General features: G+C 47.4%; 1 protein-coding gene across 1 annotated transcript; it reads right to left on the bottom strand.

The window, feature by feature from the left end:
* Positions 1 to 39,512: 39,512 nt before the first annotated feature.
* LOC123136197 (probable UDP-N-acetylglucosamine--peptide N-acetylglucosaminyltransferase SPINDLY) lies at positions 39,513 to 47,306 on the bottom strand. The gene is made up of 18 exons (XM_044555516.1): positions 47,048 to 47,306; positions 46,185 to 46,600; positions 45,323 to 45,484; positions 45,067 to 45,242; positions 44,889 to 44,964; positions 44,094 to 44,222; positions 43,888 to 44,007; positions 43,747 to 43,815; positions 43,568 to 43,649; positions 42,793 to 42,887; positions 42,604 to 42,668; positions 42,317 to 42,515; positions 41,825 to 42,019; positions 41,509 to 41,603; positions 41,288 to 41,423; positions 40,999 to 41,216; positions 40,540 to 40,667; positions 39,513 to 40,368 (listed from the first exon to the last, which is right to left on the bottom strand). Exons 2-18 carry the CDS (start codon positions 46,554 to 46,556, stop codon positions 39,857 to 39,859), a joined length of 2,829 nt encoding a protein of 942 aa, XP_044411451.1. The 5' UTR covers positions 46,557 to 46,600; positions 47,048 to 47,306; the 3' UTR covers positions 39,513 to 39,856.
* Between the last annotated feature and the right edge of the window lie 24,783 nt (positions 47,307 to 72,089).

The following is a 72,089-nucleotide window of genomic DNA, read 5'->3' as shown; positions in this document are numbered from 1 at the left end:
CGACTCCCTCCAGCGCCGCAACCCCAGGAGCCCGATCCCCATCTCTCCCTCTCCCCGCACCCGACCCCCATCTCCCTCCGTGCGCAACCCTCGATCCCCCTCCTCTCCTCGCGTCGCCTCCTCCTCCCGTCGCCCTGCCTCGTCGCCCGCACCTCCGCCGGCCTCGGCCTCCCGCGGCTGCCGCTGCTGGCCCCGCTGCCGAGCTCTCCGCCTCGCGCCTCCACCTCCACACCGGGGCTCCCTCCGCCGTCGAGCAGCCCAGCAGAGGAGCCCCGCGCCATCCTTCCCCCCTGCGCCAAGTCCGGCCGCCGTGCCGCCATGCTTTGTGTCGCCCCTCGCCTCGTCGGCTTCAACTCCGACCAGATGCGCCCGAGGAGCTCCCCGAGTGAGCTCGCCCGCGGCCCCTGCGTTCCTCGCCGCCGTCGCGCCCCCTTCCGTCAGCGCCGTGGCCTCGCCCTTTCTCCTCCTGCATCGTGCGCCCCGCAAACCACTAGGAGGTGTGCTCCTCGTGAGGCACAGGAGCTTCTTCAGTCTCGTCGGTTGCCTCCCCGCCACCTTCGCGCCCGGATCCATCCGGATTGAGCCGGCCTGCCGCCACCATCGCGCCTTCCGACGTCGTCCAGACCTTGCTGCCCTTTTTGTTGTTGCCAATGTCCTCGTTCGAGGGACCCCAAGACCGCCAAGTCCCTGCTTCGCGCCCCTGTTGCGGTTAACGCCAAGGCCAACAGTCACCGAGCGTGGATTCGCCATGTACAACTACGGACACCCGTGGATTTCACCAAGTACCTCTACGGACGACCGAGACCTTGGTTTCGACAGGTTCCTCACGGCGACCCTGAACATCTACCGTATATGTACGACTTCGAACCGTGTACCACTACCGTCGACCCTCGAAGACCCCGTGGACCCCGAACATCCATGGGACATGAACAACTACTTCCACTATCGTCGCCGCGAACGACTACTTCCACGACGTCCGAGAACAACTACTTCCAGTACCGCCGCCGCGAGAACGACTACTTCCACGACGTCCCGTGAACGCCTACTTCCTCTACACCGCTCCGAACTCGTTCCGCCCGGAAACGCTCGCTTCAAAGGTATAACCCGAGACGACAGCGATGAGATGCCCTTGCATGTATGAGATGTACGATATGTTTGCACCGTGTCCGAATTGTCACTCGTTTCCATGCCGCCGTCCCGTGGGAACCCGGAAGCCGGGATCACCCCACCATCTTGCATGACTCGCTCACGCTCACTTCCTTTTGCACCGGTACCTCCATGAGCTATCGGAACCGATATGTTGCCGTGGCACCATTTTCGGATATGCTGCCGCGGCATCATTTTCGGAATGTTGCCGTGGCACCATTTCCGTTTCACCGCCGTGGCACCTTTTCCCTTCCGCCATGGCGACAAATGCCTCGTATCATGCTCATGTTAACGTTTTCATAAAAATTGCATAAGCTTGTATATGTCATCCGCATCATGATAACAACAATTAAAATGCTTAAAATTGTGTTTGCATTAAACTACTAAATGACATGTGGGGATTTCTGGAATTGTTGTTTGTTGTTTCCGGCCTCATTTAAACTTGCCTAAATAGTTAGTTTAATTATGCTCCACCCCTTGCCATGTTTAATAACATTTAATATTGTTTGGTAACTTAAACAAGAGAGAACTAAATAATTGATGTGGTGTTCTGTCAATATGCAACTCGTTGCATATTGAGCTCCACTTAAAATTGTAGTGTTGTTTGCTTTACCTTGCCATGCCATGCCTCATTAAACCGGACATGCATCATATTTGGTTGTGCATCATGACATGTTTATGCTTGTGTGTTTACCATATTGTTTGCTTCTTTCCGGTTTGCTTCTCTCGTTAGCTTCAGTTTCGTTCCGGAGTTGTGAGGATTCGTTCGACTACGTTCGTTTGTCTTCTTCATGGACTCGTTCTTCTTCCTATCGGGATTTCAGGCAAGATGACCATTACCCATGATATCACTTCTATCTTTGCTTGCTAGTTGCTCCGTTCTATCGCTATCCTGCGCTACCTATCACTTGTTTACCATGCCTCCCATATTGCCATGTCAGCCCCTAACCTTTTCACCCCTCCTAGCAAACCGTTGTTTGGCTATGTTACCGCTTTGCTCAGCCCCTCTTATAGCGTTGCTAGTTGCAGGTGAAGTTGAAGATTGCTCCATGATGGACAGGATTATGTTGGGATATCACAATATCTCTTATTTAATTATAATGCATCTATATACTTGGTAAAGGGTGGAAGACTCGGCCTTATGCCTGGTGTTTTGTTCCACTCTTGCCGCCCTAGTTTCCGTCATACCGGTGTTATGTTCCCGGATTTTGCGTTCCTTACGCGGTTGGGTGATTTATGGGACCCCCTTGACAGTTCGCTTTGAATAAAACTCCTCCAGCAAGGCCCAACCTTGGTTTTACCATTTGCCACCTAAGCCTTTTTCCCTTGGGTTCTGCAGACTCAAGGGTCATCTTTATTTTAACACCCCCCCCCTCCCCGGGCCAGTGCTCCTTCGAGTGTTGGTCCGAACTGAGCTGCCTACGGGGCCACCTCGGGAAACTTGAGGGCTGGTTTTACTGGTAGCTAGTCTCATCCGGTGTTGCCCTGAGAACGAGATATGTGCAGCTCCTATCGGGATTTGTCGGCGCATCGGGCGGCTTTGCTGGTCTTGTTTTACCATTGTCGAAATGTCTTGCGAACCGGGATTCCGAGTTTGATCGGGTCTTCCCGGGAGAAGGTATATCCTTCGTTGACCGTGAGAGCTTGTGATGGGCTAAGTTGGGACACCCCTGCAGGGTATATTATCTTTCGAAAGCCGTGCCTGCGGTTATGAGGCAGATGGGAATTTGTTGATGTCCGGTTGTAGATAACTTGACACTTGACTTAATTAAAACGCATCAACCGCGTGTGTAGCCGTGATGGTCTCTTCTCGTCGGAGTCCAGGAAGTGAACACGGTTTTGGGTTATGTTTGACGTAAGTAGGAGTTCAGGATCACTTCTTGATCATTGCTAGTTCACGACCGTTCCTTTTGCTCTCTTCTCGCTCTTATTTGCGTATGTTAGCCACCATATATGCTTAGTCGCTGCTGCAACCTCACCACTTTACCCCTTCCTTTCCCTTAAGCTTAAATAGTCTTGATCTCACGGGTTTTGAGATTGTTGAGTCCTCGTGACTCACGAGATACTATCACAACAGTTGCAGGTGCCGATGATACCAGTGCAGGTGATGCAATCGACCTCAGATGGGAGCTCAAAGAAGATCTTAGTTGTTGCTATGTTTTGTTTATTGTTGATCAATAGTGGAGCCCAGTTGGGACGATCGGGGATCTAGCAGTTGGGTTATCTTCTTTTCTTTTGGCTTTGTCCGTAGTCGGACTATGTGTGTACTTTGAATGATGTATGAATTATATGTTCATTGTGTGAAGTGGCGATTGTAAGCCAACTCTTTATCCCATTCTTGTTCATTACATGGGATTGTGTGAAGATGACCCTTCTTGCGACAAAACCACAATGCGGTTATGCCTCTAAGTCGTGCTTCGACACGTGGGAGATATAGCCGCATCGTGGGTGTTACAAGTTGGTAATCAGAGCCATCCCCGACTTAGGAGCCCCCTGCTTGATTGTTTGCTGGCATTGTTGAGTCTAGAAAAAAAATGTTTTGAGTCTTAGGATTATATATATCGGAGAGTAGGATTCTTTTTACTCCTCAGTCCCTTCGTCACTCTGGTGAGGTCTCCTGACGTAGATGTTTTGACTTTCCTCTCCTCAAATTTCACTAAAAAAAATTTTAGGATCACGCGGGTATCTTGGAATCGTTCCGATGGTTTTGTGACGAGAACATTGTTCTTGGTGCCTCCTGTCTATTATGTGGCTTTGACCCGGGGAGTTGAGCTCCGAGGTGTTGTCATCACAATTTTATCGTTGCAGTTCTGGAATACCTAAGTTTTGCCGACATCGAAAATCTCTTTTATGCAGTTGTTGGTGAGATAACCTCGATAACCCAGTACTGGGGCGAGCTCGAGAGTATTGCCATAACTTGTATAACGGATGTTTTTCGAAGGTTGAGGTACACGATTTCCGAAGGTTTCTTGGTTATGTGTTGACGGATGGATACAGCTTGGATGTAGGGATTGTTAGTTTTGGGTGAGATATATATTGCTTCCCCTATATCCCCAACACCAGATTGAATAACCAGAAAGTTTCGGGAGTTTCATAGGTGGGAATTCAAGTAGCTCCTAGAATATCTTTTCGACAGATGCATGATATGAGATTGGGGTTTGACGTCTAGTGGTCCGCCTTTCCACGGTTGTTTTTACAGTGGTCTCGTTGTGTCTTAAAGAACCCTTGGCTATGCTGGTTCGGGGACACTTCGTATGTCATGTGCACTGCCTTGTACGTGATGGTGCTGTACACTCGAGCCCGTGTGGGCCCCACCACGAAAACTTCGGACGGAATCTCTATCATATGTTTGTTCCGGCTTATTCTGCAAGCCAAATCCTTTGTTTTGTTTTATATGTGGTATTCGAGTTGCTTCGAAGTCAAATGCTGAATCCATACCTTTCCTAAACGGTGTTCTCACATTGCTATGTGAATACTAATCCTTTTGATCATTAAGGTTGTCATGTTAATTCTTTTCCAACCGGCGTGCTTCTCTTCAAGTGGATCCGATCATCTCAACATCCGCAAGATCAATTCTAAGTTTTCTCAACGGTGTTTCTTCCATCCGTCCCAAGTTGTCTTTGTTTTCCCGCCCTCCCACCCTTTTCTTCAAGGACTCATATATTTTAATCATGTATCCATTTATTCATGTGAAGTCACTTCAACCTTTTCAATCAATGCTCTTATCCGGAGCGATTCTCAAATTCTTTTCGAAGTTTGACGTAAGAATGAATTTCATCAGTCAAATGTCTTTCTCCAAGATCTTTCAAATTCTTTCGTCGTTGGTTCAACCTTTCTAATTTTCATTCTGGAATGTCTCAACAATTCATGGTGGTGTTTCTCGTCGTCATTCTCGGATTTTGAAGACCGAAGAAGAGTTCCTCTTAAATCATTACCCGTTCTTCCAGAGATTCATGGTTCTAGCTTTATACCATCATCTCATAATTGTTTTCGATTGTGAGAATTCTTTTCAACCATCCGATGCATTTCAAGAGTTGCTTCCTTTCTTGATAAGCATTTCTGAATATTACTCATTCTTAACCTTCAACTCTCGTTCTCCAAATCTTACCGGTGCATCGTTCAAATATCATCTAATCAGTTCATGACCCCTTCGTTCTCGTGTATTTAAATTTCTCAAGTATCTTCGTTTGTTTTCAAACTCTTCCTGGTGTTCTGCTATCTTTTCTTTTCTTACAGTGGTTCTTTCAACATTCCTCTTCCGTTGTTATTGTATCAACTCATTCGTTGTTTCCAAATTCCACCGGTGGTTCCATCAATACCTTCTCAAGTTTTGCGCTATTCTCTCTTAATCCTTTCTACGAGAATAAGTAGTATGCCAAATCCGTTGCTTGTCATCAATTTAAAAATTGGTGAGGGATACGCATAACATAATTCTTATTTTTGTTTCATCCAAGTGATTAATCCTTTCCTTCGGAGTTTGTTCAGGAGGAATAAATTCTTGGCTTCTTGTTGTTCATCTTTTCTTTCTAGAGTTCCAAGTTCTCTCGTTTATATCATCGCCAAGCTCCATCTAAATCATTGCAAGGATTCACCTTGTATTTTCAACTTCCCTTTCTTTTTATCATCCTTTTATTACCGGAGTTCTCCATGGAGGCTCTACATGGTGGTTCATCAAGGGTTCTTTTCATTCTTCAATTGTTCTTCAAGTTTTCTCTCGAAGTTATAATCCGCCAAGCTATACTCAAAAATAAACATGGTGCTCAACACATGTTTTTTTTCTGAGTTCAAGTATTCTTCTTCTTGCATTTTGAAGTGCAATTCTTTCTACCTTATCTTTTGAGGTGGTGTTATATCATTCTTGACAATTTCCATTCATGTTTCGCGATTCACATGTTGTCAAGAATGAGGTATTTTAAATCCATTAATCTCTTCGTTGGAGTTATCTTGGTATAGATTTCACTTAAAGCCTTCCCTAAGGAATGTTGCTATTATGGTGCTTATCAATGATCCAAGCTTTCTCCATATCCTTCTCGGTGAAAGAGGTTTTCATCTCTTCGTTGATCTCAACCAATCAATTGTTTCTGTTAGTGGCCGATTGTCACCTCATAGTCTTGAGATGTTTTCCATAAGCCAACTACAAGCTTATTCGTTTCGTTGTTGCTTTTCCAACAACTCCGTTCAATTCTTCTTTGCAAGGATGCTTTCCAAGCTCATTTGTGGCAGAAGTTGGCATTTTCTTCTTCATTCTGTTATTCCAATGATCTATCGTCTATTCTTTCGTTCCGGAGGCATTGTGATGTTGCTCTGTTCACTCATCTTCTCGTATTGAGGATCGTGTTCTTTTCATGCTTATCCTCTTAACCGGAATGTTGTGTCATCTCTTCAAGTTCTTTTCATCTTATCAAGTCTTGCATCTCTTTTCAGCCGGAGTGCTGTCAAAATTATATCATTCTTATTCATTCTTATCTCGTTTCAACCAGAGTGGTTCCAATTCCTTCTTGTCCATTCTACTCGTCATTCATAGCTTTGCAACCCCCAAGGATCACATGGTGTTCCTTGTTTCTATTTTCTACCGCAGTGCTCTCAATTGTGTTTAAATCTGTTGTGTTCTTTCTTTCAACTTTTAAACCTCTCAATATTCTTTGGTTTCACTCTTTTGTCGAAGAAGCAACTTAGTTTTACCTCTTCTCTTCCTCTTCCGTTTTCTCTCCGGTGCCATTCTAGATCTCGGGACGAGATCCTCTTGTAGTGGTGGAGTGTTGTAACGCCCCGAGACCGACGCTCCAGAAGACTTCCAGCTATTCCGAGTTTCCCGTGTGTTTCTTTTGTGCTTGCTCTTTTATTTTTGCATTGCATCATGTCATCATGCCATCATGCCATTTAATTTTTAAAACTCAACTAAATAAATTGCATAGATCTTTTGATCTATTTAAACCGAGGGAACTCACATGGTGACTTCTCTTTATAACATATCCTCCAATATTAGGGAGCTATATTAAATATTTCTTTATTTCGGAAATCACCAAAACACACTTACAAAATAATTTCGTTCCTTTTCTGCTTCAAGTTTGGTCTCCAATCTTGCCAATAATTATTTCATCATTTTCCGGAGCTCCACCAAAAATCCGAACATTTTTGGACCTTCCCAAACCCTCACTTCCGTTCAAACCCATTTGAATTAAATTCAAATGAGTTTGAATTTAAATCTTGCATTCGTGCCTCTTTTCTATTTTTCCTGGATCGAGCTCATTTTTGCGAGTCCGGGAAAATTATCCCCATGCGCAAATCTTTCCCCTAACCTCTCTTTCTTTTCTTTCTTTTCTCTGTTCTGTTTTATTTTTCATTAGTGAGAGAAGAGAGCCCAGCAGCCTAATTTTGGCCCAATGACCAGGCCAGCCTTCCTAACCTCCTAAAGCCTAGCCGGCCCAGCCAGCCCACCTAACCCTTCTAACCCTAGCCCCCAACCGATCCAGCCCGCAGCGCTCTCTCCCTGATCCCTTCTCCTCTTCCTCGACTCCCTCCAGCGCCGCAACCCCAGGAGCCCGATCCCCATCTCTCCCTCTCCTCGCGCCCGACCCCCATCTCCCTCCGCGCGCAGCCCTTGATCCCCCTCCTCTCCTCGCGTCGCCTCCTCCTCCCGTCGCCCTGCCTCAACGCCCGCACCTCCGCCGGCCTCGGCATCCCGCGGCTGCCGCTGCTGGCCCCGCTGTCGAGCTCTCCGCCTTGCGCCTCCACCTCCACACCGGGGCTCCCTCCGCCGTCGAGCAGCCCAGCAGAGGAGCCCCGCGCCATCCTTCCCCCCCTGCGCCAAGTTCGGCCGCCGTGCCGCCATGCTTTGTGTCGCCCCTCGCCTCGTCGGCTTCAACTCCGACCAGATGCGCCCGAGGAGCTCCCCGAGCGAGCTCGCCCGCGGCCCCTGCGTTCCTCGCCGCCGTCGCGCCCCCTTCCGTCAGCGCCGCGGCCTCGCCCTTTCTCCTCCTGCATCGTGCACCCCGCAAGCCACTAGGAGGCGTGCTCCTCGTGAGGCATAGGAGCTTCTTTAGTCTCGCCGGTTGCCTCCCCGCCACCTTCGCGCCCGGATCCATCCGGATTGAGCCGGCCTGCCGCCACCATCGCGCCTTCCGACGTCGTCCAGACCTTGCTGCCCCTTTTGTTGTTGCCAATGTCCTCGTTCGAGGGACCCCAAGACCGCCAAGTCCCTGCTTCGCGCCCCTGTTGCGGTTAACGCCAAGGCCAACAGTCATCGAGCGTGGATTCGCCATGTACAACTACGGACACCCGTGGATTTCACCAAGTACCTCTACGGACGACCGAGACCCTGGTTTCGATAGGTTCCTCACGGCGACCCTGAACATCTATCGTATATGTACGACTTCGAACCGTGTACCACTACCGTCGATCCTCGAAGACCCCGTGGACCCCGAACATCCACGGGACATGAACAACTACTTCCACTATCGTCGTCGCGAACGACTACTTCCACGACGTCCGAGAACAACTACTTCCACTACCGCCGCCGTGAGAACGACTACTTCCACGACGTCCCGTGAACACCTACTTCCTCTACACCGCTCCGAACTCGTTCCGCCCGGATGAGATGCCCTTGCATGTATGAGATGTACGATATGTTTGCACCGTGTCCGAATTGTCACTCGTTTCCATGCCGCCGTCCCGTGGGAACCCGGAAGCCAGGATCACCCCACCATCTTGCATGACTCGCTCACGCTCACTTCCTTTTCCACCGGTACCTCCATGAGCTATCGGAACCGATATGTTGCCGTGGCACCATTTTCGGATATGCTGCCGCGGCATCATTTTCGGAATGTTGCCGTGGCACCATTTCCGTTTCACCGCCGTGGCACCTTTTCCCTTCCGCCATGGCGACAAATGCCTCGTATCATGCTCATGTTAACGTTTTCATAAAAATTGCATAAGCTTGTATATGTCATCCGCATCATGATAACAACAATTAAAATGCTTAAAATTGTGTTTGCATTAAACTACTAAATGACATATGGGGATTTCCGGAATTGTTGTTTGTTGTTTCCGGCCTCATTTAAACTTGCCTAAATAGTTAGTTTAATTATGCTCCACCCCTTGCCATGTTTAATAACATTTAATATTGTTTGGTAACTTAAACAAGAGAGAACTAAATAATTGATGTGGTGTTCCGTTGCATATTGAGCTCCACTTAAAATTGTAGTGTTGTTTGCTTTACCTTGCCATGCCATGCCTCATTAAACCGGACATGCATCATATTTGGTTGTGCATCATGACATGTTTATGCTTGTGTGTTTACCATATTGTTTGCTTCTTTCCGGTTTGCTTCTCTCGTTAGCTTCGGTTTCGTTCCGGAGTTGTGAGGATTCGTTCGACTACGTTCGTTTGTCTTCTTCATGGACTCGTTCTTCTTCCTATCAGGATTTCAGGCAAGATGACCATTACCCATGATATCACTTCTATCTTTGCTTGCTAGTTGCTCCGTTCTATCGCTATCCTGCGGTACCTATCACTTGTTTACCATGCCTCCCATATTGTCATGTCAGCCCCTAACCTTTTCACCCCTCCTAGCAAACCGTTGTTTGGCTATTTTACCGCTTTGCTCAGCCCCTCTTATAGCGTTGCTAGTTGCAGGTGAAGTTGAAGATTGCTCCATGATGGACAGGATTATGTTGGGATATCACAATATCTCTTATTTAATTATAATGCATCTATATACTTGGTAAAGGGTGGAAGACTCGGCCTTATGCCTGGTGTTTTGTTCCACTCTTGCCGCCCTAGTTTCCGTCATACCGGTGTTATGTTCCCGGATTTTGCGTTCCTTACGCGGTTGGGTGATTTATGGGACCCCCTTGACAGTTCGCTTTGAATAAAACTCCTCTAGCAAGACCCAACCTTGGTTTTACCATTTGCCACCTAAGACTTTTTCCCTTGGGTTCTGCAGACTCAAGGGTCATCTTTATTTTAACCCCCCCCCCCCGGGCCAGTGCTCCTTCGAGTGTTGGTCCGAACTGAGCTGCCTGCGGGGCCACCTCGGGGAAACTTGATGGCTGGTTTTACTCGTAGCTAGTCTCATCCGGTGTTGCCCTGAGAACGAGATATGTGCAGCTCCTATCGGGATTTGTCGGCGCATCGGGCGGCTTTGCTGGTCTTGTTTTACCATTGTCGAAATGTCTTGCGAACCGGGATTCCGAGTTTGATCGGGTCTTCCCGGGAGAAGGTATATCCTTCGTTGACCGTGAGAGCTTGTGATGGGCTAAGTTGGGACACCCCTGCAGGGTATATTATCTTTCGAAAGCCGTGCCCACGGTTATGAGGCAGATGGGAATTTGTTAATGTCCGGTTGTAGATAACTTGACACTTGACTTAATTAAAACGCATCAACCGCGTGTGTAGCCGTGATGGTATCTTCTCGGCGGAGTCCAGGAAGTGAACACGGTTTTGGGTTATGTTTGACGTAAGTAGGAGTTCAGGATCACTTCTTGATCATTGCTAGTTCACGACCATTCCTTTTGCTCTCTTCTCGCTCTTATTTGCGTATGTTAGCCACCATATATGCTTAGTCGCTGCTGCAACCTCACCACTTTACCCCTTCCTTTCCCTTAAGCTTAAATAGTCTTGATCTCGCGGGTTTTGAGATTGCTGAGTCCTCGTGACTCACCAGATACTATCACAACAGTTGCAGGTGCCGATGATATCAGTGCAGGTGATGCAATCGACCTCGGATGGGAGCTCAAAGAAGATCTTAGTTGTTGCTATGTTTTGTTTATTGTTGATCAGTAGTGGAGCCCAGTTGGGACGATCGGGGATCTAGCAGTTGGGTTATCTTCTTTTCTTTTGGCTTCGTCCGTAGTCGGACTATGTGTGTACTCTGAATGATGTATGAATTATATGTTCATTGTGTGAAGTGGCGATTGTAAGCCAACTCTTTATCCCATTCTTGTTCATTACATGGGATTGTGTGAAGATGACCCTTCTTGCGACCAAACCACAATGCGGTTATGCCTCTAAGTCGTGCTTCGACACGTGGGAGATATAGCCGCATCGTAGGTGTTACAAAAGTGATGCCACATTTAACTAATGCCGCACTCAGTCTAATGCCACCGATAAATTTAAGCAATGCCATTTAATGTCACTGGATTATTTCAGGGTTAGCTGTTGATTACGGATCACACACGTACTAGTACCTCCTTTCCGATTTGTAGGGCTTAATTCAAAAATCTCACCAACCAAGGTACTTCCTCCGTCTGGGTTTATTAGTCTCGTGAGACAAAGCAGCAAGACCAAGGCATGAAAATAATTAACTGCATGCAAAAGTTTAAGCCTCCAGCAATTTAAGTGGCTGCATGTGTGCCCTCGGTTGCGGCTCATTGCATGCTGCTCCGCGTACTGGCTGCGAGCGATTCTGAGTGGCTGCATGCAGCCGGCCGTAATTAAGGCAGCTAACTAATGCGAAAAAAGATGCGCTTTAATTGTTGCGGGCCTTTTAAATCCGTGGAATCATTATTGACAAGGAGGGAGTACCTCATCTGGACGATTCGAGTGCACTCATTTGACCGTCATGCCGGCGTGCGACCCAGCACGGACGGGACGAGACAGCACAATCATAATTTTAGTTTTTCTAGTTTTCCATGGCAAGCTGGCACGCTAAGGTATGCCTGCTTATGCATTGAATTCCGATGACCGTCGCGCTACCTTCCGCCTATAAGTACTGTTTCCCGGCCTTCTCCGGTGGCACCATGACCCAACTCGCCCTATCCTCATAAGCCCCCACCGGCCCAACGTCGCTCGCCACTTATCCTCGCTCTCGCCATGTCCGCCATGCCACCGCCCGTCAGCGATAGGCGACGCCGGAGGCGGTCACCGCCGGAACTAGTGTTCGGTTTTTAACCGGAAGGAAGACGGAGGGAGGAGGCATTCTATCGGTCTTTAGATGGCAATGCGGAGATCGAGGATGTGTTGGAGCGCGACTGCCTGGTGAGGAGTAGGAGTTGTTGGAGCACGACCGCTTGGCGGAGGAGCAGCGTATCGCTGATTTGCGCCGCTAGCGGGATATGGAGCAGCAGTGCATCGACGCTCTGAGTCGTGAGCAGAGCACCCGCAACTGGGCCGACTACGTGGAGGCCGGCGCCCGGCAAATAGCCCTGGAGGCTGTCGGGCATGCACGCGTTCGCGACGCCGATTTTTACTACCAGCTCGTCAAGTGGGTTTCCCGCTTAGAAGCCGAAGCTTTGGTGGACCATGCCGGCATGGAAAGGGCCAATGCGCGCGAGCAACGCGCCCTATCGCACCTCTGGCAAGTCCAAGGTGAGGCGGAGGACGCCGTTGCCGGCGTTTAGCGTGTACCCCAGATGGCGGTCAGCATCGTCTAGTTAGCTAAGAGTAAGTTAATACTTGTATGCTACTAGAGTATTAGTGGGAGTAGATAGTTAACTTGGCTATGATGGTTGTCAACGTGGAAGTTCAGTACTCTATATCTGGATGACTGGATCAGACCTGTTACTTTGCTCTGAATGTTGAACTTTTTCCGTTCGAACGTATGGAATGGGCTGTTATTTTTTAAATGGGTTGTATTTGTCCGCCACGGGTTTAGAGGCTGACTTGTGGGCCTACCAAGTTGACGCGTACACAATCAGAAGATGATTGTACGTGGAGAGGATGACAGCAGGGACCCGCCAAGGTCATGACAGTACGCAAGCAAGTGCCTCCTTATTTCAAGCCAATAAAAAATGGCTCCTCCTAATGGATTTCTGACATCTGGGTCCCAATGCCATTGTCAACGTATAGTCAATAAACGAGAAAATTGCACAACGAGTGGCTGACACTAGGAACCCAGCAGCTCGCCCAGTTATTTTTGTTTTGGTTAATTTGATAAATGCCACTCCAAATTTGGTGATTCCGAGAAATGCCACTGCAATTTCCAAACTTTAAAAAATGCCATTTCCAGTGGCATTTTTCGAAGTATGAGTGGCGTTTTTCAAAGTTTGCAAATTGTAGTGTCGTTTTTCAAAGTTTGCAAAAATTGCAGTGTCGTTTTTTAAAGTTTGCAAAAATTGCAGTGGCATTTTTCAAAGTTTGGAAATTGCAGTGGCATTTTTATGAATTGTCATAATTGTAGTGGCATTTATCTAATTTGTTTTTGAGATGGAAGCAGGGTGTCAACTGGGCTGTGCGGGGCACTCTGGCCTGTCTAGACAGTCTTTTCTTTTATGTTTACCACAGACCAGCCCAATAGTTTTTTTTTTCTTTCTGAAAATAGCTAGCCTAGTTTTTTTTATTTGTCAAGTAAGTCGCCTTGTCAGGCCTGTTGGGCTGCAAATCTTTCAAGACGAGGAGAGCTTCATTCGGCTGGCCGAGAAAATGGCCTATCAGTAAGAAGAAATGGGTTGTACATTTTTAAAACACATCAAACGACAATTAGTTTCAAATTTCTTTTTTTCATTTCGAGATTTTAAATTGCATTGATTTTTATGCATGGACAATTTGTTGGATTTTATATTGATATACCTTTATTTTTAAAATCAGTTTGAATGTGACTCGAAATTTCGGGATTAAAAACAGTTCGGACCACACCGAAATATGCAAAATTCCATATAATTTTTTAACCGTGGCCACAATATGGGTTGTAATGCTAACAAAAAGAATATGGGCTCAAGAAAACCTTAAGAATTAGTAAATGGGTTGTACATTATTAGAAATAATGGCAAATGAGTTGTATGTTGTTTTTCACAGATTTGAGGCTTTCCTAAAAAAAGGTTGACACACAAGAAGTGACTGTTGGATGTCCATCCAACGGCCGTCGTGCTTTTTCAATCTCTGCTCTTTCTGCTCCAGCCGCTCAAACAAGCGCCGGCGGGACTGCCTGCTCCCTCCTCTCGCGGCTGACTGCGCTGCCGCACAGGCCTCACCGTCCCACCGTACTCCCATCGCTGGCCTAGCCATCCCTCTACTCACCCACACCTGTTGTTATTCTTCGGCGACGGCAGACAAACCAGTAAATCCTCGTATAGTCGTACTTCCCTCCGAGTGGGAAACAACTGCCGAGTCTTCCCTGGCTCCTTGTCGTTCCCTTCCTAGGCCTCGCCGTCGTCCACTGCCCTGGTGCTCTCGGCACGGCGTGGTCAACATGGTCAACGACCGACATGCATCTGAAGTGGACTGTACGTGGAGAGGCTGACAGCTGGGTCCACGGCCGCACGCAAGGAAATGCCTCCTTATTGCGCGTAAAATAATGATTCCTTCACCTAACATCTGGGACCCACCAAAAGGGCATCTGTATTGCGTGAAAAAAACGTTACCGCCGCTGACAGCTCGGACCCACCAGCGATATCTTCGCACGCAAGGAAGTGTCTCCTTATTACGCATAAGTAAAATGAATATCCCCTGCTAGCTGGGACCTAGTATAGTGGGAGGCTGACTTGTGGGCCTACTAAGTTCGTAGGGATGGAGGGCTTTGTCAACTTAGTTAATATGCACGATTCTAGCTCCAGTGACCGTACGATGTCCATCCAACGGCCGTAGTGCTTCTTCAACCTTTGGTCTTCTTGCTCCAGCTGCCCGAAGCAGCGCCAGTCATGCCGCCTGCTCCTGCCTCCCGTGGCCGACTGTGCTGCCATGGAGGCCTCACCGCCCCCTACTACTCCCATTGTTGGCCAGGCCATCCCTCCACTCACCCACACCCCTTGTTATTCTGCGGCGACGGCAGCCTCACACCGCAGCCGAACTAGTGGACCATCGTACTCCTCTCCGCGTGGGCATCCACTACCGCGTCTTCCCCGGCTCCGCGTCGTCCCCTTCCTAGGCCTCGCCATCGTCCACCACCGTGGTGCGCTCAGCGTGGCGTGGTCAATGTGGTCAATGACCGACTTCCATCGGAAGAGTACTATACATGGAGAGGCTGACAGCTGGGTCCATGGCAGCTGCAAGGAAGTGCCTCCTTATTACGCGCAAAATAATTATTCCTCCACCTGACAGCAGGGACCCACCGGACGGGCCACTGTATTTCATGAAAAAAACGTTTCCCCCCTGACTGCTGGGACCCACCAGCTACATCTTCGCACGCAAAGAAGTGCGCCCGGGCAAAAAAACAATACGTCCCCCTGACTGCTGGGACCCGCCGGCTAGATCTTCGCATGCTAGAAAGTGCCTCATAGTCGGGACCAACCTGGTCGAAGCGTACGTGGTGTTGTCATTCTGGTCACGAACATGTACGTACATATTGGTCGATGTAGAGGCGCGCACGTGTCGTAGTAGAGGCGCGCACGTAGCATGTACACGTATGTACATCGGCCGGTGTGCAAGAAAGAAAATACGGCTACGTACGTACATATAGGCGGGGTCTCGAACGCCTACTCACGCATACGTAGAGCCAGGGCTCGTGTACATGGCTAGGTCAAAACGGAGAAACTTCTCGTCGTCATGTTCATGGGGAGCCAACCGGCTGGGTCAGAACGGAATGCGTCGTCGTGTTCATCTGGAGGGCTTGGATGGAACAACTAATGGAAATGAGGCCTAGCATACCGCGGAACTGAGGAAACTGTTGGAAATATGCCCTAGAGGCAATAATAAAAGTATTATTATATTTCATTGTTCATGATAATTGTCTTTTATTCATGCTATAACTGCATTATCTGGAAATCGTAATACACGTGTGAATACTTAGACCACACAATGTCCCTGGTGAGCCTCTAGTTGACCAGCTCGTTGTGATCAACAGATAGTCATGGTTTCCTGACTATGGACATTGGATGTCGTTGATAACGGGATCACATCATTAGGAGAATGATGTGATGGACAAGACCCAATCCTAAGCATAGCATAAAAGATCGTGTAGTTCGTTTTGCTAGAGCTTTGCAAGTGTCAAGTATCTCTTCCTTCGACCATGAGATCATGTAACTCCCGGATACCGTAAGAGTGCCTTGGGTGTACCAAACGTCACAACGTAACTGGGTGACTATAAAGGTGCATTACAGGTATCTCCGAAAGTAGCTGTTGGGTTGACACGGATCGAGACTGGGATTTGTCACTCCGTATGACGGAGAGGTATCTCTGGGCCCACTCGGTAATGCATCATCATATTGAGCTCAATGTGACCAAGGTGTTGGACACGGGATCATGCATTACGGTACGAGTAAAGTGACTTGCCGGTAACGAGACTGAACAAGGTATTGGGATACCGACGATCGAGTCTCGGGCAAGTAACGTACCGATTGACAAAGGGAATTGCATACAGGGTTTGATCGAATCCTCGACATAGTGGTTCATCCGATGACAACATCGAGGAGCATGTGGGAGCCATCATGGGTATCCAGATCCCGCTGATGGTTATTGACTGAGAGCGTCTCGGTCATGTCTGCATGTCTCCCGAACCCGTAGGGTCTACACACTTAAGGTTCGGTGACGCTAGGGTTATGAAGATATGGATATGCAGAAACCCGAATGTTGTTCGGAGTCCCGGATGAGATCCCGGACGTCACGAGGAGTTCCGGAATGGTCCGGAGGTAAAGAATTATATATAGGAAGTGCTATTTCGGGCATCGGGACAAGTTTCGGGGTTATCGGTATTGTATCGGGACCACCGGAAGGGTCCCGGGGGTCCACCGGGTGGGGCCACCTGTCCCGGGAGGCCACATGGGCTGTAGGGGGTGCGCCTTGGCCATCATGGGCCAAGGGCACCAGCCCCTATAGGCCCATGCGCCTAGGGTTTCCCCCTAGGAGGAGTCCTAGTGGTGGAAGGCACCCCTAGGTGCCTTGGGGGGGAGGGAAACCTCCCCTAGGCCGCCGCCCCCCCTAGTAGATCTCATCTACTAGGGCCGGCGCCCCCCTGGCACCCCTATATATAGTGGGGGAGAGGAGGGACTTCATACACCAGCCCCTGGCGCCTCCACCTTCCCCCGTTACGTCTCTCCCTCGTAGTCTCGGCGAAGCCCTGCTGCTGTGACGCCCTGCATCCACCACCACGCCGTCGTGCTGCTGGATCTTCATCAACCTCTCCTTCCCCCTTGCTGGATCAAGAAGGAGGAGACGTCTCCCGTCCCGTACGTGTGTTGAACGCGGAGGTGCCGTCCGTTCGGCGCTGGTCATCGGTGATTTGGATCACGTCGAGTACGACTACATCATCACCTTGCAAGCTTCCGCACGCGATCTACAAGTGGTATGTAGATGCAAACTCTCTCCCTAGACTCGTTGCTTAGATGAACTCATAGATGGATCTTGGTGAAACCGTAGGAAAAATTTTAATTTTCTGCAACGTTCCCCAACAGTGGCATCATGAGCTAGGTCTATGCGTAGTTCTCTTTGCACGAGTAGAACACAACTTTGTTGTGGGCGTGGATTTTGTCATCTTACTTGCCTCTACTAGTCTTTTCTTGCTCAACGGTATTGTGGGATGAAGCGGCCCGGACCAACCTTACACGTACACTTACGTGAGACCGGTTCCACCGACTGACATGCACAAGTTGCATAAGGTGGCTGGCGGGTGTCTGTCTCTCCCACCTTAGTTGGAGCGGAATCGATGAACAGGGCCCTTATGAAGGGTAAATAGAAGTTGACAAAATCACGTTGTGGTGATTCGTAGGTAAGAAAACGTTCTTGCTAGAACCCAATTGCAGCCACGTAAAAGATGCAACAACAATTAGAGGACGTCTAACTTGTTTTTGCAGCGATTGATCATGTGATGTGATATGGCCAGAAGTTGTGATGAATGATGAATTGTGATGTATGAGATCATGTTCTTTGTAATAGGATTCACGACTTGCATGTCGATGAGTATGACAACCGGCAGGAGCCATAGGAGTTGTCATTATTTTTTTGTATGACCTGCGTGTCATTGAATAACGTCATGTAAACTACTTTACTTTATTGCTAAACGTTAGTCATAGAAGTAGAAGTAGTCGTTGGCGTGACAACTTCATGAAGACACGATGATGGAGATCATGATGATGGAGATCATGGTGTCAAGCCGGTGACAAGATGATCATGGAGCCCCGAAGATGAAGATCAATGGAGCTATATGATATTGGCCATATCATGTCACAACTATATAATTGCATGTGATGTTTATTATGTATTATGCATCTTGTTTACTTAGGACGACGGTAGTAAATAAGATGATCCCTTATAAAATTTCAAGAAGTGTTCTCCCCTAACTGTGCACCGTTGCTACAGTTCGTCGTTTCTAAGCACCACGTGATGATCGGGTGTGATGGATTCTTACGTTCACATACAACGGGTGTAAGACAGTTTTACACAGCGAAAACACTTAGGGTTAACTTGACGAGCCTAGCATGTGCAGACATGGCCTCGGAACACGGAGACCGAAAGGTCGAACACGAGTCGTATGGAAGATACGATCAACATGAAAATGTTCACCGACGATGACTAGTCCGTCTCACGTGATGATCGGACACGGGCTAGTCGACTCGGATCGTGTAACACTTAGATGACTAAAGGGATGTCTAATCTAAGTGGGAGTTCATAATTTGATTAGAACTTTATTATCATGAACTTAGTCTAAAACCTTTGCAAATATGTCTTGTAGATCAATGGCCAACGCTAATGTCAACATGAACTTCAACGCGTTCCTAGAGAAAACCAAGCTGAAAGATGATGGCAGCAACTATACGGACTGGGTCCGGAACCTGAGGATCATCCTCATAGCTGCCAGGAAACAATATGTCCTAGAAGGACCGCTAGGTGACGCTCCCGTCCCAGAGAACCAAGACATTATGAATGCTTGGCAGTCTCGCGCTGATGATTACTCCCTCGTTCAGTGCGGCATGCTTTACAGCTTAGAACCGGGGCTCCAAAAGCGTTTTGAGCATCACGGAGCATATGAGATGTTCGAAGAGCTGAAACTAGTTTTCCAAGCTCATGCCCGGGTCGAGAGATATGATGTCTCCGACAAGTTCTACAGTTGTAAGATGGAGGAAAACAGTTCTGTCAGTGAGCACATCCTGAAGATGTCTGGGTTGCACAACCGTATGACCCAGCTGAACATTAACCTCCCAGATGAGGCGGTCATTGACAGAATCCTCCAGTCGCTCCCACCAAGCTACAAGAGCTTTGTGATGAACTACAACATGCAGGGAATGGAAAAGACCATTCCTGAAGTGTTCTCGATGCTGAAGTCAGCAGAGGCTGAAATCAAGAAAGAACATCAAGTGTTGATGGTCAATAAGACCACTAAGTTCAAGAAGGGCAAGGGTAAGAAGAACTTCAAGAAGGACGGCAAAGATGTTGCCGCGCCTGGTAAGCCAGTTACCGGGAAGAAGTCAAAGAATGGACCCAAGCCTGAGACTGAGTGCTTTTATTGCAAGGGGAAGGGTCACTGGAAGCGGAACTGCCCCAAATACTTAGCGGATAAGAAGGCCGGCAACACCAAAGGTATATTTGATATACATGTGATTGATGTGTACCTTACCAGTACTCGTAGTAACTCCTGGGTATTTGATACCGGTGCCGTTGCTCATATTTGTAACTCACAGCAGGAGCTGCGGAATAAACGGAGACTGGCGAAGGACGAGGTGACGATGCGCGTCGGGAATGGTTCCAGAGTCGATGTGATCGCCGTCGGCACGCTGCCTCTACATTTACCTACGGGATTAGTTTTGAACCTTAATAATTGTTATTTAGTGCCAAGTTTGAGCATGAACATTGTATCAGGATCTCGTTTAATACGAGATGGCTACTCATTTAAGTCTGAGAATAATGGTTGTTCGATTTATATGAGAGATATGTTTTATGGTCATGCTCCGATGGTCAATGGTTTATTCTTAATGAATCTCGAGCGTAATATTACACATGTTCATAGTGTAGATGCCAAAAGATTTAAAGTTGATAACGATAGTCCCACATACTTGTGGCACTGCCGCCTTGGTCACATTGGTGTCAAGCGCATGAAGAAGCTCCATGCCGATGGACTTTTAGAGTCTCTTGATTATGAATCGTTTGACACGTGCGAACCATGCCTCTTGGGCAAAATGACCAAGACTCCGTTCTCCGGAACAATGGAGCGAGCAACCAACTTGTTGGAAATCATACATACCGATGTGTGCGGTCCAATGAGCGTTGAGGCTCGCGGAGGATATCGTTATGTTCTCACTCTCACAGATGACTTGAGTAGATATGGGTATGTCTACTTAATGAAACACAAGTCTGAGACCTTTGAAAAGTTCAAGGAATTTCAGAATGAGGTGGAGAATCAACGTGACCGAAAGATAAAATTCTTACGATCAGATCGTGGAGGAGAATACTTAAGTCACGAATTTGGTACACACTTAAAGAAATGTGGAATCGTTTCACAGCTCACGCCGCCTGGAACACCTCAGCGAAACGGTGTGTCCGAACGTCGTAATCGCACTCTATTGGATATGGTGCGGTCTATGATGTCTCTTACCGATTTACCGCTATCATTTTGGGGATACGCTCTAGAGACAGCTACATTCACTTTAAATAGGGCACCGTCTAAATCCGTTGAGACGACACCGTATGAATTATGGTTTGGAAAGAAACCTAAGCTGTCGTTTCTAAAAGTTTGGGGATGCGAAGCTTATGTCAAGAAACTTCAACCTGAAAAGCTCGAACCCAAGTCGGAAAAATGCGTATTCATAGGATACCCTAAGGAAACTGTAGGGTATACCTTCTACTTAAGATCCGAAGGCAAGATCTTTGTTGCCAAGAACGGATGCTTTCTGGAAAAAGAGTTTCTCTCGAAAGAAGTAAGTGGGAGGAAAGTAGAACTCGATGAAGTACTACCTCTTGAGCGGGATAGTGACGCAGCACAGGAAACCGTTCCTGTGATGCCCACACCAACTGAAGAGGAAAACCATGATAATGATCAAGGTACTTCGGATCAAGTTACTGCTGAACTTCGTAGGTCCACAAGGACACGTTCCGCACCAGAGTGGTACGGCAACCCTGTCCTGGAAATCATGTTGTTAGACAACAATGAACCTTCGAACTATGAAGAAGCAATGGCGGGCCCGGATTCCAACAAATGGCTTGAAGCCATGAAATCCGAGATAGAATCCATGTATGAAAACAAAGTATGGACTTTGACAGACTTGCCCGATGATCGGCGAGCGATAGAAAACAAATGGATCTTTAAGAAGAAGACGGACGCGGATGGTAATGTTACCATCTATAAAGCTCGACTTGTCGCTAAGGGTTATCGACAGGTTCAAGGGATTGACTACGACGAGACATTCTCTCCCGTAGCGAAGCTAAAGTCCGTCCGAATCATGTTAGCAATTGCCGCATACTATGATTATGAGATATGGCAGATGGACGTCAAAACAGCATTCCTTAACGGGCATCTTAAGGAAGAACTGTATATGATGCAGCCGGAAGGTTTTGTCGATCCTCGGAACGCTAACAAAGTATGCAAGCTCCAGCGATCCATTTATGGACTGGTGCAAGCATCTCGGAGTTGGAACATTCGCTTTGATGAGATGATCAAAGCGTTTGGGTTTATGCAGACTTATGGAGAAGCCTGCGTTTACAAGAAAGTGAGTGGGAGCTCTGTAGCATTTCTCATATTATATGTAGATGACATACTCCTGATGGGAAATAATATAGAATTTCTGGACAGCATTAAGGCCTACTTGAATAAGTGTTTTTCAATGAAGGACCTTGGAGAAGCTGCTTATATATTAGGCATCAAGATCTATAGAGATAGATCGAGACGCCTCATAGGTCTTTCACAAAGCACATACCTTGATAAGATTTTGAAGAGATTCAGAATGGATCAGTCCAAGAAGGGGTTCTTGCCTATGTTACAAGGTATGAGACTGAGCTCAGCTCAGTCACCGACCACGGCAAAAGATAAAGAAGAGATGAGTGTCATCCCCTATGCTTCAGCCATAGGATCTATTATGTATGCCATGCTGTGTACCAGACCCGATGTAAACCTTGCCGTAAGTTTGGTAGCAAGATACCAAAGTAATCCCGGCAAGGAACACTGGACAGCGGTCAAGAATATCCTGAAGTACCTGAAAAGGACAAAGGACATGTTTCTCGTTTATGGAGGAGACGAAGAGCTCGTCGTAAAGGGTTACGTCGACGCTAGCTTCGACTCAGATCTGGATGACTCTAAGTCACAAACCGGATACGTGTATATGTTGAATGGTGGAGCAGTAAGCTGGTGCAGCTGCAAGCAGAGCGTCGTGGCGGGATCTACGTGTGAAGCGGAGTACATGGCAGCCTCGGAGGCAGCACATGAAGCGATTTGGGTGAAGGAGTTCATCACCGACCTAGGAGTCATACCCAATGCGTCGGGGCCGATCAAACTCTTCTGTGACAACACTGGAGCTATTGCCCTCGCAAAGGAGCCCAGGTTTCACAAGAAGACCAGGCACATCAAGCGTCGTTTCAACTCCATCCGTGAAAATGTTCAAGATGGAGACATAGAGATTTGCAAAGTGCACACGGATCTGAATGTCGCAGATCCGCTGACTAAACCTCTCTCGCGTGCAAAACATGATCAACACCAGAACTCTATGGGTGTTCGATTCATCACAATGTAACTAGATTAGTGACTCTAGTGCAAGTGGGAGACTGTTGGAAATATGCCCTAGAGGCAATAATAAAAGTATTATTATATTTCATTGTTCATGATAATTGTCTTTTATTCATGCTATAACTGTATTATCCGGAAATCGTAATACACGTGTGAATACTTAGACCACACTATGTCCCTGGTAAGCCTCTAGTTGACCAGCTCGTTGTGATCAACAGATAGTCATGGTTTCCTGACTATGGACATTGGATGTCGTTGATAACGGGATCACATCATTAGGAGAATGATGTGATGGACAAGACCCAATCCTAAGCATAGCATAAAAGATCGTGTAGTTCGTTTTGCTAGAGCTTTGCAAGTGTCAAGTATCTCTTCCTTCGACCATGAGATCGTGTAACTCCCGGATACCGTAAGAGTGCCTTGGGTGTATCAAACGTCACAACGTAACTGGGTGACTATAAAGGTGCATTACAGGTATCTCCGAAAGTAGCTGTTGGGTTGACACGGATCGAGACTGGGATTTGTCACTCCGTATGACGGAGAGGTATCTCTGGGCCCACTCGGTAATGCATCATCATATTGAGCTCAATGTGACCAAGGTGTTGGACACGGGATCATGCATTACGGTACGAGTAAAGTGACTTGCCGGTAACGAGACTGAACAAGGTATTGGGATACCGACGATCGAGTCTCGGGCAAGTAACGTACCGATTGACAAAGGGAATTGCATACAGGGTTTGATCGAATCCTCGACATAGTGGTTCATCCGATGACAACATCGAGGAGCATGTGGGAGCCATCATGGGTATCCAGATCCCGCTGATGGTTATTGACTGAGAGCGTCTCGGTCATGTCTGCATGTCTCCCGAACCCGTAGGGTCTACACACTTAAGGTTCGGTGACGCTAGGGTTATGAAGATATGGATATGCAGAAACCCGAATGTTGTTCGGAGTCCCGGATGAGATCCCGGACGTCACGAGGAGTTCCGGAATGGTCCGGAGGTAAAGAATTATATATAGGAAGTGCTATTTCGGGCATCGGGACAAGTTTCGGGGTTATCGGTATTGTACCGGGACCACCGGAAGGGTCCCGGGGGTCCACCGGGTGGGGCCACCTGTCCCGGGGGGCCACATGGGCTGTAGGGGGTGCGCCTTGGCCATCATGGGCCAAGGGCACCAGCCCCTATAGGCCCATGCGCCTAGGGTTTCCCCCTAGGAGGAGTCCTAGTGGTGGAAGGCACCCCTAGGTGCCTTGGGGGGGAGGGAAACCTCCCCTAGGCCGCCGCCCCCCCTAGTAGATCTCATCTACTAGGGCCGGCGCCCCCCCTGGCACCCCTATATATAGTGGGGGAGAGGAGGGACTTCATACACCAGCCCCTGGCGCCTCCACCTTCCCCCGTTACGTCTCTCCCTCGTAGTCTCGGCGAAGCCCTGCTGCTGTGACGCCCTGCATCCACCACCACACCGTCGTGCTGCTGGATCTTCATCAACCTCTCCTTCCCCCTTGCTGGATCAAGAAGGAGGAGACGTCTCCCGTCCCGTACGTGTGTTGAACGCGGAGGTGCCGTCCGTTCGGCGCTGGTCATCGGTGATTTGGATCACGTCGAGTACGACTACATCATCACCTTGCAAGCTTCCGCACGCGATCTACAAGTGGTATGTAGATGCAAACTCTCTCCCTAGACTCGTTGCTTAGATGAACTCATAGATGGATCTTGGTGAAACCGTAGGAAAAATTTTAATTTTCTGCAACGTTCCCCAACAGAAACGGCCTTGTGTTCGACCGGCCATGGTCGAAACGAGATCCTGTTCATCGGGAGGGGTCTGGCATACTGCAAATCAGAGGAAACGGATTTCTGTTGCACCTCCTACGGTCGAAACGGGTACCTGTTGACTGGAAGGGGTGTGGCGTACCGCAAAACAGAGGAAACGGACTTGTGATGGAGCGCTACGGACGAAATAGGGGTCCTGTTCATCGGAAGGGGTGTGGCGTACCGCAAAACGGGACTCCACAGGATATCGGTCATCTCCATCATCGACCTCCTCCAGCCTCCATGGCCTACTGTTCATCCATCGTCGACCTCCTCCAGCCTCCACCTACGACTGTTCATCCACGGGCTCCTGTTCATCCAGCCTCCGCCGCGCGCTCCTCCACCGGCTACTGTTCAACCAGCCCTCTCCACAGGCTCCTGTTCAACTACCCCTCCACGGGCTACTGTTCATCCAGCCCTCCACTGCTACTATTCAACCAGCCCTCCACCGGCTACTGTTCAACCTTCCCTTCACGGGGTCATGTTCATCCAGCCCTTCACGGGGTCCTGTTCATGCACGCCCAACCGGCTCGATCGATCAGGGTCCTATTCATCCAGCGGCAACACCACGGGGTCCTGTTCATCCAACCCCCACCGGGAACTGTTCATCCAATCCCCCCCAAACAACGCTCACTATTCATCCAGAGGCAGCATTGATCGGCTTCAGTTAGTAGCGGTAGCGAAGGAATCGCTCGATCGCTCGGGTTTAGTAACGCGTAGCCTGCAGTGCAATCGCTCGGGTTCAGTAGGCGAACGCCTCGCTCGGGTTCAGTTAGAGCCCAGTGCCTCGCACCCACGCGCATACGTATATGAGGGAAACGTGCATCGCTCGTCCCCCGACCACCCACCATAACTGGGAACTCTCCGAAATTTTCCTCGCCCTCACTTCTACCACGGTTTTTTCCGTCATGGACGGCCCAAAGAATGTCATGCAGCTGCGTCTCCGGCCCGCCCAAGACGAAAAGCCTATTTTCTGTCATGATTTTTTGTCATAGAAGTAGGAGCCCAACACATCTATGATGATACCGGGTTTTGTCACAATTATCATCATAGAAGTGTCATAAGTATGATAGGAAAAAAATTCATTCGGCCCAAAATGTCAGGATGTGTCTTTTTTTTGTAGTGTTACCTCGACCCTCTTTAACAGTACGGTGTTTCCTATGACTCAAGAAGGGTAAAAGAAACTACGAAAACAAAAGTTTTCATGCTTCATAATCCTCGCATGAATATCCAAGTCTTCAAGGTCACACCAATTTCTTCACTTTCAAAATCTTCAGGAGAACCAAAGTCTTCAGCTGAAGACATACATTTTAAGGGGTCGACATTCACTGTAAATATCAAACTCCTCATCGACTTATAGAGCATGTGTATACTCACAAACATATTAGTCCCTTAACCTATAAGTCTTCAATACACCAAAATCACTAAGGGGCACTAGATCCACTTACACCCCCCCCCCCCCGTATATAAAGGAGGGAGGGAGAGGAGGCCGGTCCTAGGCGCGCCCCAAGTGGGAGGAGTCCCACTTGGGCTCCAAGTAGGATTCGCCCCCCCCCCCCCCTTCCTTTTACCGGAGGAGGAAAGGGGGAATGAGAGGGAGTAGGAGAAGGAAAGGGGGGCGCTGCCCCCACCCCTTGTCCATTTCGAACTCCTCCCTGGTGGGGGCGCGCCAGCCCCTTGTGGGCTGGTTAGCCTCCCTCCTATGGCCCATATGGCCCATATCTTTCCCCGGGGGGTTCTGGTAACCCCTCCGGTACTCCGGTATGTACTCAATACATTTCGGAACACTTCTGGTGTCCAAATACCACCTTCCAATATATCAATCTTTACCTCTCGATCATTTCGAGACTCCTCGTCATGTTCGTGATCTCATCCGGGACTCCAAACAACCTTCAGTCACCAAAACACACAACTAATATAATACATATCATCATCGAACGTTAAGCGTGCAGATCCTACGGGTTCGAGAACTATGTAGACATGACCGAGACACCTCTCCGGTCAATAACCAATAGCGGAACTTGGATGCTCATATTGGTTCCCACATATTCTAGGAAGATCTTTATCAGTCGAACCGCTATGTCAACATATGTTATTCCCTTTGTCATCGGTATGTTACTTGCCCGAGATTCAATCGTCGGTATCTTCATACCTAGTTCAATCTCGTTACCGGTAAGTCTCTTTACTCATTCCGTAATGTATCATCCCATAACTAACTCATTAGTCACATTGCTTGCAAGGATTCATATGATGTGCTTACCGAGAGGGCCCAAAGTTACCTCTCCGATACTCGGAGTGAATAATCCTAATCTCGATCTATGCCAACCCAACAATCACCTTCGGAGATACCTGTAGAGCATCTTTATAATCACCCAGTTATGTTGTGACATTTTATAGCACACAAGGCATTCCTCCGGTGTCCGTGTTGGAAATATGCCCTAGAGGCAATAATAAAAGTATTATTATATTTCATTGTTCATGATAATTGTCTTTTATTCATGCTATAACTGTATTATCCGGAAATCGTAATACACGTGTGAATACTTAGACCACAATATGTCCCTGGTAAGCCTCTAGTTGACCAGCTCGTTGTGATCAACAGATAGTCATGGTTTCCTGACTATGGACATTGGATGTCGTTGATAACGGGATCACATCATTAGGAGAATGATGTGATGGACAAGACCCAATCCTAAGCATAGCATAAAAGATCATGTAGTTCGTTTTGCTAGAGCTTTGCCAGTGTCAAGTATCTCTTCCTTCGACCATGAGATCGTGTAACTCCCGGATACCGTAAGAGTGCCTTGGGTGTATCAAACGTCACAACGTAACTGGGTGACTATAAAGGTGCATTACAGGTATCTCCGAAAGTATCTGTTGGGTTGACACGGATCGAGACTGGGATTTGTCACTCCGTATGACGGAGAGGTATCTCTGGGCCCACTCGGTAATGCATCATCATAATGAGCTCAATATGACCAAGGTGTTGGACACGGGATCATGCATTATGGTACGAGTAAAGTGACTTGCCGGTAACGAGACTGAACAAGGTATTGGGATACCGACGATCGAGTCTCGGGCAAGTAACATACCGATTGACAAAGGGAATTGCATACAGGGTTTGATCGAATCCTCGACATCGTGGTTCATCCGATGACAACATCGAGGAGCATGTGGGAGCCATCATGGGTATCCAGATCCCGCTGATGGTTATTGACTGAGAGCGTCTCGGTCATGTCTGCATGTCTCCCGAACCCGCAGGGTCTACACACTTAAGGTTCGGTGACGCTAGGGTTATGAAGATATGTATATGCAGAAACCCGAATGTTGTTCGGAGTCCCGGATGAGATCCCGGACGTCACAAGGAGTTCCGGAATGGTCCGGAGGTAAAGAATTATATATAGGAAGTGCTATTTCGGGCATCGGGACAAGTTTCGGGGTTATCGATATTGTACCGGGACCACCGGAAGGGTCCCGGGGGTCCACCGGGTGGGGCCACCTGTCCCGGGGGGCCACATGGGCTGTAGGGGGTGCTCCTTGGCCTTCATGGGCCAAGGGCACCAGCCCCTATAGGCCCATGCGCCTAGGGTTTTCCCCTAGGAGGAGTCCTAGTGGTGGAAGGCACCCCTAGGTGCCTTGGGGGGGAGGGAAACCTCCCCTAGGCCGCCGCCCCCCCTAGTAGATCTCATCTACTAGGGCCAGCGCCCCCCTGGCACCCGTATATATAGTGGGGGAGAGGAGGGACTTCATACACCAGCCCCTGGCGCCTCCATCTCCCCCCCGTTACGTCTCTCCCTCGTAGTCTCGGCGAAGCCCTGCTGCTGTGACGCCCTGCATCCACCACCACGCCGTCGTGCTGCTGGATCTTCATCAACCTCTCCTTCCCCCTTGCTGGATCAAGAAGGAGGAGACGTCTCCCGTCCCGTACGTGTGTTGAACGCGGAGGTGCCGTCCGTTCGGCGCTGGTCATCGGTGATTTGAATCACGTCGAGTACGACTACATCATCACCTTGCAAGCTTCCGCACGCGATCTACAAGTGGTATGTAGATGCAAACTCTCTCCCTTGACTCGTTGCTTAGATGAACTCATAGATGGATCTTGGTGAAACAGTAGGAAAAATTTTAATTTTCTGCAACGTTCCCCAACAGTGGCATCATGAGCTAGGTCTATGCGTAGTTCTCTTTGCACGAGTAGAACACAATTTTGTTGTGGGCGTGGATTTTGTCATCTTACTTGCCTCTACTAGTCTTTTCTTGCTCAACGGTATTGTGGGATGAAGCGGCCCGGACCAACCTTACACGTACGCTTACGTGAGACCGGTTCCACCGACTGACATGCACTAGTTGCATAAGGTGGCTGGCGGGTGTCTGTCTCTCCCACCTTAGTTGGAGCGGAATCGATGAACAGGGCCCTTATGAAGGGTAAATAGAAGTTGACAAAATCATGTTGTGGTGATTCGTAGGTAAGAAAACGTTCTTGCTAGAACCCAATTGCAGCCACGTAAAAGATGCAACAACAATTAGAGGACGTCTAACTTGTTTTTGCAGCGATTGATCATGTGATGTGATATGGCCAGAAGTTGTGATGAATGATGAATTGTGATGTATGAGATCATGTTCTTTGTAATAGGATTCACGACTTGCATGTCGATGAGTATGACAACCGGCAGGAGCCATAGGAGTTGTCATTATTTTTTGTATGACCTGCGTGTCATTGAATAACGCCATGTAAACTACTTTACTTTATTGCTAAACGTTAGTCATAGAAGTAGAAGTAGTCGTTGGCGTGACAACTTCATGAAGACACGATGATGGAGATCATGATGATGGAGATCATGGTGTCAAGCCGGTGACAAGATGATCATGGAGCCCCGAAGATGAAGATCAATGGAGCTATATGATATTGGCCATATCATGTCACAACTATATAATTGCATGTGATGTTTATTATGTACTATGCATCTTGTTTACTTAGGACGACGGTAGTAAATAAGATGATCCCTTATAAAATTTCAAGAAGTGTTCTCCCCTAACTGTGCACCGTTGCTACAGTTCGTCGCTTCTAAGCACCACGTGATGATCGGGTGTGATGGATTCTTACGTTCACATACAACGGGTGTAAGGCAGTTTTACACAGCGAAAACACTTAGGGTTAACTTGACGAGCCTAGCATGTGCAGACATGGCCTCGGAACACGGAGACCGAAAGGTCGAACACGAATCGTATAGAAGATACGATCAACATGAGAATGTTCACCGACGATGACTAGTCCGTCTCACGTGATGATCGGACACGGGCTAGTCGACTCGGATCGTGTAACACTTAGATGGCTAAAGGGATGTCTAATCTAAGTGGGAGTTCATAATTTGATTAGAACTTTATTATCATGAACTTAGTCTAAAACCTTTGCAAATATGTCTTGTAGATCAATGGCCAACGCTAATGTCAACATGAACTTCAACGCGTTCCTAGAGAAAACCAAGCTGAAAGATGATGGCAGCAACTATACGGACTGGGTTCGAAACCTGAGGATCATCCTCATAGCTGCCAGGAAACAATATGTCCTAGAAGGACCGCTAGGTGACGCTCCCGTCCCAGAGAACCAAGACATTATGAATGCTTGGCAGTCTCACGCTGATGATTACTCCCTCGTTCAGTGCGGCATGCTTTACAGCTTAGAACCGGGGCTCCAAAAGCGTTTTGAGCATCACGGAGCATATGAGATGTTCGAAGAGCTGAAACTAGTTTTCCAAGCTCATGCCCGGGTCGAGAGATATGATGTCTCCGACAAGTTCTACAGTTGTAAGATGGAGGAAAACAGTTCTGTCAGTGAGCACATCCTGAAGATGTCTGGGTTGCACAACCGTATGACCCAGCTGAACATTAACCTCCCAGATGAGGCGGTCATTGACAGAATCCTCTAGTCGCTCCCACCAAGCTACAAGAGCTTTGTGATGAACTACAACATGCAGGGGATGGAAAAGACCATTCTTGAAGTGTTCTCGATGCTGAAGTCAGCAGAGGCTGAAATCAAGAAAGAACATCAAGTGTTGATGGTCAATAAGACCACTAAGTTCAAGAAGGGCAAGGGTAAGAAGAACTTCAAGAAGGACGGCAAAGATGTTGCCGCGCCTGGTAAGCCAGTTACCGGGAAGAAGTCAAAGAATGGACCTAAGCCTGAGACTGAGTGCTTTTATTGCAAGGGGAAGGGTCACTGGAAGCGGAACTGCCCCAAATACTTAGCGGATAAGAAGGCCGGCAACACCAAAGGTATATTTGATATACATGTGATTGATGTGTACCTTACCAGTACTCGTAGTAACTCCTGGGTATTTGATACCGGTGCCGTTGCTCATATTTGTAACTCACAGCAGGAGCTGCGGAATAAACGGAGACTGGCGAAGGACGAGGTGACAATGCGCGTCGGGAATGGTTCCAGAGCCGATGTGATCGCCGTCGGCACGCTGCCTCTACATTTACCTACGGGATTAGTTTTGAACCTTAATAATTGTTATTTAGTGCCAAGTTTGAGCATGAACATTGTATCAGGATCTCGTTTAATACGAGATGGCTACTCATTTAAGTCTGAGAATAATGGTTGTTCGATTTATATGAGAGATATGTTTTATGGTCATGCTCCGATGGTCAATGGTTTATTCTTAATGAATCTCGAACGTAATATTACACATGTTCATAGTGTAGATGCCAAAAGATTTAAAGTTGATAACGATAGTCCCACATACTTGTGGCACTGCCGCCTTGGTCACATTGGTGTCAAGCGCATGAAGAAGCTCCATGCCGATGGACTTTTAGAGTCTCTTGATTATGAATCGTTTGACACGTGCGAACCATGCCTTTTGGGCAAAATGACCAAGACTCCGTTCTCCGGAACAATGGAGCGAGCAACCAACTTGTTGGAAATCATACATACCGATGTGTGCGGTCCAATGAGCGTTGAGGCTCGCGGAGGATATCGTTATGTTCTCACTCTCACAGATGACTTGAGTAGATATGGGTATGTCTACTTAATGAAACACAAGTCTGAGACCTTTGAAAAGTTCAAGGAATTTCAGAATGAGGTAGAGAATCAACGTGACCGAAAGATAAAATTCTTACGATCAGATCGTGGAGGACAATACTTAAGTCACGAATTTGGTACACACTTAAGGAAATGTGGAATCGTTTCACAACTCACGCCGCCTGGAACACCTCAGCGAAACGGTGTGTTCGAACGTCGTAATCGCACCCTATTGGATATGGTGCGGTCTATGATGTCTCTTACCGATTTACCGCTATCATTTTGGGGATACGCTCTAGAGACAGCTACATTCACTTTAAATAGGGCACCGTCTAAATCCGTTGAGACGACACCGTATGAATTATGGTTTGGAAAGAAACCTAAGCTGTCGTTTCTAAAAGTTTGGGGATGCGAAGCTTATGTCAAGAAACTTCAACCTGAAAAGCTCGAACCCAAGTCGGAAAAATGCGTATTCATAGGATACCCTAAGGAAACTGTAGGGTATACCTTCTACTTAAGATCCGAAGGCAAGATCTTTGTTGCCAAGAACGGATGCTTTCTGGAAAAAGAGTTTCTCTCGAAAGAAGTAAGTGGGAGGAAAGTAGAACTCAATGAAGTACTACCTCTTGAGCGGGATAGTGGCGCAGCGCAGGAAACCGTTCCTGTGATGCCCACACCAACTGAAGAGGAAAACCATGATAATGATCAAGGTACTTCGGATCAAGTTACTGCTGAACTTCGTAGGTCCACAAGGACACGTTCCGCACCAGAGTGGTACGGCAACCCTGTCCTGGAAATCATGTTGTTAGACAACAATGAACCTTCGAACTATGAAGAAGCAATGGCGGGCCCAGATTCCAACAAATGGCTTGAAGCCATGAAATCCGAGATAGAATCCATGTATGAAAACAAAGTATGGACTTTGACAGACTTGCCCGATGATCGGCGAGCGATAGAAAACAAATGGATCTTTAAGAAGAAGACGGACGCGGATGGTAATGTTACCATCTATAAAGCTCGACTTGTCGCTAAGGGTTATCGACAGGTTCAAGGGATTGACTACGACGAGACATTCTCTCCCGTAGCGAAGCTAAAGTCCGTCCGAATCATGTTAGCAATTGCCGCATACTATGATTATGAGATATGGCAGATGGACGTCAAAACAGCATTCCTTAACGGGCATGTTAAGGAAGAACTGTATATGATGCAGCCGGAAGGTTTTGTCGATCCTCGGAACGCTAACAAAGTATGCAAGCTCCAGCGATCCATTTATGGACTGGTGCAAGCATCTCGGAGTTGGAACATTCGCTTTGATGAGATGATCAAAGCGTTTGGGTTTATGCAGACTTATGGAGAAGCCTGCGTTTACAAGAAAGTGAGTGGGAGGTCTGTAGCATTTCTAATATTATATGTAGATGACATAGTCCTGATGGGAAATAATATAGAATTTCTGGACAGGATTAAGGCCTACTTGAATAAGTGTTTTTCAATGAAGGACCTTGGAGAAGCTGCTTATATATTAGGCATCAAGATCTATAGAGATAGATCGAGACGCCTCATAGGTCTTTCACAAAGCACATACCTTGATAAGATTTTGAAGAGATTCAGAATGGATCAGTCCAAGAAGGGGTTCTTGCCTATGTTACAAGGTATGAGACTGAGCTCAGCTCAGTCACCGACCACGGCAAAAGATAAAGAAGAGATGAGTGTCATCCCCTATGCTTCAGCCATAGGATCTATTATGTATGCCATGTTGTGTACCAGACCCGATGTAAACCTTGCCGTAAGTTTGGTAGCAAGATACCAAAGTAATCCCGGCAAGGAACACTGGACAGCGGTCAAGAATATCCTGAAGTACCTGAAAAGGACGAAGGACATGTTTCTCGTTTATGGAGGAGACGAAGAGCTCGTCGTAAAGGGTTACGTCGACGCTAGCTTCGACTCAGATCTGGATGACTCTAAGTCACAAACCGGATACGTGTATATGTTGAATGGTGGAGCAGTAAGCTGGTGCAGCTGCAAGCAGAGCGTCGTGGCGGGATCTACGTGTGAAGCGGAGTACATGGCAGCCTCGGAGGCAGCGCATGAAGCGATTTGGGTGAAGGAGTTCATCACCGACCTAGGAGTCATACCCAATGCATCGGGGCCGATCAAACTCTTCTGTGACAACACTGGAGCTATTGCCCTCGCCAAGGAGCCCAGGTTTCACAAGAAGACCAGGCACATCAAGCGTCGTTTCAACTCCATCCGTGAAAATGTTCAAGATGGAGACATAGAGATTTGCAAAGTGCACACGGATCTGAATGTCGCAGATCCGCTGACTAAACCTCTCTCGCGTGCAAAACATGATCAACACCAGAACTCTATGGGTGTTCGATTCATCACAATGTAACTAGATTGGTGACTCTAGTGCAAGTGGGAGACTGTTGGAAATATGCCCTAGAGGCAATAATAAAAGTATTATTATATTTCATTGTTCATGATAATTGTCTTTTATTCATGCTATAACTGTATTATCCGGAAATCGTAATACACGTGTGAATACTTAGACCACAATATGTCCCTGGTAAGCCTCTAGTTGACCAGCTCGTTGTGATCAACAGATAGTCATGGTTTCCTGACTATGGACATTGGATGTCGTTGATAACGGGATCCCATCATTAGGAGAATGATGTGATGGACAAGACCCAATCCTAAGCATAGCATAAAAGATCATGTAGTTCGTTTTGCTAGAGCTTTGCCAGTGTCAAGTATCTCTTCCTTCGACCATGAGATCGTGTAACTCCCGGATACCGTAAGAGTGCCTTGGGTGTATCAAACGTCACAACGTAACTGGGTGACTATAAAGGTGCATTACAGGTATCTCCGAAAGTATCTGTTGGGTTGACACGGATCGAGACTGGGATTTGTCACTCCGTATGACGGAGAGGTATCTCTGGGCCCACTCGGTAATGCATCATCATAATGAGCTCAATGTGACCAAGGTGTTGGACACGGGATCATGCATTACGGTACGAGTAAAGTGACTTGCCGGTAACGAGACTGAACAAGGTATTGGGATACCGACGATCGAGTCTCGGGCAAGTAACGTACCGATTGACAAAGGGAATTGCATACAGGGTTTGATCGAATCCTCGACATCGTGGTTCATCCGATGACAACATCGAGGAGCATGTGGGAGCCATCATGGGTATCCAGATCCTGCTAATGGTTATTGACTGAGAGCATCTCGGTCATGTCTGCATGTCTCCCGAACCCGTAGGGTCTACACACTTAAGGTTCGGTGACGCTAGGGTTATGAAGATATGTATATGCAGAAACCCGAATGTTGTTCGGAGTCCCGGATGAGATCCCGGACGTCACAAGGAGTTCCGGAATGGTCCGGAGGTAAAGAATTATATATAGGAAGTGCTATTTCGGGCATCGGGACAAGTTTCGGGGTTATCGGTATTGTACCGGGACCACCGGAAGGGTCCCGGGGGTCCACCGGGTGGGGCCACCTGTCCCGGGGGGCCACATGGGCTGTAGGGGGTGCGCCTTGGCCTTCATGGGCCAAGGGCACCAGCCCCTATAGGCCCATGCGCCTAGGGTTTTCCCCTAGGAGGAGTCCTAGTGGTGGAAGGCACCCCTAGGTGCCTTGGGGGGGAGGGAAACCTCCCCTAGGCCGCCGCCCCCCCTAGTAGATCTCATCTACTAGGGCCGGCGCCCCCCTGGAACCCCTATATATAGTGGGGGAGAGGAGGGACTTCATACACCAGCCCCTGGCGCCTCCATCTCCCCCCCCCCCCCCCCGTTACGTCTCTCCCTCGTAGTCTCGGCGAAGCCCTGCTGCTGTGACGCCCTGCATCCACCACCACGCCGTTGTGCTGCTGGATCTTCATCAACCTCTCCTTCCCCCTTGCTGGATCAAGGAGGAGACGTCTCCCGTCCCGTATGTGTGTTGAACGCGGAGGTGCCGTCCGTTCGGCGCTGGTCATCGGTGATTTGAATCACGTCGAGTACGACTACATCATCACCTTGCAAGCTTCCGCACGCGATCTACAAGTGGTATGTAGATGCAAACTCTCTCCCTTGACTCGTTGCTTAGATGAACTCATAGATGGATCTTGGTGAAACCGTAGGAAAAATTTTAATTTTCTACAACGTTCCCCAACAGTCCGGGAGTTGCATAATCTCATAGTCTGAGGAATATACATTTGACATGAAGAAAGTAGTAGCAATAAAACTGAACGATCATTCTGCTAAGCTAACGGATGAGTCTTGTCCATCACATCATTCTCCTAATGATGTGATCCCGTTCATCAAATGACAACACATGTCCATGGCTAGGAAACTTAACCATCTTTGACTAACGAGCTAGTCAAGTAGAGGCATACTAGGGACACGGTGTTTTGTCTATGTATTCACACATATATCAAGTTTTCGGTTAATCAATTCTAGCATGAATAATAAACATTTATCATGAATAAAGAAATATAAAATAACAACTTTATTATTGCCTCTAGGGCATATTTCCTTCAGAACCGGCCCATGCTAGCCCACCCGATCCCACTTATATTTGTCCCCACCGCTCGCCGGAGCAAACCCTAGCCACTTCACTCCACTCCCCTCCGCCATCCGAGCTCACCTCTAGCGGATTTCGGCCTTCTTCGCCATGGCAGACAACGGATCAGACTCCAACTAGTCTGGATCCGTCGACTGGGGTGTCATTCCATGTGGGTTGGAGGAGGCAATAGCAGTCCGCATTGCACTTCGCCGCTCTCGGGAGGACAGGCCCGACCGATGGACGGATTCGTCCGCTGGGACACCATAGCGTCGGCTCACCGGGTGCTCGGGTCCTCTGGTGCTGGATCCTCGCGGTCCCGGCAGTCGGAACACCTCTCCTTCCCCATCACCGGCCGGGCAGACTATGAGTCCCACCGGGAACGGGCGGCACGCCGTGGGAAGGAGAGGATAAGGGCCACCGAGGCCCATATCGCGGCAGAAATGGCGGCGGCGGAGGCGGCTGATGCGGTGGTGCGGGCGGCCGTAGAGGAGGAAGCCATCTGCGCCCACATTGTGAAGAAATGACAGCAGAGGAACACGCATGCCCTCACCCGAGAGCAGAATCGGACGGTCCGTGCCATGGCCGGACTGCCACCAAAGGAGGAGAAGGAGGACAATGATAGCAAGGACAGCTCCGGCGACGAGCAGATCCGACTCGGTCCATACTGCATCTTCGACCGGTACTTCCGCGAGAAGAACGACAAGGGCACCGGGAAGGGCAAGGGCAGCCGTGGATGAACTCCACCATAGGCAAACATGCCAAATTTTGGTAGTCCGATGGCATGTTTAGTGTAGTGTGATGAAGTAGCCGGACGATGTGTGTGTGTCAATGTAGTTGCATGAGTTTGTATGAATTTGAGATATGGTAATTGAGGTGTTCGAATGTAAATTTTTTTTTTGAGGAGTGCCCGATTAGTGTCCACGGACGCGTCCGCAAGTGTTTAAGGGGCCGGATTTGCAAAGTCCGGTTGTAGATACTCTTACGGACTGAGTGATTTCAACGCAAATCGGAGGTGGGGCCCTTCGTATTACGGGCAGGGAACTTAACGTGGGAGTCGATTCAACCTGAAGTTGGTTTCCTTACGGACTGCCAATTCAGTGTCCAGCCAAACAGGTGAATTGAAATTTCGGAATATACCAAGTCCGTTTCCAGCCCTTTCAATGTAGACATCCAAATGCAGTGTTAGCAAAAATGGGAGGTTGTTAAAAGAAGAAGGCGTACCGTATTGGGCTAAGGGTATCTTCAATGTCAACCCTCAAAATGCCATCCGGACCGCGTTGTCCGAAAAACCGAAGCCATTCAATGTGGTTCTGTGTCTATCCGCGAGCGGTCTGGATGCACTTTTTCCCGCAAACCAAAAGCAAAGTGGGGGGGGCTTTGCGAGCGCCTGGACCGCTACCACATCCGCTCCTGACTACCCTAGCCCATCAAAAACTCTCCTCCCGCACCCGCATGCATTCCCGCTCGATGCTAGGTGCCTGCATTCATGCCGCTGTAGAGCGGGCCGCTCCGCATTAATGTCGGCCCAGAGTGGACACGACTCTCACTGAAGCCAGCATGGAAGCAGTGTGCCGGTCAAGAGCATCGCCCGGCTCGTGTCCCCGTTGTCTGCGCCTGTTCAATGCTGGAGAGACATATGGGGTACGGGATGGGACGGGTATCTACCACACCCGTTAAATGTCCGTCCGTTCGTATGCCGCCATTAAGCTGACTCGCTGGCCGAGGAACGAGCTTTGGCGCCGTGCATTGACGCACCCAGACGCTTGGCCTCACCGAAATCCGCTATTTAAAGGTGGCCATACCCAACTAACTTCACACCAGAACACATTCTCCTCTTTTGCTCCACATCTGCCATGACCATGAGTGGTCACGCTCTGTGAAATAGTTTGCCGCTGGAGATGAAGAATGAGGTGGGTGCCCTTACAGCCGCCTGGCAGTCCCACCGTGCCAACTGCGCGTCCTGCGCGCCGCCGTCCAACTTTCAGGGCGCATGTGGCAGGTGGACAGTGACGGACCGTCCACGTCCATCATCGACCTCGTGTCCACCGGCGCTGGTTATGGATAGGTCACGGACTCCAAGGATGAGTAGGGCATGTGAGGCCGCAGGGCATTGTGTCCCAAGTGGGCCGGTCCGTCTCCCATGTTCTACTCTTCCTCGCAGGAGATCGCATCTCCACTTCACGAGTCTTGAGCCTCTCCCCTTCTTCATGAAGACGGCATATGGAGGACGTGGTCGCCGATGCGGAATACAAAGAGGGCGACGGCCATCGCCGTAAGATAGGTTCAGGGTCAGAGCATTTTTTTTCTAAATGTTGGAAGGTAATGAAAATCTGTCATGTTTGCATGAATGTCGTCCAGGTTATATGAAAATCCATCATGTTTGCATGAATTTCATTCAGTTAGTTGAAAAGGTGTTTAAAATGTATGTGGCCAGCGTTGGATGGCGACCTCCGGCATCAGTGTCTGCGGACTGGTCCTCCCTATCTGCGAACGGATACCGGAGCAAATTTGCAGGTCAACATTGGAGATGCCCTAAGCCTTCAAGTTTTTTCCCTTTTTGCAACGAACGCCTTTAGTTGGGCTCTTGACAATTACCGGCCAATGTATCCTTCTCGCCTTGCAACCATGCCAGGGAGCTCTACCTCGCCCACCAGCTTATCTCTACCGAAGAAACTGCATCAAGCCGCCGCGAATCAACCGCACCATCTCGTCTTCCCCGGCTCTGTTCGCCGGCCACCTCACCCGATTCGCCACCATCGTTGGTCCCCGGCTCTTACTGTCGCTTCCTCGGGTCTTCTTCGACCTCCCGAAGCCCTTGGAGTCATACCCGATGAGTGCTCCACAGCGTCGGGTGGCTCGCCCTATAATAGGTGGCGGCGACACGCCTAGGGGAAGGAAGGCGGCGGTGAGGGCGCGGCCTAGCACGGGGCGGCGACGCTGCAAGGCAAGCTTGCCGACGGGTGCGAGGCGGTGCGACGGTTGTGAGTTGGACTTGTGAAACCTTTTTTTCTAACATGAACCTTAGCGCCATGAGTACGGCGTCACCGTACGACGTCACCCTGAAAAGCCACCTACATACACTTTACGCTCAATCATTCTGAATAATGCTTGCATCATCTGTCTTACCGTGACTGCTAGCACAGAGTTAGCCGATGCTTATTCCTCAAATGTCGTCATTGTTTCTTCTCCGAGAAAAGAAGTTGACAACCCGTAGGCCTTCCACCTCCACGCGGCATTGCTCCACATGGCACCTGACAACAGGACCCACCTGTCAGAGAACAATGGTGGTGTTTTTTCTTTTTGCAATTTACTCCTGTTTTACATGAGTTTTGTTATCATTCTACAAGATCGCAAAGCTTTTAATTACAAAATCATGTACGCAGCTCCTCCCTGCCAATAAACAGTTAAACTCATCAAGGTTGCATGGTCAAAAAGACAAGAAACTGAAGACAAAAACAGTTAAACTCAAGAGAATCGAAGTTGAAATAGCCTCAGTTAAATTTTAGAGAATCTAGAAGCTGTTCCTACATATACAACCAACGCCTTTCTCTCTGTTTCTACCATGCCAACTCAACTTGGCATATACTCTTTACTCATACACCTTGATCTACAAATCAGACTAAGCATCCCCCACGAATTATATTACATCTGGCTACAAGTCAGGGGTCACCAGTGTTTCACAACCACATCCGTTTCCAGGGTCAACAACCAGAACACCTATATTGACCCCCAGCAGCGACTTCCTGACGATACATCAATGGCAAATCTCAACCTATAATACATCAGTGTGTGCCTGCATCAATGGAGCCTCCCATTGGTCATCGGCTGCTATGCCCATTTGCTTCGCATCTCCCCGAAGGGGAGTGAGGTGAACTCACACCATTCACCATTATTTGGGGCTGCGCCTTCGCCGTCACGAGGGCCTGGTTACCTTCAGGTGAACTCACATCGTTTGCCATTATTTGGGGCTCACCTCCCTTGGACATGGCGTCAACCTTCTTTATTGGGGACTGGTTATCTTCCTCTGCAGTAGCATTCGCTCTCTGTGCTTTAAGATCTACAAGTTTCACAGCCGTCTTGTCCAAGTCTTCGCCCGCCAACACTTCTAAGCGCCTGAGAGCTGGTGAATCCCCATCACAGTACCTATGCCACATGCTTCGGTATGCAGATTCCAGGCCGCGTGTGAAACTCTCTCCGTCACAAACTGGTGATTTTATCATCAGTTCCCGGAGGCTCTTCCTCAGTTCTTCTAAGGCACTTACATCTGATGCCAACTCCAGTGCCAAGCTAACATATTCATCCTCCGTTTTGGCAACCAGCCTCCCCAACCCTGCAACAAATAATTCTCAGTCAGACAATTCCCTATGTTTATATAACAACAATATACAGGTCCCCTTTTTTAGGTTCCATAATAACAGATGGAACTAGACGGTGAAAAAATAAATAACTAGGCAGGAGAAAAATAAATAAAAATTCATGTCCGCCTATTGTTAGAACGTACCAACTTTAGTGAGTAGGCTAACACCAACATTATGAGCATGAACTGAACCAGCCATTGTAACACATGGAACCCCCATGTAAAGAGATTCACATGTAGTGGTAGTCCCAGCATATGGAAACGTATCTAGGCTGCAAAAACACAAATGGAAGTTCAATCAGCTTCAGAGGAACACCGATAATGGAGAACACATTTTCTGAATATTCACGCGAAAATAGTAAGGATTTGCCAGTGATCAATGTAGGATAATGATATTTATTGGCATGGATCTAAAGATTACATATAAACGCACACCCTGACAAACATGCAAGACTTGACATAGAAGATCCTATATATGAGTATATAACACAACTACTCCCTCCGTTCCAAAATAGATGACCCAACTTTGTACTAACTTTGTACAAAGTTGAGTCATCTATTTCGGAACGGATGGAGTATATTACAAGTGAAACAACTTCTCACCTGATGTCCATTAAGGAATATGCTTGCATGTGGTCATGGTTGAGATGGATGAGTGGTAGTAAATCAACTCGTAGTGACTCCAAACCCAACTCCTCAAGTGTCGATAAAAATTTCTGTCGTATACTGTCACAGCAGAATGGCTTGCACTTAACCACAAGCCGTGAGTTAGGGACTGCACATAATATTCTGGCCCAAACTTGCATAACTTTCGGTGTGATCTGCCAAAAATAACTTTATGAACAGAGTGATTCAATAGAGATAAAATAAAGCGTTCAAATCTGTTATGCACCTTTGCTAGATTGTTAAAACTACCAAACGTGACAAAACCATTTGAGATTGCTGGTGTGGGACAAACTGGCCCAGCTTCTGGAGAAGGAGTGTAACAAAGAAAACTTTCAGGAAGGCGCACCAACTCTTCAACATGCCTGCAGACAGTCGTTACTATGAGGTTCTAGACGCATAGGGAGAAACTGCATGACAGAATAACTACATGAAAAGCATCTGGCATACTTTTGGTTTGTATTAGGAGAATCAGCCAATGAATCTGTTATTCTGTAGTCAATTGCTGGTAAACCTGTCGTATTAGGGTAACCAATCCATGTAACCTGTAAGGACATACATACCCAAGTTAGAAAGGCCCTTCTCAGCAAAACAGTCAGATAGCAATTGACACATTGATCAAACTACTTGGAATGATTTGAGTGGATAGGGATGGAAGGGGACAAATAGAAGCTCCCAGAACATAATAATAGGCATAAAACTGCTCATAGCAAGCTGTTCTGAAAATAAAGTTAAGTCGTTGAAATGCCACGTGGAACACAAATACCTGAATAGGAGCAGGCCGGCACGCCATTGTTCCTAGTTTATTATTTGCTGTATGACCAGTAAGTTCCACAAGTATATCCACTTTATCCTCTCTGACCAAGGTAGCAACCTTCTTTTCATCAATACCATATATATCTCTCCAGACCCCGCCCTTTTTTAACACCTTATCCTTGAATCGAAGGGTCTTGGCATCTGCCTAGAGAATCATCAATAATAAAAAATATGATCAGAAAAAAGACCGTGTGTGAACAGAAGGATAAATGATGAAATAACCCCAGATCCACCTTGATAGCTTCACATTGCAGTTACTTATTTTCTAGTCTGTATATCTCGTGTTACCAAATTAATTTTGATAGATAAATTCTCTAGGCTGTTGGACACTGGATTCATGTTTTTGTTTAGTTAAAAAGGGGTAGCAAGTCAGCCAAAATAAGTTGATTGTCACTGTGTGCCCAAAATCCAGAATAGCTAGCAAGGAACAAATTGTCTATACCTTCACAACACCAGAATAGACGACCACCTTGCAATTTGTGTAATCATGGTGTGTAAGCGGGGCTTCAACGAAGTAAGACACAGAGTGAGTAAAAAAATCAGGAGACACATAACCAATGACCAGTGGACGATCAGCGATTTTTATGTTATCCCAACTAGTATACTGTGCATACAATTTCATAAAGCGCTTTCCCCATTCCCTGCAAAATATCGAGTTAATACTGAATAGTATTAGCATCATGGTAACATAGAAATGGCACTTTCATTGCAAACAGTGCATAAACTGACCTGTGAGCATCATAAAGCTTGTCATCTGAGCCCTCGTCAATATAGTTCATGGCAAGCAAACGGTTCTGCAAAGAGTTGTTCTGTTAGTCTACCATGTATGGAGAGAATGTAAGCTATACAGTTTCATATAGCGACATACAAGAGTACGGAAGATAGCTTAAATAACAAGCTTGAGGCCTCACAAAGTACCTGACCGGCGTTTCGTGAATCAGGATCAATTTGAAGGCATCTTTCATATGCCTGTACAGATAACGTAATACTTCCAGCATCTCTGTAAAGAACACCTATGACAGGTAATGGTGAACTGTCAGTTACTTCACAAACGCCTAATCGATGTTAAAAAGAACATTCAAATAAATTAATTTTTGCAAAGCTTCCATACTTGTACCCATTGCTCGTGGACAAGTAGGAGGTACACACATTGGGGAATATCGAGGAATTTTGATTTCCAAAACAAATTAAAATAAATCCTGATATTCCTTGACACTTTGGAAGGCCACAGAAGTCCAACGAAATCAGCAAAACTAGCAAACCCCTAATGGCCACCCTGTCCCCTGTTTACTACTACCACCGTTCCGAATTATAAGATGTTTTGGATATTTCAATATGGACTAGATACGTACTGAAATGAGTGAAAAAACACACTAAAACGCGTCTATATACACGTCCGATTCAGGAAGAAGTTAGGACCTCTTATAAAAGTGAACGGAGGGAATACTATTTTATAGCTGACTGTTCAAGGCTACTCATTTGTACACCGTCCATCGTTCAATACTGCCTGCATGGTGTTTATTTTTATCTAAATACATGCATACTCATGCATCAATGTATCCTCATCGTGTATGGTACAACTATAAAAGATGATTGGTGGTCACAGAGCCGTCATGGATTCTTAGCTGGAACAGATTTCAAATGACATGCTAGTATTAAGTCTCTAAAGTGACAGAGGTTGATTGTTCATTACCTAAGTTATTGTATGCTTCAGCATAAGTGGGATTTGCAAGTATGGCCTTCTCAATCATGCTTGCAGCAGCATCCATCTTGCCCTAAATATGAAAAATGTATTTCAGTAAGCTAAAAATGCAATGTAACCAGTCAACCACAGTAAGAATGTAATAAATCAATAATGATAGAGGAACATACCTGAACCGTATAGACAACTCCAAGGTTATTCAATGACTGGGAGAAATTTGGCTTAATTGACAAGGCCATCTACAAAAAGAAGGAAATAGGCAATAAGTAAACACGACTCTAATAAACATGAACAGAATTGCATGCACTCACTTGATAACATTCAACGGCTTTGTCGAGATTATCCCTATCCTTGTATATTACTCCCAGGTTGTTGCATGCCTCCGCACAGCGAGGATTGAAGTGCAGAGCGAGTTCGTAAAAAACAATAGCCTTCATGAAAATCACAAGTTGATTAAGTCAGCCAAAAGTGAATGCTAATAGTAGAACCAAATTGATGGAATTTTCATGTAACTCACCATCTCAAAATTCAACATTTCACCATATGCAACACCAAGATTATACATTGCATCAGCATAGTGCCAATTATAGAACAGAGCTTTCTTGTAATATGCCACACCTTGATTGATGTCACCTTCAATTTTAACCTGAGCATCTCCGATGTTTAAAATGATAATTAATAAAAAAATAGTTGTGCCTTAATCAAACACAAACAGTTGCCTTTAACCAGACACAAAAAGTGTCGGTACTATCTCTTCCTACTTAAAAAGGATGCAAGGTTCTGTCATCCACCTCGTCCTTCATCCAACATTCCACATTCCCTGTTGTCTTTTATTGATTTACCAAATAAAATTATGTTTTCTTTGGCAAGACAATAAGTTCTTACTAAGTGATTACCAAATAAAATCCTAAAAGTTATTTAGGTAGGTAAATCATGGGCATGATTTGTTAAACAATTATTTATATCATCACACTAATGGAAGGTAATCATGGGCTAACATGGAAGGTAATCATGGGCATGATTTGATAAACAATTACTTAGATAATCACACTAAGATGGAAGGTAATCATGGGCTAACATATTAAAGAATATTTACACTCGTTGCAACGCACGGGCAATTATCTAGTAGACAACTAAAGGTATACAAAAGAGAATGCCATTGCAGTTGAGCTTCTGTATAGCATGGAGTAAACAATGGAATATGAGTATATGATCCTCTTTGAAGGCCATGTTACAGTCGGTAAAAGAACAAAATGAAAATTGATGGAAAGCGGTAGAATTTACACAACAGTAGAAGTGGACAAGTCCGCACCTTTGTACCCAAGTCGGTTAGTGCTATTGCCATGTTATTCTTAGCAATCTCAAAGTTGGGGGAAATAGTCAAGCACCTGGGGTACAGGAAAGTCATGCCACGGGTGAACTTCACATTCTTGTTGTAGATTATTTTATGAATATCAGCACAATTCATATCAAAATAATGGCAAATTTACCTGTCGTAGCAGGCAATTGCTGCGTCTAGCTCTCCCCGATTCTTGTAAATAACCCCCATATTGCAATAAGCTTCAGCATACAATGGTCTCTCCAATGCAGCTTTTTCATAACAAGTAAGAGCTACGTCGAACTGCATCATCTCCGAATAAACCACCCCAAGGTTGTAATAAGCAGGCTGCATAAATCAGGTGTATACATTAGCACAATGCTAAATTGACAGACAAAAATAATAACGGCTAGAGTTGATGATTGTACCGCATAGTGGCTATCCACTTCAAGAGCTTCACAATATTTTTGAATCCCATCTTCTGTATTGCCTGCAAGCTTCAAGCTAGTTCCAAGATCGGTCAAAACTATAGCAAGAAATTCCGCAGCAGCTTTATACGAAGGATCCGCACTTCGAGCTTTTTGATATGCCTGTTCCAGATTGTTTTCTCCATTATTAGAACATAAAATTTGTACAACACAGTAGCTACGGTAAAACAACAACAGAAACTTAAAAACATTGTGTACAGGCCCTACTAACAGTTTTGGACAGTATGATGTTTAACCTAACGAACTAAGATTGGTTAGGATTTCTTGTACTCACACTAAATGTAAGGGGTTGGTGTTCTCTAAAGGGAGAAATAGTATGCATAGACATTCCAAGCAGAATCCTGCTTTCTTTTACAGCAGTTGTCATCTGCCCAGATTTAGCAAACACTTATGTGCTTTCTACCCACATCAGCTAGACTGTCAAACAGTAATTCCGTCACACAAGAGATTATACGCACTACACAGGACACACTGATGGCTAGGTTAATTTGGACAAACTTAGCATAAAACGGAAGTTCATAAAGAGCCCTTTAAATTAGCTTTTAGATCTAACTTGTATTCTGCAAAACAAAAACAAAAAACTAAATTTCAGGAAACATACTAATGCCAGATCATCCATTCAGGTCAACATGGAGGAATAGATCAGATTCAAGGCACATACTCAATCAAAGATTTCAGGTGTTTAGCTGTTCACAACAATAACAACAACAATGCTATGAAAAAACAAAGTGTGCTTTTTCTGAGACACACCTCACAAGAACCAGCAAGCCAGCAGATAGATGAGAGAATGATTGCTCCATACCTCTGCGGCCTCAACCAAGTGACCCTCGTCTTTGTATATCATCCCACAATGCGTGAGAGCACAGGCATTCTTGGGATCGACCTTGACAGCCTCGGTGAAGCAATCCAAGGCCTGCCTTGGCAGGCTCTGGGCCTGGAGGCAGATCCCTTTTCCGATAAGGGCGTCCACATTGGTTCCGTCCTTGTCAAGCACGGTAGTGTACAACTGGAGAGCATCAGCAAATTTGTTGCGTGACCGGAGGATGTTGGCATAGCGAAGAGCGTCAGCCCCTTCCGGCAGCTGCTGCTTCGCAGGGGGGGCAGCAGCCCCATTGCAGTCAGGAACGGCGCCGTTGCTCTCCTTCCCTTGGAGGGACTCCATCCCTGGCTGCATGAAAGAGAGAGAGAGAGAGAGAGTCTCCTTCTCTCTTCCTTCCTCTGTGAAAGATTGCAGACATGAATTGAGTAGGGTTTAGTAGAATTCCAGTTGCATATGCCAGCGTACGGAAAACGCATCGAGAAAAGGGAGAAAAGAATCTGGAGCGGAATGCGCGTAAAGACTAAAAAAAGACCTGGCTTTGGACTAACTCTGAATTGCGCAGTAAAAGTCGCGGCTTCTTTGCAAGAAGGCTTGCAAGAAACCAGGATGGGAAAGGAGGACAAGAAATCAAATTCCAACCCAGCCAGCAGAAGGCGCCCCAGGAATCCTCCAATAATAGGTAAAGACGGGGGGGAATCGCAGGAAAATAGGGCGTGCCAAGTAGTAAAAGAGTCCAACAGAAGCAGAGCAAGCACGGGAGCGCGCTCGGTCGGTCGCCTTGTGGAGAGAGCGAGAACCCTAGGTCGCGGCGGGGAAGGGAAAGGGGGGGAGAGGGAGGGGCTCACATTGGAGGGCGGCGCGGGGCACCGGAGCGTGGAGGCGCGAGATCATGGCGCGGCGGGAGGGTCCCGCGTCCCCGCCGCGGCCACCGGGAGGCGGAGCGGTGATCGCCGCCGCGGCGAGGAATCCGAGGGCGGCGGCGGCGAGGGTTTCGGCGCGGTGGAGGAAGGAAGGAGAGGGGAACGTAGCGGCAGTGGTATTTTGGTGCCTCCCCCGTCTCTCTCTTTTTGCCTTCTTTTTTTCCCTTGGCTTTTACGCTTTCATCGTGCGTGCGCTCGCTTTGAGCTTCAACCAGGCCCTTTTGTACTATCTAGCGCTGCAACCGGGCCGGGCCGGGGCGGGACGGGTGGGCTTTTCGCGACTGCGGCTTCCTTTTCCAGCACTCTATGAGAATCCCTAAAAAAAAAAGCACTCTATGAGCGGCGCGGGGCACCGGAGCGGGGAGTGAGCCGGGAGGCCCCGTGCCTGGCTGGAGTGGGCGCAGCTCGCGGCCGCCGTCGCGTTCGAGCTACCGCCGTCGCCAGGAAGACTAGGGTTCGCCGTTCGCGCCGCCTCCTCAAGCGCCCCCTAATGCTCCTCGCCTCGCTGTGTTCGCCTTTGTTAGGCCAACTTCAACCTGTTTGGTTTGGGTCCGCTCGGATGGAAAACACGGTCCAACGCGCCTACGTAAATGACCGGTGCTTGTTTTTTGTCCGTCGCAACTCAGAGCGACGCCCGCCCTCGTCCTTCCCTGATTCATCCTTCAGTGTCACAACGGCGATTATTACCCACTTACCCCTCCTTACTCGTTTCCTCGTCCTCGTGCTGATGCCCAGGCGCGGCTGGCATCGACCAACTTCCCCATCGAATCCACCAACCTATTCACACCACTGCGTCCACCGACGTTGGCGTCTGGGGCCGCCGTCGTGGCAGGAAAAGGGCCGCCTGCCAAGGGTCGTCGACACCGCCCTCTCCTCAACAGGCACCACCGGAGGGCGCAGACGTCAATAGTTCTGCTGCCCTTCACTGGTCACGACTCCCCCCACGCGCGACTCTGTTGCCGCCCGCAATGTGTTCGGCCTTTTGTCAACAAGGTACCATGGTTGATAGTGATGATGAGTTTTCTTTACAACAACATCATATGTTCATCGGATGATTCATCGTCCGAACATGAGGACTTTATGGTTGCTATTATGGTCGTCAATAAGCACATTTGTAGGATGCGTTCGATGTTTAGTTGGTCGATCCAGAGCCATGCTCTGGCGTTGAATCATAAAAGAGAGAGCGGCCATTGCCTACTCTATATCGATTATTTCCAGTGCGCGTTCCCGTTCTACAATGACAAGCTTTTTCAGTGATGCTTTCGGATGGCTAAACATGTGTTCAATCGTAATCGAGAGGGAGTGGTGGAGTATGATGATTACTTTAGATGGAAGAATAATGCCCTCGGAAGGGTTGACTTGTTCTCTTATCATAAATGCACTTCAGCTATCCAGATGCTTGCATACGAAATTTTCGGTGATCTTGTGGTTGAGTATGTCCGCATGAGTGAGTCCAGATGCCTTGAATCATTTGTATAGGTTCTGCAAAATCGTGCTTGCAATGTTTGGCCCAGAGTATTTGAGAGAACCAAATGTTGTGGATACAACCCGATTGTTGGCGATCAATGAATTTAGAGGCTTTCTGGGAATGCTTGATAGCATAGATTGTATGCACTGAAAGTGGAAGAACTGTCCATTTGCTTGGCAGGGGCAGTATAAGGGGCATGTTAAAGATTGCACGGTCATACTTGAAGTTGTGGTATCACAAGACCTCTGTATTTGATACTCTTTCTTCAGCGTGGCAGGTTCTCACAATGACATCACATGCTTCAACGGTCTCCGATGTCTGCATGACTTGCAGAAGGCAATTGCCCAGAGGTCAACTATGAGGTCAATAGCCACCACTACAATAAGGGATACTACTTAGCTGATGGTAGCTATTCTCAGAGTCAACTCTTGTGAAGATAATCGCCATGCCGACGGTAGAGAAGCGGGTTAGGTTTGCCCAAGCACAAGAGAGTGCAAGGATGTGGAGCATGCTTTCTATGTGCTCCAATCTTGATGGGCTATTGTTCGGCACCCTGCCAGAACATGGAGCCTGCAAAAGATGTGGACTATGATGACTGCTTGTGCGATCATGCACAACATGATAGTAGAAGATGAGCGTGATGACAACATCTTCGACCAAGGGTTTGATTTTCAAGATGAAAATGTTGAGCCTGAGCATGGATCAACAACGTTTGCAGAGTTCATCCATTTTCATCATGACATGCATGATTGGAAAACTCACATTCAACCTCAAATGATTTGGTTGACCATATGTAGACTCATCTAGGCAACCAATAGATGTATCACATGTTTTGTTGATGTATTTGTGACAATTTTATATTAATTTGGTTTTGTAAACCATGAGATTTTTTTTTGGTTGTAAACTATCTATATTGTAATGTAATAAAAATTATGTGAACTTTTATTTGTATTCATGTGCATAGAATGTAAAATGTTAAAATTTGGAATATCGATCGGGCGGACAAAATGGGTTAGTAGTTTGGGCGCACTGGCGGCAAAAACACGATTGAGGCCAGACGCCGCCCATTCGGACGACCCAAATGGACGAAGACTGTAAAAAAGGGACGAAGACTGTAAAAAAGGGGTGTCTGTTTGCATCGGCCAGTTGGAGTTGGCTTTATGTTTCTCCTCGGTCCACGTGGGTGGGGGCAAATCACGGACGGGTGGATTGTCCTCGGAGATTTCGGTTACGATCGCGCGTTCCTATATCTATTTTTTGTACGTATCTCTACTATCTCTATCTCTATTGTACTTATAAAAAAGCAGACATTATCTTCTCTAGATGCACCCTACAAACCCATTTTCATTGTATGATTAGACCCAGTAATCTTATTCTAACAGTTAACCTTAATTTAATCTCTTTTTTGTGTGCAATTCGTTGAGGCAAGATCACTGACGACGCGCTAGATCAGGAGATGTACGTAGTCCGCGGCGGCGGCAGACGCGAGATCGCGAATAACACGAAGCATGGGCCAGTGCTGGTTCGTTTCGGTCCGTTCTATACGATTTTTGGTAGGAGGCTAGGCGCATACTAAAAAGAGGAATAAATATTTATTTTGAAGCCCATGGATGCCTGACTTGGATGATTTTGGTTTTGTTTGGTTTAACCGAATTATTTCGGTTTAAAATCAAAAAAAATCGAAATGAATTCAGTTTGTTGTTTTGCAAACTGAAACCATAACCAGAACCTGAAAAATCCGAAATTTCGGCTCGGTTTTTGTTTTCCGGTTCGGTTTTGCACACCCCGAGCCATGACGCACACATGGTTGCTTCATGTGGACTCGTTCAAGCTAGCTGGGCGGAAGTCATCATCCAGAGAAATGTCATGCATACTCATGGCACGGTGCTCTTCTTCTTCCTTCATGGTAACGTCCCTCTTTTTTTGAAACAAAGGCAAAAAAACTTGTCATTTTCATTGACTAAGAAGAGGTGTTGTTACACGCCGCCATGCGGCTAAGACAAAACAAATACTCTAGCAACACTACAAAAAAAAGACACATTCGTGACATTTTGGGCCGAACGAAAAAAATTTGTCATACTTATAACACTTCTATAACGATAATTGTGACAAAATCCGGTATCATCATAGATGTGGTGGGCTCCTACTTCTATGACAAAAATCATGACAGAAAATAGACTTTTCGTCCTGGGCGGGCCGGAGACGCAGCTGCATGACATTCTTTGGGTCGTCCATAACGGAAAACCCGTGGTAGAAGCGAGGGCGAGGAAAATATCGGGGAATTCCCGGTTACGGTGGGTGGTCGGGGACCGAGCGATGCGCGTTTCTCTCATACCGTATGCGCGTGGGTGTGAAGCGTTGGGCTCTAACTGAACCCGAGCGAGGCGTCGCCTAACTGAACCCGATCGATTGCACTGCAAGCTACGCGTTACTGAACCCGAGCGATCGAGCGATTCCTTCGCTACTGCTGCTAACTGAAGTCGATCGATGCTGCCTCTAGATGAATAGTGAGCGTTGCTGGGGGGGTGGATGAACAGTGAGCGTTGCAGCTGGGGGATTTGGATGAACAGTGAGCGTTGCTGGGGGGTTTGGATGAATAGTTTCCAGTGGGGGTGGATGAACAGGATCCCGTGGTTGCCTCTGGATGAACAGGACCCCGATCGATCGAGCCGGTTGGGGCTGGATGAACAGGACAACCCCGTTGAGGGCTGGTTGAACAGTAGCCGGTGGAGGGCTGGGTGAACAGTAGCCCGTGGATGGCTGGATGGACAGTAGCCTTTGGAGAGGGCTGGTTGAACAGTAGCCGGTGAAGTAGCGCGCGGTGGAGACTGGATGAACAGTCGCAGGTGGAGGCTGGAGGAGGTCGACAGTGGATGAACAGTAGCCCATGGAGGCTGGAGAAGGTCGATGGTGGAGATGAACAGTATCCCGTGGAGTCCCGTTTTGCGGTACGCCACACCCCTCCCGATGAACAGGAGCCCCGTTTCGACTGTAGCGCTCTAGCGCAAGTTCGTTTTCTCTGTTTTACGATACGCCACACCCCTCTCAATCAACAGGACCCCATTTCGACTGTAAGAGGTCCAACGCAAGTTCGTTTCCTCCGTTTTGCGGTACGCCAGACCCCTCCCAATGAACAGGATCCCATTTCGAACGTGGCCGATCGAACACAAGGCCTTTTCCTCCATTCTGCGGTACCCCAGGCCTCGTTTCCATCGGTTGTTCCATCCAAGCCGGTTGGCTCCCTCGCGTTCTGTTGCCTCCCGATGAACACGATGCATTCCGTTGCCTCCTCATGAACACGACAACGACACAGTTTCTCCGTTCTAACCCAGCCATGTACACGAGCCTTGGTCGTACGTATGCGCGAGTAGGCGTTCGAGACCCCGCCCGAATGTACATACGTGGCCGTATTTACTTTCTTGCACCCTGGCCGATGTACGTACGTGTACATGCTATGTGCGCCTCTAATACGACACGTGCGCGCCTCTACATCGACCAGTATGTACGTACACGTTCACGACCAGAATGACAACGCTACGTATGCTTCGACCAGGTGGGTCCCGATTGTCAGGCACTTTCTTGCGTGCGAAAGTGTAGCTGGTGGGTCCCGGCAGTCAGGGGGTGAATCATTTTTTGGCCCGTAATATGGACGCACTTCTTTGCATGCGAAGATGTAGCTGGTAGGTCCCAGCAGTCAGGGGGGAACGTTTTTTTTCGTGAAATACAGTGGCTCGTCCGGTGGATCCCTGTTGTCAGGTGGAGGAATCATTATTTTCTGCGTAATAAGGAGGCACTTCCTTGCTGCGATCGTGGACCCATCTGTCAGCCTCTCCACGTACAGTCCACGTCCAATGGAAGCCATTCCTTGACCACGTTGACCACGCCGCGCCGAGAGCAGCAGGGCGGTGGATGACGGCAAAGCCTAGGAATGGGACGACGTGGAGCCGGGGAAGACGCGGAAGTGAATGCCCATGCGTGGAGGAGTATGAGGGTTCACTGGTTCAACTGTAGTGTGAGGTCGCCGTCGTCGCAGAATAACATGGGGTGTGGGTGAGTAGAGGGATGGCCTGGCCAACGGTGGGAGTAGTAGGGGCGGTGAGGCCTCCACGACATCACAGCCAGCCACGGGAGGCAGGAGCACGCGGCATGACCGGCGCTGGTTTGGGCGGCTGGAGCAAGAAGACCAGAGGTTGAAGAAGCACTACGGCCGTTGGATGGACATCGTACGGTCACTGGAGCTAGAATCGCTCATATTAACTAAGTTGACAAAGCCCTCCGTCCCTGTCAACTTAGTAGGCCCACAAGTCAGCCTCCCATCAAGGTGGGTCCCAACTAGCAGGGGGAATATTCTTTTTTTGTGCGTAATAAGGAGGAACTTCCGGTGGGTCTGAGCTGACAGTGGGGGGAACGTTTTTTTTGCGAAATACAGAGGCCCTTCCGGTGGGTCCCAGCTATCAGGTGGAGGAATCATTATTTCGTGCGTAATAAGGAGGCATTTCCCTGTGTGGTCCCCTACTGTCAGCCTCTTCTGATGGCTGTTGTTTGTTATCCATGTTGACCTCACCGCGCCGAGAGCACAAACGCGGTGGACGAGGGTGAGGCCCAGGAAGGGAACCACCCGGAGCCGGCGAATCCACCGCAGCGGATGCCAACGCTGAGGGGAGTACGAGCGCTGACTGGTCAGCTGCGGGGTGAGGCTGACATCGCCGGAAAATAACAGGATGTGTGGGTGGTGAGAGGGATGGCCTGGCGGGAGGAGGGAGCAAGCAGTCCCGCCGGCGCTGGTTTGGGCGGCTGGAGCAGGAAGATCAGAGATTGAAGAAGCACGGCGGCCGTTGGATGGACATCCAACAGTCACTGTTGTGTGTTGACTAAGTTGACAAAGCCTTGCGTACGCGTCAAAAAAAATTAGGATAGCGTCATCATCAACCTAGTAGGCCCAGAAGTCAGCCTCCAAATCTGTGGAAAACAGCATAAAGCCCATTAGCCATTATTTTCAATAATTTACAGCCCATTTGCTAATTCTTAAGAATATTTGAAGCCCATATTCTTTTTATTAGCATTACAGACCATATATTCTGGGCATTGCTAAAAAAATTCAACAAAATTTTGCATATTTTGGTGGGGTCTGAACTCTTTTAATCACGAAATTTTGAGTCACTTTAAAAATAATTTTTAAAAAATTATATCAAAATAAAATTTAGAAAACAATTCTCCGCAAAAAAATGAATGAAATTTAGAATCTTAACTAGCAAGATGCCCGTTCGTTGCACGGAACCTGAAGATGCATTTGTATGAGTAGCTTATCTTGTGGGAGAAAAGATGATATTTTAATGTAATTGCCAGTTGGCTTTGGTTTTTATAAGAGTAGAGAGTAGAGAAATCCTGAAAAAATTGATATTTTAATGCAATGGCCGGTTGGCTTTGGTTTAAAAATTTACAGCCCATTTCTTACAGCTTATAGCCCATTTTCTGGGGAAGCCCATTTCTTACTACTTACATCCCTCCTCGTCTTGAAAGATTTGCAGCCCAGCAAGGCTGAGAAAAGCAAGTAGGCCTCGGTTTTGGTATTCTCTAAAAAAAGAACTGGGCTAGCCATTTTCAAAAAGAAAAAATATATCAATTGGGCTCGTTATGTGCTTAATAAAAGCGTAAGCGTGGGCTAGACGGGCCACAGCCCCCGCACATCGCACAGTTGAGCTTCGTCTCTGAAAATAAAAAACAACTGGGCGAGCTGCTGGGTCCCTGGTGTTATCCGCTCATTGTGTAATTTTCTCCTTTATTGACTACATTGACAATAGCGTGGGACCTAGTTGTCAAACAATTAGGAGGAAGTGTTTTTTGGCTTGTAATAATGAGGCACCTGCTTGCGAAATGCAATGACCCTGGTGGATCCCTACCGTCAGCCTCTCCACGTATAGCCATCTCCTGATTCCTCTTGGTTGTTGACCATGTTGGCAACGCCAGACAGCGGCGGGCATAGCAAGCGAACTAAGGCAGAGAACGACGACGAGGCCTCAGACGGGAACGAACAGCAGCCATGGAAGATGCGGCAGTGTAGTGGCAAGTGGAGGGGAGTACGAGGGCAACAACATGCACTGAAGCATACAAATGGTACAAAAATGCCAAGGATTAATTGTTCATCAAATTTTTAGACAAACCCAGATTGAACATGGCAGTAACATCTAACCCAACCACTCTTTTTTGTAGTCACAAACAAATGGATCGGTCTGATCCATAAAATCAACATCCTATGCAAAAAAGTTATTTCAGGATGACTACAACTTGTTGTAAATAGAAGCCGAGCATGTTTAGAAGCCCATTTGTCCACCTGAAACTTCTTTTTTTGCTGCTCAACATGTCCGTCAGTGAGAAATCTCTTGCGGTAAAAATTAAGCCTCATGGACAATAGTAACCTCGCATTCAACAGGAAGAATGTGACAAAGCTTCTGTTTGCCTGGTTGGATGCATATCCTTCCATCGTTATTGTCCTCAAACGAATGTCATGAGAACTGAGAAAATCCTGGTGCTTATTACGCCATCGATTGGTTATATGTTTTGCTCCATGTGGTTCTGCCTAAGTAGACATGAAGATTAAAAATAGTTAAGGTCTGAAAAAGGAGTATGTCGAAAGAACGACAGCTGAACAGTTAATTCTAGTACAATATATACGGACTTTCAATGTGCATGAAATCATCACCTTTATATATAAATTCTCCAGAGATTGAAAGCATCGCAACAAGCCAATAATTATGTTCAGATCAAAACTAAACATTCTGATATATATGATCTTGACAGAATCCAGCAGCATTGATATGCTATGAATGGACGAACTCTTCATTGAGCATGTAACATAATATTAGTACCCAAAGTGTACTCCAAGATGATAAAAAAAACTTATGCGCACAAATGAAAAATGCAGCTTATGATTACAAATATGTAGATGATAATATACGGTACCTGAAAAAGTGAGGAGCCAAACACCAACTCCTCGTGATCATTAAACGGGTCACGAATTACACCCAAGGTCTCTAATTTGGGCGCAGAGACGACATTTATTTGTGAAGGTCTATAACGATTATCAAGGAGCAACCTTTGAAGTGAAGGGGCATCTTCGATGATGAGTTGCTGTCCTTCAAAACAAATTCCAATGCTTTTAAGGTGAGGTGACTTTATTTGGAGACAACTGATATGGATTTCTATTCGCAAAACAATCAGCAAGCGCTCCAGGGCAGGGCAACTGGAGTGGATGATGCTGTGCAGTGAGGCCTCCGACAGATAAACCACCACAAGCGAAAGTTTTTTTAGCAGTGGGAGTCGAAGCATTTGTACCTGATCGTCTGGTAGATGGCACCCGGGCGAAGGTGGCGGTGTGGAGAGAGGAGGAAAACCACGAGATGGACAACGGTGGTGTGGGCACGAATTCTTGGTGTGTTCGTGGTATGAAACTTCTGTGGTAATGGTACAACTCAAACTGCTGGAGTTTTCCGAATTCAGGGGATGTCAGCCAAGCATCCACCCTGCCGGGTATGGACAGCAAGTAGTGTGTCGAGATGCAGAGGCATTGAATGGGGCCCTGCTAGTGAGAAGAGACGATGGCTTTGAGGAGATCAAATTCAGGAAGGACAGATATCTGACGACAATCGAGATTGAGGGGCGCGGTGCGCCATAGAGGGCGCCACCGAGTTGAGAGGACTTGTGTGCGGCAGCAATCCTTTGTGGGGAGAAGCGAGATGATCTCCTCAAGGATGACGTCCAGGAGATCGCTGATGCGGTCCACCGGAGATTCTATCAGTTCCTCAGATCCGGGTGGGGGAGGGGGCGGGGGCTCGCTGCTTCTTCCCGCGCTACCGTGTGCGGGATCTACAACCAGCGTCGTCGCTGGCAGGAGCCTCATCTTCTTGGCGTTGGGGCCAGCCAACTCCATTTTCCTTGTGGGTGTCGTGCCGAGCTCATGGGTTTTAAGCAGGGTAGCCAGAGACGAGCCTAGTGGCAGTGCGAGTGGGGAAGAAGGAGGGCTGGGGATTTCTGTTGGAGTGGAAGAAGAAGAGCAGGCGTTTTCTGTACGAGTGAGGAAGAAGGTGAGCGGGGGTTTTCTGGACGAGTGAGGAAGATTGGGGAGGGGGGGATTGGGGGGAGACGGAAGCGGGAGAGCAAGTTGTTCGTGTTTATAAGGCCCGCTGCACTAACTACTCGCTTTTTCCCAAAAACCGCTCTCTTCTTTTGCGTTGCTGCATTGGAGCTGGCGCATGGACTTGGCTGACTGGCCATGCATGCAGGATGCATGTGCCCGCCGACCACTGCATGCGTCTGGTTTGTTACTAGGCCTATTTAATAGGGTGGTTATGGAGTAAATTAAGGAGATTTATTTTCTCTGTGTGCATCCACCAAATTAGAGGATGCAGTACTGGATGCAGACACTCACATTAAACTAAGATTCAGAAGATACATTATGCATACTAACATTCAGAAGAATAAAAGTTCAGCATGTTTATGCATCTCAATGATTCACCATACTATAACCAATACAAAGCTATGAGAAGGTGTGGAAATAAAGAAAATCGGACAATGCTTCTCTGAGCAAAGGGCCTCCCTGCACACACATTAATTTCCTAGGCATGCTTGTTTCTTCTCAATGTTGCGAGCACTTTGAGCATGTTGGCAACTCCATAGCTAGCTAGCTGCTTAAAATTGCAATTGGTGCTGACACATTTGCAGCAAACACATGAGGCAATAGAGATGACTCAACAGTGTAATAAAGAGCTGGTTTGTTCTATGCTAAGCAGTGCCGTATTCCAGAAGACTTCATCTTGATCTCTGGGCTGGAATACGGGGCGTTCCGGTTTTCTCTGAGCCGGGGTGCCACAGGCTTGGTATCAGAGCAGGTCTGGCTGTAGGACGCCCTAGACCGTGTGGACATTAGAAAGCGGTAGTATAGACCTCAGTTGGTTTGTTGCACTTGATTGCTGCATTTGTTTGTCGCATAGCATGCATATAGATTATTATTTAGTCACTAACGGTTAATCTTGTGAATGTAGGTGGTATCGGTTCCGATCCACTACCTATGCCCCCTTCTTATCATGCCTGCTCTTCGGTGTGATGCGACCACATCATCATCCATGCCCTCCATCTCATTCTTTTGGCAACCCTTGCTGACCTTTGTTATCAGAAAAGGGCAATGCCATTAGACCCAATCTTCCACTGTTATTTTGCCTTGTCATTTCATTCGTTGGACGGGTACGATTCCCTTCGTACGCTTGATGATGAGGTAGTCGTGAATTTTGTGTCTCGCTACTTGATCATTAAGTCCGTCCTCACCTATGTATCCATCCAGATCCAGCCACTGTTCAGCCAGTGCTTGGTGTAGCTTCGGTTACGCCAATGCCTTCCACGCATGGATATAATTTTCGTGCACGCCGCCACAACATATTAGACCGCAATACCGGAGTTTCCGCGAGATTTGTGTGCTCAGGTGTGCATGCATATTATTGTGTGAGTAGCAGTAATATGTGATGATTGCTTGATTAATTTTATTAGTAGAATGCTTGTGTGCTTTTGTTTTAGTCATTTCTGTTGTTCCTTTCTTTGGGCCTTTGGTGTTACAAATTTTCCCCCTATTAAAGTTGCTCGTCAGCCGACACTAGACCCGAAGAGTCAGCAAGAAATGTATATATTTGGAAACTCAGCTAAACAGAATGGAATTGTCAGCAGACTGCAGTGAAATTGGAAATAGCTCGTCTGAATACAAAAGAAATCCTGGCTAGAATGTCAGTATAAAGTTTGCATTAGCGTGCACTCATCACAACAAAATGATTAAATCAGCAAGAAGATAAATTGTGTGCAAGGTTGACAGAATATTATCAAAGGTATGGCATCGATAGGTCATCGTGGTGATGCATCATCCATTTGGCATCAAGTTTGGGTGAGGCACCTATGAAGTTTGACAAATCCTCACTGTGGTCTGTTTCTTCTCAGTAATCAAGCTCAAGGAAGGAAGAACCACGTGGCAGAGGACAGTGAGATGGAACAACAATGACAATCCAATTTTGTGCAGTTCCACTAAAATTGAGGAAGACATGCCCGGGTATGGAGATACACATCGCTGTTTCCAAAAATATAAAAAAGGGATATAGTGTTGTTACTTTGTTTTACAAGATTAGCAACGACATCTCAATTGTCAATAAGAATTAATGAAAAGTACACCAACAAACAGAAGCATCATAATTATCTTGATGGGAACTAAACCAGGATACCCGAAAAAAAACATTTCTTCATTTAACCAGTGATAGTACTACCACCATATGGACAATGACCGCACAACCACCATGTACTTTTTGTCGAAACAACATGTATACCTCCACCGAGGCATAAATAAGGACAACTTTTTGAGTGGCATTTCCTCTATAATAGTACTAGTAGGTGATGTTGGACCAGCCAATGAACCCTAGCTACTATACATGGGGAGCTGGGGAGTAGTCGCATAGAAGAAAACCCGCACGCAGCGACCTGGGGAGCTGGACCAGTACAATAAGTTATACCTCAGGTGGGCGAGATGTCGTTTAGGTGGGCGAGCAGGATCTACCCACACGACGGCAGCTAACAAGGGCGTGGAGGATCTTCGTCCGCGCTAGCGCCGGCTCCGAGAGGACGGTGCGCATCGGCTTCCTCCATCGCCGACGGCGACAATGTCAACGCTACACCTCCTCACCTCCCGCAGCGGACGGGATCCGGCCGGATCTGTGACCACCGGTGAGGAGCGAGATAGAGTGGACACTGTCATCTTGTTTTGATATGGAGAGGGTGAGAGAGCGAGACGCGAGAAATTCTATCAAACAAGAGGCTATAATGGAGTAAACAAATCTCTCCATAGCAGTAGTTTTAAATAGAATATGTGCGTTCCCGGAAAAAAGAAACAAAAACTGGCGAACAATTTTTTAACGTACCAAGAAAGAAAAGTCAATCAAAAACACGCCCCCGCTTCTAGGTCGCGAGAGTCGTCGCGCACACACACATAGACATAGACATGCATATCCGTGTTTACGTATAATTCCATTTCCATCTTCATCTCCAATCATATTTGTCCAACTGGCACATTATTTACATTGTTAATTATATACGCAGCAATATTAACGTACAACATCTCTTGTTTGCGGACGTCCGGACCGCTACCACGGACGGTCCTGACCAACCAGAACCCTCTTCATCACCCGCGCGTGCTTCCCGCCTGAAACGGTCAGTGTCGTATTCATGCCCGGCCAGAGCGGACGTGACCTCTCACTGGCACCAGCATTGAAGCGGCGCACCGGCCGAGAGAGCGTCGCCCGCGGCGCTTCCTGGTGCACGCGACTACTCTGCGTTCAAAGGTCACAATAGCCGTCTACAACATGCATGTAAAAAGTTCTTGGGAGTCCGTGCTACAGCTATCTGTCGTCCCCCAACTCATCAATCTCTTCCAGTACTGCTAGTACTCCATGGCACGATCCATCGACAAGCAGGCCGGAAAGTTATCGTATACTCGGTTTGTGGTGAGTGGCATGCCGAGCGACCGTGTGGGGTCGAGCCGTGGAGGAGGGTGAGACACGAACACGACGGACGTGATTTAAACGTTGGTTTTGTTCGATGGTGCGATCCAACAAATGAAACGTTGGTTTCTCTCCGTTTCCATTTTTTCTCCGAAAAAACAAAAACTTTCCACTCCATTTTCATTCCTATTCCAAGGTTTCCCCGTTACAACATTCCATCAAATACAAAGGAAAACTAACATGCATGCTGATGCATCTCAATGATTCATAGATCATAGCCAATATTTACTTCACAACTAAAGACAAAAGTTGTGAGAGCGTGTACGAAAGAAAAACTACTGATGGGGTCACTACGACTTAAACCCTAAACCCTAAACATGATTTAATTTCCTGGCCATGTAGAACCCGTCGAAGGAAAGACGGCTGGCACCCTCGGATCATACAATGCTTTTGTGCAGTTCCACTAAAATCGACCTGAGCATCCCTGATGGCAAAGATATTGAAGAAGTGTGATTAGAATAATAGTACTGGCACTAGTTCATGAGACATAAACTCATCACAAGTAGAAGCCGGTAGAAGTAGAGAAATATCGACATGGAGATGGAGCTACGACAGTGGAGAAAGCCGGCTCCAAAAGGAAGATGGACTACTTGGGACGTCGGCCTGTAGCTAGAAGGGCAGTTGGGACGCGGCATCGGCCCATACCGCGGTGACCCCCAATTGGGACGCACCGACTGTGGGTTTTCTCCCTCACCGATGTCAACCGCGTCTGCGCAGAACATTGTTCCCTTCCCCCAGCTGCAGGATCAGGCCCGTCGTTCTATGCTTGTGAAGGGAGCAACCTAAGCAAGCAGCTTGTAGCTTAGGCTCCTGCTAGTGTATATATAGTGGTTTTCTTTTTCTCTCCATATCAACCATTTTATATTGCGTACGTGTCATTGAAGAGTGAAATGATGGTTGCTTCTTCCGACTAACTTACTGTGTGATTTGACTGCTCCTTCGTGGCCCCTACACGTACTCCCCCTACGTGTATGCAACAGTCACACGTACACATGGATGCAAAAACGCGTGCGACGCCCTAATGGATGCATGTCCGAGCACATGACGGAACACACATGGTCATGCTCAAGTGCTCAACCTACGCGTGCATGCACACACATACTCAGTCAGGGTGAGCTAGTGACCGTATAAACACCAAAAAATATATATATATTGAGCGCAATGAGCGTATTATGAAGTCCACTGACCGTATTTTTACAAATATACAGTGACAGACAGTGTATTTATCTCGTTTGAAATTAATCCATATTAATCGGAGAGGAGGCAGTGTGGACTAGCATTACTTTGCTGTGTCCCGTCAACTTGCCGAACGAGGAGAAGGTTGCATGACGGGAGAAGCTTGCGCGCGGTGGCTCGCAGGACAAGGAGAAACTTTTTACTAATGCAAGCTCTCCCTCGCTCAGGCGGTGGACGTGCAACAGTTAATTCGGTGTCAGATTGCCAGAAGCATACACTATACTACTAGTACTATTATTGTTCGACTTCCCGAATAGGCGAACAGCCAAGCACAAAGTTTACTAGTAGTACTAGTACTACTACTATAGTCTATAGAGGTATGTACCATACTAGTATTAGGAACTGGATGGAGGAGCGTCTGCACTCTTATTATAATTTTAAAATGTGATAAAGCAATCTTCAACACATTTGGTTCTCTTCGAGGGTTCTTGCATGTGATAATGGAAGTTGATTGCATGGAACACTCGCTACAATTCTCGCTTAATTCTGGCTCATATCCTGTTACAAATAGGAGCGCTCGGTAATATTTCCTCTTTTTTGTTATTCAGCATGTAAACAGGTCAGCAAACCTTGCGGCACATCTTCATGCGAACCGTGCTTGCTGCACTTTGAATGTGGCCGAGAGTTGGTGTCGGTGTCAAAACCGGCGGATCTCGGGTAGGGGGTCCCGAACTGTGCGTCTAGGCGGATGGTAACAGGAGACAAGGGACACGATGTTTTTACCCAGGTTCGGGCCCTCTCGATGGAGGTAAAACCCTACTCCTGCTTGATTAATATTGATGATATGGGTAGTACAAGAGTAGATCTACCACGAGATCAGAGAGGCTAAACCCTAGAAGCTAGCCTATGGTATGATTGTTGTTTGTCCTACAGACTAAAACCCTCCGGTTTATATAGACACAGGAGAGGGCTAGGGTTACACAGAGTCGGTTACAATGGGAGGAGATCTACATATCCGTATCGCCAAGCTTGCCTTCCACGCCAAGGAAAGTCCCATCCGGACACGGGACGAAGTCTTCAATCTTGTATCTTCATAGTCCAAAGGTTATAGTCCGGCTATCCCGACACCCCCTAATCCGGGACTCCCTTAGTAGCCCCCGAACCAGGCTTCAATGACGATAAGTCCGGCGCGCAGATTTTGTCTTCGGCATTGCAAGGCGGGTTCTCCTCCAAATTCCATATACTTGTTGAATAGTGTCCGGCTTCTGGTGAATGTTGTGCTCCCTGGCTTCCACGCCCAATAATGGCCATCTTCCACGTGTCAAACGAATGCGAAAAGCTAGGGTGTTTTTTCATTTACCCCCCTAGCTGCGCAAATGAGCTACTTATAAAAGAGACGAGGATTTAGATCCGAATCACACCATCTTCCCTTCGCGAGCATTCATTGGAGCGCATCCGACAGAGTTCCATTCCATTATGGCCAGTCGATGCAGCTCCTCCTCTCGCCCTCCCAGCCCTCAGCCTCGAGATTGGGAGAGATGCTTCGTCCCGCACAGCGAGCTAGTGGCGCTCCAAGCCAAGGGGTTTCTCCCCCCAGCCTACATGGTCCTGGTTCGAGCCGAGCTTGCCACCTATAATGGTGGAGAGCAAGCGGAGAGCGTCCCCAATCCCTCCAAAGGAGAGCGGGTATGCCTTGTCCCTTATTTGGTAAGAGGGATCAGATTTCCAATTTATCCGTTTCTCCGGGGGCTCCTGGAGTTCTACGGCCTCTAGTTGCACAACCTTACGCCTGCCTCCATATTGCATATTGCGGGCTTCGTAGCCCTTTGCGAGCTGTTTTTGGGCATCGAGGCTCATTTCGCGATGTGGAAGAAGTTGTTCTGCCTTGTGCCTCGTTCTCAGGAGGGGTCGATATATCAAGTGGGCGGAGCCGAACTATGGCGCATCGCCGGGACCGGATATCTATCCGGAACCCTAAAGAAGGCGTCCAAAGACTGGCCTTCAGAATGGTTTTATATAGAAGATGTCCCCCTGCCGGACCCTGTTCAGATCGGCCTCCCTGAGTTCGATAATGCTCCTTTGAAGAAGCGCCTAAGCTGGCGTCCACAGAGCCCTCAAAAGGAAAATGACAAGGACGTCCTTTACCTGATGAGCCGGATAAGATTGTTAGCTCATTCCGGACTGACCATGATCGAGGTCATGGCCACATGTATTATGTGGGGGGTGCAACCGCTTCAGTATAGAGGCCACCCCATGTGGGACTTCAACGGGGAGGACGACGCCACCTGATGCGACCATAAGGGGCCGGAATCGGCTGCCGCTCTAATAAAGATCTTGTCCGCTTTGTACAAGGGAGAAGAGGAGGAATTTCTCTATGTCAACCCACGGGGCAGATTTTCTATGTACAATCCTTCAAGCTGGATAAGCGGACACTTTCACTCGCCCATCCGTTTCATATTCCCATAGTTAAGTATTCAGTCTAGCAATTTCAACGCAGGAGCTACGCCAGGCTGTAAAGGGGATAAACAGCCCTCCTCCACAACCCGAGGACCCGGAACGGTCCTTCGACCCGGACTCCCAAGAGGACCCAGACTTATCTGTGGAGCTGATCGATGGAGTGTTTCATCAATTGAGCAAGGACAACGCCTTAGTGCCCATAACGGCCGATTATCCCGGACTACTTCCAGCCTCACAAGTAACCGAGACCGAAGTCCCAGTATTTTTAAGATGATCCAACCGTGCTTATTTTTGATCACTGTATACCAATGGAGTTTTTGTAGGGGAAGTCCTTGAGGCGGAAGGCCGAGCCTGCGGTGGCTAGCCAACAAGGGGCAGCAAGGCCCAGCAGGCTGAAAAGAAGTGCGGTCCGGATTGAGACGCTGACGCAACGGTATGGCGTGCCATCTTATTCCCAGGTTTTATTCCCTCAAGGCATACTAACGCTCGTGCTCTCTTCAGGAAAAAGAGCGCTCGCCGGACTATATCCGGAGAGGTTGCCAATCGCGCCTCCACCAGCCAGGCTCCAAGGCCGGGTCCGGAAGCGGAGGCGAACACGAGGCGCGCGCCGGACGCTCCTCCGACAGAGGATGCGGACGAGCTGTCTACCACCAATTCCGAGGTGGAGAGTGCCATGAACCACAGGCGTCGCCAGACAGTTATTCGTGACGCTTGTTTCTCCCACGAGGCATTGAATGCCTTCAATTTGGGAGATGCGTACCTCCGTGCCGCTCAAAATTGTTTAGCCAGAGCCACGGAGCAGTACGTAAAAGACATACGGGTGAGGAAATCTGATGGTTATATATGTCAGTAGCCCCCGAGACTTGAAACAGTTAGAATAACCGATTTAAGGATCATTTGTTATGCAAAATCTTATAGAAAAGAATACCCAACTCTCCCAGGAGCTAGAAGAGTGCAAAGCCCAACTTGAGGCCGCACTAGCCGCGGCAGGTGAGGCCAAGGAGACCCCCTCTGGTAATACTCCCTCCGTTCCCTTATATAAGGTGTATTTGTTTTTCCAAAAGTCAAACGAGTGCAAGTTTGACCAAGTTTTTAGAAAAATGTATCAATATCCACAATATCAAAATTGTATCATTTGATCAATCATGAAAGGTAGTTTCATATTTTATCTATTTGGTATTGCAGATATTTCTATTTTGGTCTATAAACTTGGTCAAACTTTCAAATGGTTGACTTGCACGGAAACCAATACACCTTATATTCTGGAACGGAGGGAGTATATGCTTCGAAAGATAAGTATGTTGTGAAGTGCGGCGTGTGTGCAAATCTGACAATACCATTGCAGATGGCGCCGGAGTAGATCTGGACAAGCAACAACTCTTGCGCCGGTTAAAGGCCGGCGAGAGCGTGCTTACGAAGGTGAAGGATGTGGGCGAGGAACTAAAGGATGTTCGTGCCCAGCTGTCAGACTTCGTGAAGGAGAATCAGCGGCTTCGACGCGACATGTTTAGTAAGTGCTTGAACGAACTTCGAAAAAGAGTTTGGCGAGGAAGTCGATTGACAGAGTTGTAACGCCCCGGATCCGATGCGCCAGGTGTCTGCCAGTTATTCGGCGTCGTTGCCATGTCATTTGCTTGCGTGTTGCATTTTATCATGTCATCATGTGCATTTCATTTTGCATACGTGTTCGTCTCATGCATCCGAGCCTTTTCCCTGTTGTCCCTTTTGCAATCCGGCGCTCCTATGTCCTCCGGCGTCCCCTTCTTCTCTCTTTTCGTGTGTGGGTGTTAAACGTTCTCGGAATGGACCAAGTCTTGCCAAGTGGCCTTGGTATAGCACTGGTAGACCGCCTGTCAAATTTCGTGCCATTTGGAGGTCGTTTGATACTCCAACGGTTAACCAGATAACCGTAAAAGCCCCTTCTCTTTGCAGCCCAACACCCCTTCCAAACTGGCCCAAAACCCATCTAACTCCCCTCCATGCTCTCGGTCGTTCGATCACGATCACGTGGCCGAAAACCGCTCCTCATTTGGACTCTCCTAGCTCCCTCTACCTATAAAACTAGCACCTCCCCCGAAATTCGCGGATAAATCCCCCGAAACCCTAGCAGTTTTCCTCCTCGCACCGCCGGACGCGTCCGCCTGCGCCGGACACGTCCAGCCTCCACCTCACCCCAACCAATGACACGCTGCCACGTCACCCCGCCGCGCGCCTCCTCCAACCGCACGCCTCCACGTCGCCTCGCCGGCTCCCCCACAGCCGCGCGGGCCCGCAAGCCCACGGCCGGCCCTTCCCGGCCCGTTCGACGCGCGCCGCCGCCCGCTCGCGGGAGCCCCGCGCCCGAGCCCTGCGGCTCTCCTGCCCCGACTCCGCGTCGCCTTCCGCCGCCGGCGTGGCCCGCCGCCGTGCTGCGCGAGCTCCCTGCCGCCTCTCCTCGCGGTCGTGCCGCCCGGTGCCCGCCTCGCCACCGGCTGGCTCCGCCGCCACCGGATCCGGCGCCGCGGCCCGTTCCCGGCCTCGCCGGACCCTTCCCGCCGCCGGTCGCCGCCCTCCGACGACCTCGCCGGCGTCGGCCGCCACCCCGCCTCGGATCCGGTCGGGTGGGATGAGATCCACCCGACCACCGATCCAAACGCGCCGTCCCCGTGCCCTGGACCCTTCCGTCCACTTTTCCCGCGAGGTGAAATTGGCTAAGTCCCCGAAGTTTTGTAACTATCATGCCATGTTTGACCTGCCGTAACTCTGCATCCGTAGCTCCGTTTCGTGCGTGTAATATGTCAAATTGTTCGTCTCAACGAGTACATCATTTCATTCCATTGCATCATATTCATTTGAGGTCATCTTGATGCCTGAATCATCGTTGTAAGAGTGCTTCATGATGTTATCTGCTGTCAGCTATCAGAACGAGCTCTTTTGTCATTTTTGCCGTGATTGATGTGTGCATCCTATGAGGTTGATGTCTTCATGTGTCTTGAACTATGCCATGTCTTCTTTACAGTGGTACTTGCCATGCATTTTTGTGATCAATGTGGTGACTAGCACAAGCATGCAAACTAGGCATCGCGATGTTGCTGATTTTAGTCCCTGTTCTGCTGTTATTTTGATGTCATGTAAACTTGATGCTACAGAGAGATCCATGCATATTTTGAGATACTTCAGTAAGGATGTTTTGTACATGTGGTTTTTGTCTATCCATTCATGCCCTTTGTTGCAATTATGGAGTAGTCTAGAATGTCATTTGAGTACTCTACTTTTGCTTCAAAATGTTTCCTGGCAGATTGTTTACATGTTATTCAATTTGGCCAAGCTTGCTATAGTTGATCCTTGCATGCTATGAACTTGTTCTTGACTTGGTTTGTTTCACAAATATGTCTTCTTGATGATGCTATGCTTATATTGTCATGCAATGACTTGTGGTGAGTGAATTGAGCTTGTTAAGTAGGGTACATGATGTTGCTGTTTTGCTAGGCTGAATCTGTTATTTCGTGATGCTATATAAATATGTTGATACTAGTCATTCTATGCATAATCTGGAGATGTCCTATAAACATGTTTTGATATACATATCATGCTCTATCCATACATGCCCCTGGTAGCATTTATAGCTTGCTGTACCTTGTTCATATCTTGCTCCAAAGTTGCTTCATAATGTTGCTGTCAGCCTGTTAACATTATGATCGGTTGTTTCCATGTGTTTTCCTAGTGATCCATGCACCCTATGACCTTGATATTGCCATTCTTAGCTTCACAAATATACCTTCTTACTTTTGGGTGCCTTGTCATGGCATGTTTTGCTCTGTAGTGAGTTGCACAAGCTCATTTACATGCCTTCATAATTCTGTTTCTGCCATGTTTGAATCTGTATAATAACTTGCTATGTTTATGTGGGTGCCAGCATATTTTCTGATCCTTTTTGTCTTATGGTCAGTAAGGGACTTTTGATCTATGCTTTGAGTAGAATCATGCCATGCCTTTGTTTGACATTATAAGTTCCTGTAACATGTTGTTTGATAGCTCTGAACATTGCATCGTGATGTTATTTTCTGCAAAGTCTGAAATTGTTATAACTTGCAATCTTACCATGTGTGTTTGAGCATGTTCTAGTGATTTCTGGAGATAGCTCAGTGTTCATGTTTTGTAATGCTTTACCTGTACATCAAGCCCATGCCATTTGTTTTCATGTTGAGGTCCTGTAGCATGTTGTTTTGGTGCTTGCAATATGCCTAGTTGCTGTTTTGGACAGATTGTTGTTATGACTTGTATAGTGTGTGGGTGTTTAACCGTTGCTCCGTTTTGAGTGTGCTCTATATGAAACTTGCTTAGAATTGCATGTAGCTTCATATTATCATGTTGCATCCTTGTTTTGAGGTGTTGGCTTGAGGTTTGTGTGCATTTTGCATCAATGCCATGTTTAACTTGTTTTGCTCATATCTTCTAGGTCGTAGCTCCGAATTAAATGAACTTTATATGTAACTTGACTAGAATCTCGTGTAGATCATCTTTGTGCATCTTAACTTGCTGTTTAATAACTTGAATATAAGGTTTATTCAGATCTGGACCAATTTCGAAATATGCATATGAGGACTTACCGAAATTGTCATATGTTGTTCCCGGCCTCATTTAAACTTGCCTTAATGTGTTGTTCTTGTTTGCATCATCTCTTGCCATGAGTAGCTTCATGTAGCTTTGTCATGCGTCATGCTTGTTTGTGCGTCATGCCTTGTTCATGTGTGGTGTGTTTACTATGTTGTGTGCTTCTTTTTGATAGTTCCTTTTCCGTTGCGATCGTGAGGATTCGTTCGTCTACGCTTGGTTCGGCTTCATCCGTTCGTCTTCTTCATGGACTCGTTCTTCTTCCTTGCGGGATTTCAGGCAAGATGACCGCTACCCTGGATCTCACTACTATCATTGCTATGCTAGTTTCTTCGTTCTATCGCTTTGCTGCGCTACCTATTACCTGTTTATCAAGCCATCCCAAATTGCCATGAACCTCTAACCTTTGATACCTTTCCTATGCAAACCATTGTTTGGCTATGTTACCGCTTTTCTCAGACCCTCTTATAGCGTTGCTAGTTGCAAGTGAAGTTGAAGATTTCTCCATGGTGGACTGGATTTTGGTTGGGATATCACAATATCTCTTATATTATTAATGCATCTATATATTTGGTAAAGGGTGGAAGACTCGGCCTTTTGCCTAGTGTTTTGTTCCACTCCTGCCGCCCTAGTTTCCGTCATACCGGTGTTATGTTCCCGGATTTTGCGTTCCTTACGCGGTCGGGTGATTTATGGGACCGCCTTGATAGTTCGCTTTGAATAAAACTCTTCGATCAAGGCCCAACCTTGGTTTTATCATTTGCCTCACCACCACATACCCTTTCCCTTGGGTCGGCCAACCCAAGGGTCATCTTTATTTTAGCCCCCCCGGGCCAGTGCTTGTCTAAGTGTTGGTCCGAACCGGGCAGACTGCGGGGCCACCTCGGGGCAACTCGAGGGCTGGTTTTACTCGTAGGCTGACCTATCCGGTGTTGCCCTGAGAACGAGATATGTGCAGCTCCTATCGGGATTGTCGGCGCATCGGGCGGCTTTGCTGGTCTTGTTTTACCATTGTCAAAATGTCTTGTAAACCGGGATTCTGAGTATGATCGGGTCTTCCTGGGAGAAGGTCTATTCCTTCGTTTATCGCGAGAGCTTGTCATGGGCTAAGTTGGGATACCCCTGCAGGGTATAATCTTTCGAAAGCCATGCCTGCGGTTATAGGCAGATGGGAATTTGTTAATGTCCGGTTGTAGACAACTTGACACCAGATCCAAATTAAAACGCATCAACCGCGTGTGTAGCCATGATGGTCTCTTCTCGACGGAGTCCGGGAAGTGAACACGGTTTCTGGGTTATGTTTGACGTAAGTAGGAGTTCAGGATCACTTCTTGATCATTGCTAGCTTCACGACCGTTCTGCTTGCTCTCTTCTCGCTCTTATTTGCGTATGTTAGCCACCATACTTGCTTGGTCGCTGCTGCAGCCTCACCACCTTACCCCTTCCTTTCCCTTTAAGCTTTGCTAGTCTTGATACCCATGGTAATGGGATTGCTGAGTCCTCGTGGCTCACAGATTACTACAACAACAGTTGCAGGTACAGGTTTATGCGATGATCGTGACGCGAGAGCGATGCTTGCTTGCGTTGAGTTCTTCTTCTGCTTCTTCGATCGGGGGATAGGTTCCAGGTCGGCAGCCTGGGCTAGCAGGGTGGATGTCATTTGAGTTTCTGTTGTGTTTCATCCATAGTCGGATGATGCTCTGATGTATTGTGATGTTGTATTCATGTGGCATTGTATGCCTCTTGTATGTATCCCTACCTATTATGTAATGTTGATGTAATGGTATCCACCTTGCAAAAGCGTTTCAATATGCGGGTCTATCCTTGGTGGGACCTTCGAGTTCCTTTTGGATAGGGTCGCATATTGGGCGTGACAAGTTGGTATCAGAGCCTCGACCGACCGTAGGAGCCCCCTTGATTGATCGGTAGTTTGGCCGTTGTTGAGTCTAGAAGAAAACTATTTTCAGAGTCTAGTTATATCGGAGAGTAGGAATTCTTTTTACTCCCCAGTCCCTTCGTCGCTCTGGTAAGGAATCTTGACGTAGGTGTTTTGAATTACTTCTCTTCCCCTTCAAATTTTCTTTAGGATCACGCAGTTGGTTTTCTGATCGTTGTTCCTCAGCTCTTTTCATCCGGTGCATTTCTCGTCAAGTTGACTCGAGCCTCTTCATCTTTGAGTTCAATCCTCAGTTGTTTTCTTTTCCCACCCACCCACCCTTTTTCTTCTCGAAGCCGGAGCCATAATCGAGTATCCACCCTACTCGTGCGAAGTCTTTGCTTTCTTTCCTCAATGATTTCAACCGGTGTTTTTTCTCTTCAAGATATTCGTCGGTTTCCCCTTCCAAGTTGCATTTGTTTTTCCGCCCTCCCACCTTTTTTCTTCCCGGAGTCTGTCTCTCTTTCGAGCATCAATTTTTTTTCGTACGGAGCCTCTTCAGTCTTCCCTCTATCATTTCAACAGGTGAATTCTCGTCTCGTTCGTCATTCTTCATCCCTTTCTTTTCCGGTGCACTAAATTCAAGTTTTTTCGGGTTGATTATAATTTTTTCCCTTCGATCAAGTATTTTCCCTGCTCGTTCGCCTCTTGCCAGTTTATCCTTCCGGAGTGCTCAAGACATATCAGGAGATTCGTCTGTCTTCCAATTAATTCGAGGTTGTCACCTCATTCAAATATTTCAATTGTTCTGGTGCTTCATCTATCTATTCAACAACCCCTTTCAACGGTGTATCTTTTTAGTGGGCCCTAACCCACAGGTCTTTTTCCAGGATCTTACCCGACTCTTCTAATTTCCCCGGAGTTATTCTCAATTCTTTTCAAGTGTGTCGTAAGAATGGATTCCATCAGTCACATGCCTTCTCCAAGATCGCTTTCAAATTCTTTTCATCTTTGATTCAACCCTTCCTCTTTTAAATTCTACCGGAGTATCTCAGTAATTTCGGTAGTGTTTCTCGTCGCCTTTCTCAGCTTTGAAGATCGAAGAAGAGTTTTTCATATCATCCTCTCGAATTATTCCATTTGTCAGATATTCTTTCTTAACCATCCGGAGGTATGTCAGGGTTGTTTTTTCCATTTCTTTTCACCAGAGGCCGTCATTCCAGTTATCATTCTCTATTTATTCCGGTGCTTCGTTCAAGTGTTCTTTAATCAGCTCATGATCTCTTTGTTCTTTTGCATCTAAATCCCCTCAGGCATATTTGTTCTTCTAATTCTCCCGGTGATTCATTCTCTTTCATCAGTCATTTCCGAATTCTTATGGTGGTTCGTTCAAAATTCTTTTCCTTCTTTATCATTTTAACTCATTCGTTCTTTTCAATCCTACCGGTGGTTCATCAAGACTTTCTCAAGTTTTGTGCCACATTCCTCTTAATTCCTTTTCAAGAATAATAAGTAGTATGCAAAATCCATTATTTGTCATCAGTTTAATTTGATGAAGGATAAGCATACAATAAATCTTATTCTTATCTCATCCAAGTGATTAATCATTTCCTTCGGAGTTTGTTCTTGATGAATAAATTCTAGTTCCTAGTGTTTTCATCTTTTCTTTTCCGGAATTCAATTTCCTCAGCCATTTCGTCGGAACCTCCATCTAAATCATCGCAAGGCTCATCTTATCCGTTCAACCCTTCCTTCTAAGTTCTTTTCATTCGGTTCTTCCAATTCTTCCGGAGGCTTTGCATTGTTCATCTCGTC

Source organism: Triticum aestivum, chromosome 6B (assembly GCF_018294505.1).
Source record: "Triticum aestivum cultivar Chinese Spring chromosome 6B, IWGSC CS RefSeq v2.1, whole genome shotgun sequence".
NCBI lineage: Eukaryota > Viridiplantae > Streptophyta > Magnoliopsida > Poales > Poaceae > Triticum > Triticum aestivum.
This window is presented reverse-complemented; position numbering and strand designations above follow the sequence as displayed.

Bases quoted from the DNA above. Each gene is read 5' to 3' on its own strand.
- LOC123136197 (XM_044555516.1), bottom strand. From the start codon at position 46,556: ATGCAGCCAGGGATGGAGTCCCTCCAAGGGAAGGAGAGCAACGGCGCC. The intron at 45,485-46,184 runs GTATGGAGCAAT...AATCTGGAACAG, and splicing joins ACTTGGTTGAGGCCGCAGAG to GCATATCAAAAAGCTCGAAG. The intron at 41,604-41,824 runs GTATTTGTGTTC...ATGTCCTTACAG, and splicing joins GCCGGCCTGCTCCTATTCAG to GTTACATGGATTGGTTACCC.